The sequence below is a fragment of the Panicum virgatum genome, chromosome 4N, assembly GCF_016808335.1.
Source record: "Panicum virgatum strain AP13 chromosome 4N, P.virgatum_v5, whole genome shotgun sequence".
Classification (NCBI taxonomy): Eukaryota; Viridiplantae; Streptophyta; class Magnoliopsida; order Poales; family Poaceae; genus Panicum; species Panicum virgatum.
The window spans coordinates 45,775,830-45,847,918 of record NC_053148.1 but is presented as its reverse complement, the minus strand read 5'-3'; the positions used below and the strand labels follow the sequence as shown (position 1 = coordinate 45,847,918).

At 45.5% G+C, this 72,089-nt stretch overlaps 1 long non-coding RNA gene across 5 annotated transcripts; it reads right to left on the bottom strand.

Annotated features, from left to right (window-relative positions):
- Window positions 1-35,200: 35,200 nt before the first annotated feature.
- Window positions 35,201-68,353, bottom strand: LOC120671641. 5 transcript variants are annotated; one of them, XR_005673739.1, is made up of 5 exons: window positions 68,162-68,353; window positions 67,925-68,062; window positions 60,887-61,151; window positions 60,275-60,786; window positions 35,856-36,377 (listed from the first exon to the last, which is right to left on the bottom strand). It is a non-coding gene; the product is annotated as an uncharacterized LOC120671641 (long non-coding RNA). The 5 variants fall into 5 exon arrangements; XR_005673741.1 differs by having other exon boundaries at window positions 60,275-60,773; XR_005673740.1 differs by having other exon boundaries at window positions 36,168-36,377; window positions 60,275-60,527.
- Between the last annotated feature and the right edge of the window lie 3,736 nt (window positions 68,354-72,089).

Genomic DNA, 72,089 nt, shown 5'->3' with positions numbered 1-72,089 from the left:
AGTGTCTGCGAGTACCCGAGGAGCAGGCACCACTGGATGGGTTAGATGTGTAGGAGGATCTGACTTATACTGAGCATCCGGTGAAGATTCTGGAGACATCAGAGAGGGTTACACGGAACAAGCGCATCAAGATGTGCAGAGTTCAGTGGAGTCATCACAGTGAAGCTGAGGCTACATGGGAGTGAGAAGATGAGCTGAGGAAGACATATCCAGATCTCTTTGCTAGCCAGCCCAGCTGAATCTCGGGGACGAGATTCCTATAAGGGGGAAGGGTCTGTAACACCCTAATTTAAATTTCAGCAATTAATAATATATTTAATTGGCTTTATTTAATTTTCTAAGATTTTATATGTCTAGTCTTGCATTTAATCTAATTTTGTTCCATAAGTAATTAAAATTTATCATAGGGTGAAAATGTTTGTGCATTCATGTTGGAGCATCTCTTTTATTGGTTTGAGTGCTAGGGTTGAATTCAAATTTGTATTTGAATTCAATTAGGTTTGAGTAGTGTTTGAAATAGGAAAATAAAAATAGAAAAGGAAAACCCACACCAACCCGGCCCAAACCCAACCGACAACCCAGCCCAGCTCCTCTCCCTCTCCCCGCGGCCGTTGCTCACCACACATCGGCCCAGCTCGCGCGGCCCACCTCTCCCAGCGCGCTGGCCTGCTCCCACAGCCCACGTCACCCCGCTGTGCCTTGCGCTCCCTCGCTCTCTCCCACGCGGCCCATTCCAACCCGCACGTGCGTGGCTCGCTTCCACCCGCACGCCAGCACCGCCTCCCTTCAAACCGAGCGGGCCCAACAGCCAGCGACCGCCCGCGCCACGCGTTTTCCACCACTGACACCACGGCCCCACCCGTCAGTGCCCCTTCTTCAACCTTTCCTTCCTTCTTCCCCACGCCGAGTGCTCTCTACTCCGGCCCGCTTGCTCATCCCGCTGCCCTGTGGACCACCCCAACCTCATAGCCCCACCGGCCAGCCACCCGAGCACGCTCCGGCCTTCTAGAAGCAGCAGCCAGAGCCCGGAATCGCGCAATCCGTTGCCTGCGATCCGCTTTCCCTGCGCAGAACCCCGCCGAGATCACCGGGGCTCGCCTGCCATCGTCCTGTGCCGAGGATGACGACCTCCTCCTTTAATTGGCCCCGTGAGCCTTCCCTGCGCCTCACTTTCCCCCCTACCTGCGCAGCCAGAGCCGAACCACACCGTGCCCCTGCCTAGCTCCGCTGTGCAGAAGCTCCATGCCGTCGTGGCCACGTCGCCCTGCTGTACCACCGCTCCTGCCAAGCCCCTCCAGAGCTCCGCCCCAAGCCCAGGGCCGAGGGCTCAGCACTCGGCCCGGTAGCATACTTTGCTAGCCATGCCTGTTTCTCCGCGTCTGCCCCTAAAGCTCCTGTACTCACCAGTTGTCCCGAGCGTGTTGGATTGGCGTTGTCAGGAATGTACACGCACGTGTAGCCGTGCGGGATCTCCTTAGGCGGCTCTGTCAGGAATTGGCCTTCTCCGGGGTCACCGCCGATCTTGTAGATGACGTAGATCGGCGAGTTCTGCGGTCCTGGAGCCGAGAATGAGTACGACAATGGCGGCCTAGACTGCAGTGTGGCTTTCCCTTTGTAACTCCCCAGGATTGCTCCCGATGGGGAGTACTGGTTCTTGATCACCTCCTAAACGACGTGATGTGCCACACGCTCGAGCTCGTTCACCATGCTTTCTGAGTGCCGATGAAGCGTGTGAGCCACCATGTAGTTCATTTCCTAGCGCAGGGCCCTGGTGCGCTCCTCTGATGGTACAAATAGGTCAACATTGCCGAGAGTGCCTTCAGGAGAGAATCCCTTCCACCTGATGCCGTGGTTGTGGGTCCTCTTGAAAGAGCCGATGAGATCGGCTTCAAACAGAGATTTGACTTCATCATACTTCTGCTTGTGTTCGGGAGTCTGCTCTTCATATGTGACAGGCTTGGCGATGGGTGCTTAGTCTTGAGCTCCAGCCATTGTTGCTGACAGTGGTCCCACCGGGCGTGCCAGAATGTGTTGTCAGTCAAAACCCACCGGCGAGTAGCGACAGGCAACACGAAGAGCCGGGAGGTCGCCGGGGCGCTGGCAGGCACTGCTTCCTCATCGACGGCCCGCAATCCGGCATACGCCAACAATTCCGGGGAATGTAGGGCGTGCCACCTGACCTATACCTGATCAGGAAGGTGCGAATGTGTTTTAACGATTTGCCTGCATGCACAAACACGTGTAAATATTAGTCCGAGCCGTGGTCGGCTCCTCGGGACGACTCTTGCATCGGCTTTCAAAGAGCCGATCGAGTCTCGGTGTCAGATCGGATCTGTGTATCCGGATACCAATGAATAGGGCATGTAATTGTGAAAACTGCTTCAATTTAATCTAGCTAATCTAATCCATGATGATAAAGCTTCACTGCTAGATCAGAACATCCTACACGTAGCTATGCCTAGCGAGCGTAACAAATAACTGTGCGTTAACCAGAACAGAGGCCTAAGAACGAGCGAAAAGCTAATTCCCGGATCAATCTCTATTAAGACCAAAGCAAAGCATCTAATACGTCGCCGGATCATCCAACCCGTTTGCAAGGCCTAACCTAGCAGATATTATGCTAATTCTCAAGTATAAGAATGAACCATAACAGATCGGATCTACTAGATATGAAAGAAGCAGGGTGTTATCTCTATGCGACTAACTCTATGCAACGAGAGCTAGTTCAAGATGAAAACATGATCGCGTAAAGACAACGTAATATTCGTAGACGATAAACAACAAAAGCATGATAGATCTACTAAAAGCCATGCTACGAACATCGGGATAACTAGTACTACTCGCCATAAAAAATGCTTCAGTACGAGTAATACCAAGGTAATGGCAAGAACAATGCTGCCCCGATCGCAAGAAGTGATTAGGGCAACATGGCGCTTACTTGGATGAAAACCCTAGAATTAGGGGTGGCGGTGCACCGAGTTGTTGTTGTAAAACGTGATGACGTTCTCTTTTTTTACGAATAACATAAGGTACATATTTATAGTCCGGAGACTTAGAAAACAATCTAAATCTATCGTGTCCTAATCGGACTCTATCTCTAATATGAACTGAATCTAAAGATACATGGCCCACGTGGCCCAAATGCTCGCGCAGGAGCCGATTTACAAGCCTTCTTTAATTTCTGTTTTAAGCCCAACTCGCTTACGGCCCTTTAATTAACCCTGTTAATTTATGGCGATAACAGATACAAATCTTGGAAGTACACCCAGAAGTCGTCCTCCCCGCGGAAGAAATCATGGTCACGATACTTGACTCCAAACATTTTCCCATCGTCATTCGACATTCGCAGGTACCATCTATGCAAGTTGAACATCTGTGTGCCTAGACTCATCTCTTGTTCCTCAGTGATAAAAGGTTTTCCATGCTTGAATAGAGTAAGAACGGGAGTGACAGGTATATCCGTCTCCTCTTGCCCCATTGCCTGCTCTAGCGTTAATCCAGTTTCAGAAAGAAATATCGCCACCTGTAGGTCTGCCTGGTGTTGTACGTCCGCCGGGTGTAGGACTGGCAACCCTAGCACCCAGAGGGGCTCGAGTTCTTTTTGTTGTGTGCCAAGATGAGGAATGGTCTTGCCACATTTCTTCTGAATTCTCACCTTGTGTGCCTTTGTCAGAGTACGATCATTGTCCGAGGGTAATCTTTTCAGTTTTGATGGGTTGTCTATATTTGCGAGAAGCTTTTTTTTTCTAATTCTATAGGTACATTTTCCCTTGGCGGGTGGACTTTTGGCTTCAACTGTTCTTTTATATATCGAGCAGTCTCCTATTCCAACTCCTCAGCGGTCTTCTCGTAGGTCAATTTTCTTTCGACCGTTTTCTGCTTCTACTTTGAGGGTCCAGCCGCTGGGAGGTATGATGTCTTTTTCTTTCCTTTTTCCAGTGCAGGAGGAGTTGGAGTACTCGTGGCCCTTTGCCCCGACGGAGATGGTGGTGAGGGAGGTGGTTGTGGGGACAACGGTGAGGTAGGCCGCGGAGACGGGCGATCGGTCTGCACGAGAGCTGTTGTGCTTGCAGTAAGTTTGATATCGGCAATGTGCCATAGAACGACCCCGTGCAGTGCGTCTCCCAATGTCTTCTCTCCATCCCCTCCAATGAAGTCGAGCTCAAGATCCTCATTGTTTCCAACTATCTGCTCAACTATGACAGAGGTGTAGCCAGGGGGTATCGGCCATCCATGAATTGTAGTACAAGGATTCAGTGGCAGGGCTGACCCGTATGCTACAAGAAAGGATATATTCCTTACTCGCACATGTAGCCCGCATGCTGTCGGCATGGTGATATCATCCACTGGATACCTCTGGTCATCTACCACCGTTGGCTCAATCTGGGGATGCTGATCAGCTTGTACATCAGGCGCCGCCATGGATGCACAGCTGCTGCGTCGCTGAGAGGCCGGGCTTATCACAACATCCGGGTGCGACCCAGCAGTGCCTCTTTGGCTCAGAGCTAGCTGCACTGCCTCATTGACCCTGGCATCCATCTAAGATTCCAAGGACACAATCTTCCCGTTCATCTCTTCTTGAAAGGCATGGAGTTTCTGTTCTTGTCCGGTTTTGCTCTTTCGGTGAATCTTGTAAGAGGAATCTCCGGCCCAAGCAACTTTCCATGGGACCACGCCGATGCCGCGGGCTCGTCCAGGGTGTTCAGGATTCTTTAATGCCCTGGTCAGTTCATCATTCTCCCTTTGAGGCTGGAATGTTCCTTGTTGGGCCTCATCTATTGCTATGACCAAGTCGCAGGACACTTCTTGCATATGCTCTGGTACGACCAAAGTTCCATCCAACTGGTTTAGTATCACGCTGCTAGCAAATAACCACCACTTGGATTTATCCGGCCAATCCAAGTCGCGCGGCCTGATGCCTCTATCCATAAAGTCCTGCCCCATCATCTGTCATTTTTTAACTGACTTCTTGTACCCGGCGGCCCCAAGGTGGTGGTTTGTACTTCTTATTTGTTGCATTCGCCTTGGCCTGTTCAGATTTTCCTTGGGCTCCGTCTGATAGTTTGTATTGTTTGAACTCCTCCCAGTATGGTTTAACATGAGGAAGATCGTCCCAGTTCGGCTCCTTATCCTTCTTGATGTAATTGGTGTACAACTTCTTCTTAAAAGTTGCAAAGGCAACGGCCATCTTTTTCAAGGCACATTTCTTCACAAGTTCTTGGTCAACTCCTTCAGGAAAAGTGAACATATCCTTGAGTTCTATCCATAACTTTTCCTTCTGATGTGGAGGCACGGCGCATTGTTGTTCTTCTGGTTTGCTCGATTTTCATAGTCGTGTGGTGATCGGAATTCTTGCCCGAACAATAACCCCACATTGGTTGACAAATTTTGTGCTAGCAGCCTCTGGAGCACTTGGACAGCCCTCTGCGTCCACTTCTGTGATGACCTGTCTTCCCTCCAGTTTCTTGGTTGGCCGACGTCTCCCTTTTGATTGGCTCAACGAAGTCGATGCGGAGGTCGACTAAATTGCAGAAAAGATATGTTAATCGCAAAACTAATCTACCAAAGTCACCATGCATATATAATTAAGATACGTACTGGAACGTGCTGCTGATGATTAGGCGGCGGCGCAAAGTCATCATCTTCTTCATCGCCATCTCCAGACATATTTAGAAATGAATCAGCTGACTGAGCATCTTCTTCACCTATTTGTGGGGCGGTGTTGGCCCTCGTATCTTCGTTTATTGCATCCGACATGTATCGCCCGGCGGCCTCCTCATCACCAAAGGGGTCCATTCTTAACTGAAATCGTAAAAATGTGTTAGAGTGTGTGTGTGTGTGTGTGTGTGTGTGTGTGTGTGTGTGTCGAGGGTCGATACTTTATACAAATGTGTTAGAGTGTGTTAGGGTGTGTTTGTGTGTGTGTTAGAGTGTGTGTGTGTGTGTGTGTGTGTTAGTGTGAGTGTGTGTGTGTGTGTGTGTGTGTGTGTCGAGGGTCGATACTTTATACAATTGTGTTAGAGTGTTTGTGAGTGTGTTAGTGTCTGTGTGTGTGTCTGTGTTAGTGTGACTGTGTGTGTGTGTCGAGGGTCGATACTTTATACAATTGTATTAGAGTGTGTTAGAGTGTGTGTGTTTGTGTGTTAGAGTGTATTAGTGTGTGTGTGTGAGTGAGTGAGTGTGTGTGTGTGTGTGGAAGGATCGAGGCCTAAGAAGGGGGGTTGAATTGGGACTTTTTCAAATTTCTACCTAGTCCTTAACCTAAACTAGTATTGCCCAATCTACAAATTTGAAACCTAGTCACTAGAGCACGCTAGCAAAAGGTCCTTAGGTAGGTAAACACACTATCATGATCATTTTGTCTAGATGGAGGCACACTAGCAAGATCAAAACTTAAGCAAGAGATCACACTATCATGCAAGTTGTCCAAGTCAATCTACAAGCAATCAAAAGCAAGAACAACAAAAAATGGATTTAATTGCTTAAAATAAAAGTAAGAGACACGATACAACCGGATTTTTTTCCGTGGTATCGAGGAGTTGACGCTCCCCCCTAATCCACGTTGGAGCACCGACACAAGGGTATAGCTCCCTTGCTTCACCAAAGAGCAAGTGATCACTAAGAATGCTCCTTCTCCATCTCCGGAATGGCGAGCTTCACACCGTGTACAAACTTCTTGTCTTGGGGCTCCCACAAACTCCAAGAGCTCACCAAGAACCTCCCGATCACCGAGACCGGCTAGGTGCCGTCAAACACCAAGAGTAACAAGATCCTAAGCCTTCACTTGACCTACACTCAGTTGGCCCTAGCTCAAACACACTTGCTACACTTGCAAAGGTTGAATTCTTCAAGGTTGAAGCACAATCAATGCACTAGATCTTCACTCTTTTGCTCAAAGCACTCTCTTCTTCTCAAGGGTGGCCTCAGGTTTTCAATGCGTCAAAGGCAGTTCAAATGAGCCAGGAGGTGCCCTTATATAGAGTGGAGAGGGTCACATAGCCTTTGGAAGTCCACTGCAGAAAAATCGTGACCATCGGAAGAACCAACGGGTGACAAATTGAAGGCGTCGGTTCAACCGGTCTCTTTGTGTCCAAATAATAGCTGTTGAGGGTTCTGACGCAGTATCCAGGCTTGCGTCATTGCACCGGTGCATGCTCTGTAGGGAATTGGTTCAACCAGTGCTGAAGAAGTTCTCACGTCCACTCAAACAAGCTCTCTGGAACATAGTACGTCCAATGCACCGATGGTTGATTCTGAAGCGTCGGTTCAACCGGTGCTGAAGACGAGTTGAGGTCCACCAAACATGCTCTCTAGAACAAAGTACATCTAATGCACCGGGGCTTATCTTTTTGACCATCGGTTCAACCGGTGCTATAGAGATTGTTGATTTGATTTCTGCTTGCATCCAGAGAGATAGACCGACAGGGTGTCGGAACTTCCGCCAAGCATCGGATGCTCCGATGCTAGGTGCATCGGTTAAACCGGTGGTGCTGTTTTTCTTTGTTTTCAACTAAATTGATTTGGATTTGATTTCAACTTCGATTGTTTCTTCATCCATGTGTTGTGTTGACTTCTTCTGACTATCTTGAGCTATTTTTGAGCGAGTGTGCAAGATTTCTAAGGCCAACTCAGTTTTGGTCAAGCTACTAATTCATGAACCCCTCTTAATAGTACGGTCAAGAACTAGAAACTATAAAACCTAGCTAAATCATGTGTCCTTCATCTCCTTGTGACACATGAGACTAGAAAGGTCCTTATTCTTTGAAATTGAGTCCTTGGCACGCATGATTGTTTCAAATTGAGGGGTCTCATTTCATATTTCATATGAGACTAATCTAATCAATGATTTTTCCTTCAAAACACATGTTAGTCGCATACGGTTGTCAGTAATCACCGAAACTTACCATTAGCATCTATCGGCCTAGATGCGCTTCAATTTCTCGTTTTTGGTGATTGATGACAACACAAAGTAGAGATACACAAGATATAAATTTGAAACGCGATAAACAAGCATGCATTACTAGATATAAAACACAAGTAGGGATATGTCAACTCAGAGCATACACAATATCCAAAAGACATGTCCATTCACAAAATCCATGAAGATCCAAACACGCCACAAACCACCAAGCTCCCCCTATCTCTACTCCCCCTATCTATCTATCTTCCTCTTTGGCAACAAAGCACCAAAAAGGAAGGCGATCTAGTCTTGAGCTGGAGAAGGCAGGGTCTTCATGCTCGGTTCGGTGGAGAGCTGAGTGGCGGAGTCGTCGGCGTCGTCATCCGTCCAGTCTTCGTCGACCGAAGAGGACTTCTGCTCGACCGGAGTTGTCGGAGCAGCAGAAGTACCCGGAGCAGAGCTAGCATCTAGCTCGGTGATGACCGTGGAGTCCGTCGGAGAAGCAGACGTGACGGGAGTCGTGTCTGGCTGAGTAGAGCAAGCAGCAGATGGACGGAGCACCTCAGGCAGTGAGGGTGACTCGAACATGAGGGACTGAGCTGAGGGGTGCTGTGGCTGATGCAGAACCTGCTGCTGCTTTAGGAACTCTGCACGCTGCTCGGCAGTCCAGACACTAGGCTGTGGAGTAGGCGCCGGAGCAGGGGCAGGGCTGGCAAACACCCCGGTCTGAAGAAGAGGTGACATCTGGAAGGACGCCAAGGGTGTCTGCACAAAGCCGCCAACAGGTGGAGCAGGAGCAGTAGGGTCGAACTGGAGCTGCTGAGGAGTGAGAAGCTGTGGCTCAGGCAGACCAGTGTGACGATAGAGCTGTCCGAAGCATCCCGAGAAGAATGTGAACATCTGCTGCTGAATTTGGGACTGCTGCAGAAGTTGTAACCTCATGGCCTCCTACTGCTGTCGTATCCCCTCAAGTACAAATGTCTGGGCCTCCTGCTGGGAAGCCTGCTCGGCTTGCATGCTTAGCTGAGCTGCATCAAATCTGTCCTACGGGTCAGAGAGCCTCTGAAGAATAGCAGCGAGTGAATCAGGTTGAGTGACCTGAGCAGCGGTAACTGGAGGAGCAGGGGCTCGGGCTGCACCAGAGGATCCTACCTCATCATCATGAGCACCTCGAGGGACGGTAACAGTGGGTATGTAGTCCTCATCATCCTCCGAATCCTCTGAATCAGTGACTAGGTAGTGCGGGAGCTGGGCCTCAGCAGCGGCGAGTGATGCGTCCTCAGCTGCCGTGGGATCATCTGCAACTCTGCCCTCAGTCAAGGCACGCTCATCTAAAACCTGCTGTGCTCTGCGCTGACCTCTCGGGCTGCGGCGGCCGTCTCGAGGAGTAGTAGGTGAGTAAACTGTGAAGTGCGTCCTCGACTACGCCAGCTCATCCATATGAGCATTCTGACTGAGCTGGGCAAGAATCCAGCAGATCCAGTGAGCGAAGGGATGGTGACGATGAACTGTCATCCCATCCATGATCACGTCCTCTAGCTCGCAGATGAAGAAGTCGACAAGGTCAAAATGTGGCGAAACCACCAAAAACTACTGGGCCCGGGTGCACTGATCTTTGTTGCTAAGCAACTCTGACCCAAATTAGCACTCACCGGTAGTTCCTCGAGTGAAGCCTCGATAAAAGCCACGCTATTCCAGGATCAGCAGACAACACTCACACGAAGGTGAGCCCAGAGATTACAACACAGAACATTTCATACATCTCAGAGTGATTGCAGCGGAAAGGAAATTTATTACAAACCATGTTCAAAGTAGCGAAATACTACAGAGTTCCAAACTACACAAATTATTCAAGTGTTAAAGTCTCAGGGGAAGCAATAAAACATCTAACGAAAGGAAGTGATGTATCGATAAAGCCCATACGAAACACGTCACTCAGCGGGAGGGTGGCCAGCACTAGCTGAGGGGCCATCCCACTCAACAGACCAGCCAGGAGGCAAGGTACACGTCCAAATAAGACTCGCAAATAGATCTTCGAAGTTAGTACCTGAAAAACAGTGCCACAAGCAAGGCTGAGTATACTAATACTCAGCAAGACTTACCCGTCACCGAATATAACATAGTCCGATAACTAGACATGCAAGGCTTTTTGGTCAGTGGGGTTTGTTTTGCCAAAAACGCCACTAAGAGTTGATCCTTATTTTCAGATTTTATTTAGCCATTTTATAGTTTGATTAACCATCCAAAGTTTGCCTCTAACTCTGCACAAACATGGTAGAGCAATCATTTAATCAACCAGCAGTATTATCATCATCATGTTCCACTTGTTACTCTATGTGACCGAAAACATTAAGCAATCTCATGCCATGAGAGGCGGACGATTCCAAATTGAATTTCAACCTGGTGTTATCGCCATAAATTAACAGGATTAATTTATGGGCCGAAAGCAAGATGGGCTTAAAGCAGATGATTAAGAAGGCTTGTAAATCGGCTCCTGCGTGAGCATTTGGGCCACATGGGCCATGTATCTTAGATTTAGTTTAAGATTAGAGATAGAGTCCGATCGGGACAAGATTAGTTTAGATTGTTTCCCAAGTCTCCGGACTATAAATATGTACCCTATGTTACTCGTAAGAAGAACGTCATCACGTCTCGCAAAAAACAATCTCGGCGTATTGCCACACCTAATCCTAGGGTTTCATCCAAGTAAGCACCATGCTGCCCTGATCGCTTCTTGCGATCAGGGCAGCTTTGTTCTTACTTTTACCTTGGTATTACTCGTACTGAAGCGTTTTTGATGGCGAGTAATACTAGTTATCCCGATGTTCGTAGCATGACTTTTAGTAGATCTGTTGTGTTTTGTTGTATATAATCTACGAATATCATGTTGTCTTTATGCGATCATGTCATCATCCTATACTAGCTCTCGTTGCATGGAGTTAGTAGCGTAAAGGAAACACCCTGCTTCTTTTATGTCTAGTAGATCTAATCTGTTATAGTTTGCTCTTATCTCTAAGAGTTAGTGTAATATCTGTTAGATTAGGCCTTGCAAACGGGTTGGATGATCCGGTGGTGTACTAGATGCTTTATCTTAGCCTCAATAGGGATTGTTCCGGGAATCGGCTCTTGCTAGTTCTTAGGCCTCTGTTTTGGGTTATGGTTTAGTTATCTGTTATGTTCATTAGGCCCAATCACGTGTAGGATGTTTCGATCTAGCGGTGAAGCTTTTACCATCGTGGATTAGATTAATTAGATTTAATTGAAGCAGCTTTACAGTTATTTGCTTTATTTATCAATATCCGGATAGATACAGATCCAATCTGACACTGGGACTCGATCGGCTCTTCAAAGCCGATGCAAGAGTCGTCCCGGGGAGCCGACTACAGGCTCGGACTTATGTTTCCACGTGTTTGTGTATGCAGGCTAATCGTTGCAAGCACGTCCGCACCTTCCTGATCGGGTATAGGTCAGGTGGCACGCCCTGCGTCTTCACAAGCCACGGCGTGTGCTGGAATTGCGGGCCGTCGACGAGGGAGCAGTGCCTGCCAGTGCCTTGGCAACCTCCCGGCTCTTCGTGTTGCCTGTCGCTGCTCGCCGGTGGGTTTCGACCGACAACACATTCTGGCACGCCCGGTGGGACGTTCTCGACAACAACGTCCCCTGCGACAATGTCTGGAGCTCAAGATCAAGAACCCGCTCCCAAGCCCATCACGTATGAAGAGCTCCCTCCTGAACACAAGAAGAAGTATGATGAGATCAAAGCTCTGTTGGAAGCCGATCTCATCGGCTCTTTTGAGAGGACCCGCAACCATGACATTAAGTGCAAGGGGTTCTCGCCTGAAGGTGCTCTCGACAACGTAGATTTGTCTGTACCATTAGAGGAGCGCACTAGGGCCCTGCGTTAGGAGATGAACTACTTGGTGGCCCATACGCTTCATCGGCACTCTCAGAGCCTGATGAACGAGCTCGAGCGCGTGGCGCATCGCGTCATCCAGGAGATAATCAAGAACCAGTACTCTCCATCGGGACCAACCCTGGGGAGTTACACAGAGGAAGCTGCACTGCATTCTAGGCCGCAATTGCCGTTCTCGTTTGCGGCTCCAAAACCACAAAATTCGCCGATCTATGTCGTCCACAAGATCGGCGGTGATCCTGGAGAAGGCCAATTCCTCACCGAGCCGCCCAAGGAGATCCCGCACGACTACACGTGCGCTTACATCCCTGACAGTGTCAATCCAACGCGCTCGGTACAGTTGGTAAACCCAGGAGCTTCTGGAGCAGACGCGGAAAAACAAGCGTGGTTGGCAAAGTATGCTACCGGGCCGAATGTGGAGCCATCGGCCCCAGGAGTTCTTAGTGTGGAGCAGGTCAGTGCAATACTGAGAGACCAGTTCGGTATCCTGCCCAAGAGGAAAGCGATCGGCTATTCCAAGCCATATCCAAGTGACTACGACTTGATCCTGTTGCCTCCCAAGTATCGGCTTCCTGAGTTCACCAAGTTCAATGGGTCAGAAGGAGCCAGCTCCATAGAGCATGTGAGCCGATACTTAACGCAGCTTGGGATGATCTCAGTATCGGATCCTCTAAGGGTCCATTTCTTCGGCCAATCTCTTACAGGCCCAGCTTTTGGATGGTACGCGTCATTGGCTCCAGATTCTATTCGAACTTGGAGGCAGCTGGAAGATCAGTTCCATAATCAGTATCACTCAGAGGCTGCTGAAGCTGGGATTGCCAACCTCGACCAAGTCAGGTAGAAGCGAGGAGAGACTGTATCAGAATACATACAACGCTTCAGAGAAGTCAAGAACCGATGCTACTCATCGCGCATCATAGAGAAGGAGGCAGTCGATTTGGCTGTTCTAGGACTCGCTAAGCCGATCAAGGATCTGGCTTTCCAGTTGGAGTTCACCTCTCTGGCACACATGATGTAGAAGCTTACGGCATATGAGCTTTACCATCCTGAGCTGTACCAGGACAAGTTCAAATGCCATGTAAACATGGCCCAGGCGGATGAATCTGATGACTCAGGCAAGGAGCAAGAAGTGGCCGTGGCAGAGTGGACTCGGGGGGCAAACCCTGTCCCGTGCAAGTGGGTCAGACAGCAGGGGCTCGTGAAGGGCTTCGACTTCGACGTGACCAAACAGAGCAGATATTTGATCTGCTCCTCACAGAAAAACAGTTGAAGCTCCCAGAGAATCACAAGCTACCGACGGCACAAGAGCTGCAGGGAAGGCTGTACTGCAAATGGCACCACTCGTTCACTCATGCCACGGGCGAATGTAAGGAGCTGCATCGATAGATTCAATCGGCTATTGAGCAAGGCCGATTAATTCTAGCTCAACACACGATGAAGGTTGACACGAAGCCTTTCCCAAAAGCCAACGTGGTAGAGTTGTCGGACTTCACTCCTACGGGCCAGAATTTTTCATTCCAAATCAACATGGCGGGGCCCGTATGCCGTCGTGACGAGCAAAGGAGAGAGGCCATTTCTGGCAAATAGCCCCAGGATCAAAATGAGTCAGGGCAACAGCATATTACTGAAGAGCAAGTGCGTCACATCCGTAACCAGCTTCCTGCTTCCGATCAGCTCCTGGAAAAATATGAGTATCAGCACAAGCTGCGTTGCCGATATCAATCGGAAGAAGAGGAGTACGAGTGCCGCATAGGGAGGACGCTGGGAAGGCGCCAGGCTGTACGCGACCACTGGCATTGCCCATTCTTCAGGTACTGCTGGAATTCCAACATGAGCCGATTGCCCACTATAGATGATTGTCTGGAGTGCAGGCCTCGGACACGACAGTCAGGCGATATTTTGGTGTTTCGACGCTTGGGGCCCAAAATGCGTCACAATAAACATGTTGAGCGGTCGGCCAGGGGTGATCTCGAGCCAAAAGAGGAAGACAGGTACCATCACCGATGGTGGTGTCCTGATGGGCTTAATCACTCGCAGAAGCGCAGAGTGCAGCGCCTGCGCAATCTGGAAGAGGCAGAAGCAAAGTACCTTGACGTGCTGAGGAAGGCGCGTCCGGATCTTGCGGAACAAGTCAAGCACCCGCGAAGGGTGGAGAGGCTCCATCCAAGAAAAGAGTGGCGCCCCAAGCAGACAAAAGCCGATGAGAAGCCATCGGCTGATGTGAACATGGTGTTTGTACTCCCATCAGAGTTCCGAGCACCCCAACTGGAGGATTTGCCTGTTGCACAGTTGGATCTTGGCCTCCAGCCGATCATCTTCGAGAAGCCAAAGGAAAAAAGCTACAAACATTTGAAGGGGCTGTATCTCAAGGGCTTCATCAACGGTAAACCCATTAATAGGATGCTGGTTGACACCGGTGCTGCAGTCAACCTGATGCCAAATTCAGTGCTGCGCCGGTTGGGGCGTTCTTCTGCCGACCTAATCAAGACTAATGTGATGCTCAATGACTTCAACAGACAACCATCAGAGGCAATGGGGGTTCTTAATGTGGAGTTGACAGTGGGCCGCAAGACGATCCCGACTTCGTTCTTCATCGTCAACAGCAAGAGTACATACATGGTATTGCTTGGGAGGGATTGAATTCACGCCAACTGTTGTATCCCTTCCACAATGCATCAGTATCTAGTCCAATGGGATGGCGATGAACTGGAGGTGGTCCGTGCAGATGACTCCAGCGAGGTTTCGCTCGCAGACATGAACGCCTGGGATGCGGAAGGGCAAGAGCCGATCTCAGGGATCGCCCTGGAAGATTGTGATCGGATCAAAGCGACAAAAAACGGACTGAGGCTGGTCTTATCCATTGGCCTCACAGAGTAGATGCATCCTGGCATGCTACACGGTGTAATAAAGATAGAGAGGCCGGTCCCAGCGACCAGCCCCAAAAAATAGAAATATCCTGTTTGGGGTTGGAATTGTTACATCATGTACAAGCAATGGCCTGCTCTGGCAGTTTGCCGCTCATTGACTATTTGGTTCCGAATGATGATGGAAGTATAAAAACGGCTAGCCCATGCGGTTGGCCAAATAATTTTTCTTGTCATCTCCCTGTGTTTGCCGCTGATCTTGTGGATAACGAAGACTCGCCTGCGTTCGCAGCTGGTTTTTCAGACGATGGCAAGCTGGGATACGGGTTCACGTCAGCTGATGATTTGGAAGAGGTTGATATCGGTCCTGGGGATAAGCCACGGCCGACATTTATCAGCAAGAAGTTGGACCCGGTCTTGCGTGAGGAGATGGTTGCACTACTGAAAGAGTACCAGAACTGTTTTTCATGGGACTACACTGAGATGCCCGGTCTAGACAGAAGCATCGTCGAGCATCGGCTCCCGCTCAAGAAAGGGTTTCGGCCGTTTCAGCAACGAGCACGTCAGATGAAGGCCGAAGTCCTAGAAGAAGTCAAGAAAGAGGTGGAGAAGATGTTGGATGTTGGGTTCATCAGGCCGTGCCGGTATGCAGAATGGATCTCTAGTGTGGTACCGGTGCAAAAGAAGTATGGCCGATGGCGTGTCTGCGTCGATTTTAGAGATCTCAACAGAGCGACGCCAAAGGATGAGTACCCGATGCCTGTTGCAGGGACATTGATCAATGCAGCTGCCGGCCACAAAATGATGAGTTTTATGGATGGTAATGCCGGCTACAACCAGATCTTCATGGCCCCAGAAGATGTGAACAAGACCGCGTTCAGAGTACCAGGCGCAGTCGGCTTGTTCGAATATTTGGTTATGACCTTTGGACTAAAAAATGCCGGTGCAACGTACCAACGTGCCATGAATTACATTTTCATGACCTCATCGGCAAACTAGTAGAAATCTATATTGATGATGTCGTGGTCAAATCCAAATCAGCTGGGGGCATCTAGAAGATCTGCGTCAAGTTTTGGAACGGACTCGAAGGTTTGGGCTCAAAATGAACCCAAAGAAGTGTGCCTCTGGCGTGTCGGCCGATCAATTTTTGGGGTTCCTGGTGCACGAACGGGGAATTGAGATCGGCCTAAAGAGTCAAGAAGCTGTAAAAACGATGAAGCCGTCTACCACGAAGAAAGAGTTGCAGAAGCTCATCGGAAAAATTAACTTTGTCAGACGATTTATTTCTAATCTGTCTGGGCGCATTGAACCGTTCATGGGTTTGGTGAAGATCAAATCTGATGATGAGTTTCGCTGGGGGGCAGAACAGCAGCAAGCTTTCGATGAAATCAAAGAATATTTGTCAAAGCCTCCAGTGTTGGTTCCTCCTTCACAAGATAGGCCGTTCTACGTGTACCTATCCGTGGGTGACACTTCCATTGCTTCGGTGTTAGTCCAGAAGCACGACGGCCAGGAGAGAGTGGTTTTCTACCTCAGCAGGCATATGTTAGATGCCGAGACCAGGTATCCTGAAATCGAAAAGCTTTGCCTTTGCTTATTCTTTACATGTACAAAGCTTCGTCATATTTTGCTCTCGGCGGAAACAATTGTCATATGCAAATCGGATGTCATAAAGCACATGCTGTCGGCTCCTGTCCTAAAAGGCCGGCTTGGAAAATGGATGTTTGCATTGTCAGAGTTCGATATCCGATATCAGCTTGCGAAAGCAGTCAAAGGACAGGCACTGGCAGATCTTGTTGCAGACAGGATCAACACTGATAATGCTACACTATTCATTCGTGTTTGGGCTATGTTCTTCGACGGATCGGCTTGTGATGATGGATGCGGTGTGTGAATTCTGTTGGTATCGCCTCCAGGGGCGACTTACTCCTTCTCCATCAGGATGATTGCCCCATGCACCAATAATTTGGTGGAATATGAAGCCGTTCGCAAAGGGATGGAACTGCTCCTTGAAGCTGGTGCAGAAGCGGTGGAAATTTTTGGAGATTCAAAGCTGGTGATTTCTCAGCTCACGGAAGAATATAGATGTGAGAGCGAGGCTCTTTTTCCGATATGGATGCGGTGCCGTGAGTTGATGTCACGATTCAGGTACATCAATTTCCACTAGATACGCAGGACTCTGAACAATGAAGCCAATGATTTGGCACAGATGGCTTCTGGGTATAGGGAAACAACCGATGGAGTCGATGTAGAGGTTCAGTTTCTAGAACCCGGAGACTGGAGAGCCGATATCTTCAATTACTTGAAGGATTCGGCTCGGGGGGCACCCAGAAGGATAAGACTCAAGGCCATGAAGTATGTTCTGATAGGGGACGACATGTTCTACAGGACCTTGGAAGGACTACTGCTTAAATGTCTGGGACCTTCAGAGTCAAATCGGCTCTTGCATGAGGTTCATGAAGGAGCCTGCGGTACTCATCAATCGGCTCATAAGATGAAGTGGCTGATTAGGCGATCGGGTTATTACTGGCCCACTATGCTTGAAGATTGCTTCAAATATTACAAAGGATATCAGGCATGTCAGAGGTTTGGCAAAATTCAGATAGTGCCAGCATCAGTAATGAATCCTATCATCAAACCGTGGCCATTCAGAGGTTGGGGCATGGACATGATTGGTCATATCAACCCGTCGTCTAGCAAGGGTCACCAATGGGTCTTAGCTGCTATAGATTATTTCACAAAGTGGGTAGAGGCAGTGCCCATGAGGTTAGTAGCGTCAAAAGATGTGATCAGCTTTGTCAAAGAGCACATCATTCACAGATTTGGGATCCCTCAGACCATTACGACCGATGGAGGATCGGTCTTCATATCGGAGGAGTTCAGAAAGTTTGCCGATGACATGGGGATTAAGCTGATCAGATCATCTCCATATTATGCCCAAGCTAATGGACATGCTGAAGCATCCAACTAGAGCCTCATCAAGCTCATAAAGAGGAAGATCGATGAATATCCTAGGCGCTGGCATGAGGTGTTGTCAGAAGCTTTGTGGGCCTATCGTATTTCATGTCACGGGTCCACCAAGACATCGCCGTACCATTTAGTCTATGGACAAGACGCTGTGTTACCATGGGAAATCACAGCTGGATCAAGGCATGTTGAGTTTCAGAATGATCTATTTGCTGAACAGTATGCAGCCTTGATGAACGATAATGTGGAGGATCTGACAGAGCTAAGGCTTTGGTCACTGGAGAAGATCAAGGAAAATAAGGCTAAAGTTGCTCGTGCATACAACAAGAAGGTCAAGCCAAAGAATTTCCAGGTTGGAGACTTGGTTTGGGAGGCAGTATTGCCATTGGGAACTAAAGATAAAAAGTTTGGTAAATGGTCTCCGACTTGGCATGGGCCGTACAAGATTGATCAGGTTTTGCCTGGGAATGCATACATGCTTGAGGAGCTGGACGGTGTCAAGTTTCCTGTTGCCGTCAATGGTCAACACCTCAAGAAGTACTTCCCGAGCATGTGGGAAAGCGAGTAACAAGAGCCGATGAGATCCATCTGGCTGTACTGAGATAGGCCAACACGTTGAGTTGGCCGGTAAAAAAAAAGAAAAGAAAAGAGATAGGCCAACATGTTGAGTTGGCCGGTAAAAAAAAAGATGGGCCAACACGTTGAGTTGGCCGGTAGAAAAAAAATAGAAAAGAAAAGAGATAGGCCAACACGTTGAGTTGGCCGGTAGAAAAAAAGAGAGATAGGCCAACACGTTGAGTTAGCCGATATAAAAAAGGGAAGCCAACACGTTGAGTTGGCTAATAAAATATATATGAGAAGCAAGATAGTTGATGTGTAACCATCGACTTAAGGTGTTTTAAATGAGTGCAAGTTTCAGGTTTTACAGGCAACATCAAATGTTTTCTGAATAGTTCTACTAGTTCAGGAATCCCTCTATGGCATGGATGGCTTCTGCACGTACAGCGTTTGCTCGTGCTATGATTGCTTCGTCGTCCTTGTCGTCGCCTGGTATTATCTGCCGACTCAAGGTGCTTATTTCTGCAAACTCTGCCTCTATTTGTTCGGTCATGTCTTGGGCTTCCTGCTTGGAGTTTGCGATCAAAGCCTTCTCCTCTTGGATTAGTCTTTGGGTATTGCGGACCTTTTCTTCAAGTTCCATCAGTTCCTTTTCCAAAAGGTTGAGTCGTCTTGTGTTTTCGGAGACATCAGCTTTAGCATCCAGAGTTGCTTTCTTTTGGTTGAGGGCTTTGCACTTTTGAGCTATGTCAGTTTTCAGAGAGACTTGAGAATGACGTGCTTCTATTCTTTGTTGAGCTGCCTTCACCTCTGCCCGAAAGAAAGGAAGATGGCCGGCTGGCCAAAGTTTGACTCGAAGTGATTCTGGAAGCTGGGATTCTATTTGCTCAAGAATCTCTTTTATCTTGCTGGAATCATCAACCAGAGCAGTGATTGAAGCAGATAGTAGATCCTTGACGAATTGAAGCTGATTTGCCAAGTTAGCCGATTGCTGCAGAGATGGTGCTTTTGCTCCAGGGGCAGTCAGACCCATTGATGCCGAGTCAAAGGAAAGCAAACCTGAAATGTCAAAGCCCTGTGGAAACTTCTGGAGTTAGAGCAAGATTCATTTATGAAGCTATCGACTGATTCAGAATTGGTTTTGTAATGTTACCTGTTCTGAAGAAGAAGCGTTGGGCGGTTCAAGAGCAATCGTCCTGTTGGAGCTTGTGTCGACATCAAGAACATCGACTGTATTAGCTTGCTCCTCGTTTGCCTCCATCAGTACATTAGGAGTTGCAGTCATCTCATGTTGTACTGGGCTTTCTGCATCGGGGATTTCTTCGGCTGCATCCTGAAAATGGAATTACAGTCAACCAGGGGTACATGTGTATGCAATAGAGGAGAAGTATTAGAAAGATGAATTACCTGGTTGGTGTTGGACTCTGATAGACTCGGGGAAGTCGGTACTGATTTCTTGATGACTTGTCTAGTGATCATCTTCCTTTTCTTGGTCAAGACTCAGGGGGCAACACTTGCAGAAGTTTGTCTTCGTTTGGAAGCTGACTGAAGTGAGTCTGGCTGAATAGTCATTATCACTTTCTTCATTGATGGTGATCCTTTGCAGAAGAGTACATTAGGAGCAATTGGAAGAAAGTGGAATGGCTCCCCGTTACTGGTCATAGGTTCTGGACCATCCTGTTGCTGCTAACAGGGTGAGCAGGATTAGTCAAGTAAAGGAGTGGATGATTGAGAAAGAGTAAAGTGCATAAGTTCAGTACCTCTTCCTCGGGGATTACATATTCAGGATCAATTTGCTGCAGTCGAGGACCTAGAGTTTTTCTGAAAACATGGGTTTTCCACATTCCCCACCATGTGCTAAAATCGATTGATGAAGGATCAAAGGATAGATCGGCTGGTATTGGGATGTGGAGGTCATCGAATATGCTGTAGCATCTTGAACTGGTGAGGCCGTCAGGCAGATCGGCTCTGCTCTCCACCAAGTGGTAAATATGGAAGTGGGGAGGGACCTGTCCTAGGCCAAATTGCCGAGCTGCTATGACTGGTTGGTAAGATTCATAACCTGGCTTGATGATTCTATTAGAGGTGCTAATGCCAATGGGAAGGAAGCCAGGTCGGATCATTAAAGAGTATAAATGTCGAGTGCTGTTGTCATCGGCAAAGTTATCTAATCTGAAGGCAGTTGGATTCTCGAAGGATTCAAATTCAGTGAATGGGAAATAGAGTGGATTGTCCAGTCCTTTGTAGAAGACTCTGAACCAGTTTGCTGCATCTGTTGAATTCAGTTTGCTGCCAGGGAGACTAAATAAAGCTTGGTCGTAGCTAGTATATCTAATTGGTTTGCCACTCTCATCAGGAAAGGAGTTCTTGGTCAGGCCTTGGAAGTTTGGGATATGGTGCTGAAAGTATAGTTGTGCCGACAACTGAATAAACCACCAAGGGCCTCCAGTTCTCAGTTTCTTTTGGTTAAGCAAGTTAGATGTCATCAAATGGAGATATCTGTAAGTTTCTCCAAGGAAAAGTTTGCCTAGGCCGATGTGATTGCCATGGGCCAGGTGATAGGATAAGGGAAGATAGTTCTTAGTTGGAGCTAAAGAAGAGCCACAGAAGATGAAGTGTTCTAGCCAAAGATTTAAGAAGGTTGTGTGTTCCTTCTCAGTCACTGGACCTTTTATTTTCATGTGCAATTAACCTTGGAAGAAAGTTTGAAGGGGACTTCTGCTATTTTGTGGGCAGCTGGATTAGGAGATCCAATGTCTAGGCCAGTGATCATGGTGACATCTAGCAGAGTGGGAGTCATAGGTCCATGACCAAAGAGGAAATAGTTCAGAGCATCGGACCAGAAATAGCCGATGGTTTTCAGAAGGTTTTCATCTTTGTAAAGGGGTGATAATGATAAGCTAAGTGCATCGGCTATATTCAAATCCTGCCACAAGGGCATATGAGCTTTTGCCACTCTGCTGTACCATGTAATCCAGCTCTCAGGAGGGTTAGGCCAGGCTCTTAAGCAGTCAGCCCAGAGGTTCAAATCGATGTTTTGACTCACGAAAGGGATTCTATTTGCTTCACAAGAGATTAAATCTATGGGGTTTTCATGAATTCGTGGACCAAGACAAAAGGATTTTGGATTTGAAGGATGTGGCAAAAGGATGTCTGACACCTTAAGTTCAGAAATTCAAAAGTACGCATTACGGTGTCAGGTTTCAGGATTTAAAGTTTCAGAAGCTTAATAAGCTAAGGAATATTAAAAGGTTCAGGCTGAATATTACCTTCAGGCTGCAGGTTGCCGCATCATCAACGGAAGGATTTGTTGTCTGAGTTGCAGAGTCCGCCATGGTTCAGATCCGTTGACTTGGGGTTTGGTTGTTGTGGGCTCTGATTCGAATTCTGGATGCTTGAGGAGTTCTTGCTCAAATTTGTAGAGCTGGGTTTTCAAATTACGCTCGGAATTTGAGAGCTTGCTTCGAGTTCGGTTCAAGGTGGAAGTTTTACTCTACTCTTGTGCGGGTTGCTTCTAGTTTGAATTTCGTCGGCTCTTGGATATTTATAGAAGCCTGATGCATTGCCATTGGCTTTTTGGAAAGTAAACATCAGACACATATAAATTGAGGAAATTGATTTCATTAAGGAAAGTTCATTACAAGGAAAGCCGATTGTTACAAAGGAATTAATCCTTCGGCTTTGTGATCCTACTCCTACGATGCTACCTACATCTACCAGTCGTAGGTATCTGAGTACCTATGGTGCTTCGGGCTTCGCGCCAGTGCGTCTCCGCCGTCGTCATCGTCGTCGTCGCTGCTGCTGTTGCCGTCGTCCTTGGCACTGCTGCTGCTTCGCCGGCCGCCGCTGCTGCTTCCTTCTTCGCTCCCCTCCGTGGGGGCTTTGAGGAATTGGTGGGGGTTTCCTCCTGCCGCTGTGTCGTCGCTGGAGGAGGAGTCGATCTCTTCGGAGGAGTCGGCTCCCTCCCAGGAGAAGGCGTCGTCTTCACTGCTCTCCAGTTCCTCTTTGAACAGGAACTGGAGGTCTTCCTCAACTTCAGTCTCGGGCTCGTCTTCCTCGGAGACAACCCCGGAATCGAACTCCTCTGCATCCCAATGCAGAGGAGCCAGCACTTCATACGCCGCTATCGGGTCCCATTCAGGGGTCGGCTCTCAGCTCTCTGGGATAGAGCCGATGGAGGAGGCGGAGAGGGAAGAAGAAGAAGGAGGTAAGGAGGAGGAAGAGGAGGAATCTCCGAAGGAGTTGGAGCTAGAGGAAGAAGAGATCGCCATGGCTGGCAGGGGAGTAGGGTTTTCTGTGCTACTGGCTTTGGGAGAAAGAAGGAGTTCGCTGTGAAGAAGATCCGATTCGGGGTGAGATTAAATAGTGAAAAGATGGAAGATGAATCGGCAGTTTCACGTTCTACGAGGAGCCAATTACAGAGACGTTGCATCTTCCTTGGTGGTTGCAGTGTGTTTAATGAACGTTAACGGGAAGATGAAGCGACGGAGTGGTTTTGGAACTATCATTGCCAAAACCAGGGGGCATGTGTTATCGCCATAAATTAACAGGATTAATTTATGGGCCGAAAGCAAGATGGGCTTAAAGCAGAGGATTAAGAAGGCTTATAAATCGGCTCCTGCGTGAGCATTTGGGCCACATGGGCCATGTATCTTAGATTTAGTTTAAGATTAGAGATAGAGTCCGATCGGGACAAGATTAGTTTAGATTGTTTCCCAAGTCTCTGGACTATAAATATGTACCCTATGTTACTCGTAAGAAGAACGTCATCACGTCTCGCAAAAAACAATCTCGGCGTATCGCCACCCATAATCCTAGGGTTTCATCCAAGTAAGCGCCATGCTGCCCTGATCGCTTCTTGCGATCAGGGCAGCTTTGTTCTTGCTTTTACCTTGGTATTACTCGTACTGAAGCATTTTTTATGGCGAGTAATACTAGTTATCCCGATGTTCGTAGCATGGCTTTTAGTAGATTTGTTGTGTTTTGTTGTTTATCATCTACAAATATCATGTCGTCTTTACGCGATCATGTCATCATCCTATACTAGCTCTCGTTGCATAGAGTTAGCAGCGTAAAGGCAACACCCTGCTTCTTTTATGTCTAGTAGATCTAATCTGTTATAGTTTGCTCTTATCTCTAAGAGTTAGCGTAATATCTGTTAGATTAGGCCTTGCAAACGGGTTGGATGATCCGGTGGTGTACTAGATGCTTTATCTTAGCCTCAATAGGGATTGTTCCGGAAATCGGCTCTTGCTAGTTCTTAGACCTCTATTTTGGGTTATGGTTTAGTTATCTGTTACGTTCATTAGGCCCAATCACGTGTAGGATGTTCCGATCTAGCGGTGAAGCTTTTACCATCGTGGATTAGATTAATTAGATTTAATTGAAGCAGCTTTACAGTTATTTGCTTTATTTATCAATATCCGGATAGATACAGATCCAATCTGACACCGGGACTCGATCGGCTCTTCAAAGCCGATGCAAGAGTCGTCCCGGGGAGCCGACTATGGCTCGGACTTATGTTTCCACATGTTTGTGTATGCAGGCTAATCGTTGCAAGCACGTCCGCACCTTCCTGATTGGGTACAGGTCAAGTGGCACGCCCTGCGTCTTCACAAGCCGCGGCGTGTGCTGGAATTGCGAGCCGTCGACGAGGGAGCAGTGCCTGCCGGCACCCCGGCAACCTCCCGGCTCTTCGTGTTGCCTGTCGTTGCTCACCAGTGGGTTTCGACCGACAACACCTGGCCAGGGGAACCTAACACACACGCATGGGGATCGACGCCGCTTTCGCCCACGCAACTTTTCCCCTTTCTTTCCAGTCCGTGGATCCGGGTCACCCTCCCCGACTATAGAGTCTGACCACTCTGCACCCATACGTCCGGACAAAAATAAAACCTACTTCTACCAAGAGGGTGAAGGGTCGTTCCACTCGCCGGTCCAATCAGGTACTTAAGCTTACCGATTACCATATTTCTTGGCATGTGGCTAGTGCTTTCAAATACTTAACGAAATGAGCCACACACCGTGACCTTAGCCATTTTGCCTACACCAGCGGGGTATCACAACTACACAACCCCACCCGTTGTCCTTATATTTCAGCATGAATTTAAAGTCAGTAAGATTCCTATTTGCTCGCGAGAGGCAGGAAACCCCTCGACTTCTACCGTACCTAATTAGCATGGCAACTAGTCGATACAATGATCCGGGTGTCACACATAGGTACCTAGGAATCATGCATCTAAGGTTTTCAATCAATGCCTAGAAAACTTAAATGCAGAAATAAACTTAATACAACTAATTGTAAAATAGCTAGATGAATAAAAACAAAAAAAAATTAGTGGGGTTTTGCACCAGGGCTTGTCTTCTTGGGCACTGTCTGGTAGAAAAACCTCTGGGGCTTGGCCCAGGTCTTGAGATAAGTTAGCACAGTTTAGGATAACCTCCTGATCAACACGAGAGTCCGCAGGCACCAGTTCGTATTCTCCGTCCGCGAGATTAACCGTTTCTATATGCAATGCAAGATTAGGAGTTATTCATGAATACAATTTCTTTCCTTCACGATAAAGTTGTAGTTCAACAAAAGTTAATTCAGTGATGATCTCAACATTTCATTTCATGGGCAGACATTTATGGAGTAGTAAACACAACTATGTTTCTTCATGAATGAGTGTGGGGTTTGGTTTTCATTTCTATCATTAAAACATAGCATGCTTTCACTATTTTATAACAACAAATTTACTCATGAGCTAGTGATGAAAAATTAAAGTAACATAGATTAGATACTCTAGCATCTATGGCATAAATTTTAGCATCTAACTATAAAGCAATTAACCATAACAAACATGTAAGTAGATTACTCTAGTTAATTCACCTTTTTGCACAGAACGTTTGACAGGGGTTCTGGTGCTACAAATTTTACGGGAGCATCTACAAAGCATCTACTCAGCACTGAAATTCTTCCAGATTTTATACACTTATTCAGCAGAAGTGACAAAATGAACAAATTCAGCAAGCTATTAAATAAGATTAATTCTATAGAGAGCTATACTAGGGATATGGTTCTCAAATTTTTACCAGAGCCTTGTCATGAGCTAAACATTTTCCACAAAAATTATCAAGCTTCATATCATCAAGATAAATTAGTTATGCAGTTAACTTATCATGAGTTAGTATAAATTTTTCAAGGTTCATTTGATCAGTACTGCATGTGAACTTTTTATTATAGCGTGTACAAACTTTAACTAAGAATATGTCCAAAAATAATGACCATATGTGGCATATTTTACTCAGAACAAAAATGGTAAATCTAACCATGAGATACTAAGCATGATTTTTAACTAATGTAATACTCAGTAACTATAGCTCAAAATTTGTAGGCAGGATCACAGAACCAAAATGAGAATCTTGATTGTTCCATCATGATAACAGATTAGAGAATCTTGATTGTTCCATCATGATAACTGTTTTGGTTGGGTGCTCTCTTTTTACTGTGATCTTAAAATTCCATCAGTGATAACATATTCAAAAATCAAGGTTGTTTGTTGAGTGGAACTTCCTGAACATGCATGAGTTGATTTTCCTATTCTTTTTCCTAGATTTAATTTGGTAGAGTTTCTGCAGATTTCACTGTTACAAAACTTGTATATCTTGTTACAAGGATTCCAGATCAGTTGAGTTTGCATTTTTACGATTTTTCTATGATTTGTTCTGCATTTTAGAAGTTCACTGGCATACATTGAAAATCTTGCAAACACACCCTTGAGCGAAAAAAACAAATTACAACTAGGTCCTTCGCCGGCCTTCTCCGCCGTTGCATCTTGCCGGTGGTGTTCTGCTAGGCAAGGCTTACCGGGGCTGCAACGGGGAGGCGCGTGAGAGAGAGAGGAGGTCGAGGAACACCTACCCAGGTCGGCGTTCGAGTGCACGGTGACCGGAAGCAAGCTCGTCGGCATTAATGGCGGAGGTGAAGTTCGGGTCGCCGGTATTGTAGGTGAAGGAGGGCTCGGGGTAGAGGAACGTCGCACGCACGAGCACCGCGAGAGCGTGAGGAAGCTCCTGGGGTATCTCTCGTGCACGATCTCCCTCTGGGTTGGCCGGTCCGCGGTGAGCCCGAGCTCACCGGCGGCGGCGCAGAAGGGGAACGGCAACGGGGAAGGGTTTGGGTTCGATTCTGTGCGTGTGGAGCTTAACTGGGGTGTGGCGAAGCTGCTGGGGTGGATGGATGGAGCAATGCGGGGCTGTGGTGGCCGGTCCGTGCGAGCTAGATCTCTCCGGCCATGGCGGATGGCGGAAGGAGGGAGAAAGAGGGGAAGTCGCGCAACGGCGGGGCTCTGGGGCTACTTATAGGCCATGGGCGTCTGGGGAGGGTTGATTTGGTCCTGGGCGTCTCGACGGCGGGCTGGCGGAGCGAGCAGCGGCACTGCGCATGGCGGGGCGGCGTGGCAGTTCGGGAGGGCCTCAGGGACGCGTGCTAGCGTGGGAAGGTGCCAAGGGGCAGGCCAGGTGGCGCTGGAGGGCTTCCCTGGTCCACTTGGCTGCGGACGCACCGTGGACGTGGTCCACCAGCGGCGTACGGCGGGCGGCGGGCGAAACAGAGCAGCCGGGAGGAGAGAGATGGAGGCGAGGGCCTTTTTGTGATTTTTGAAAATTCAGGGACCTCTCGGTAAACTAAAAATATCTCCTACTTAGAGGGTTCATACGAAAAAGTGTTGAATACCAATTTTGCATAACTTTTCAAGATCTACAACTTTTGTGTTATGCAAATTTTCATTTGAAACTCGCATTTTGAACTATTTGTAAATTTTTAAACTTGCACAAAAGGGCTTTGGTTTTATTCAGTTTTTGGGTTATTTTTGGCTGAAGTTCAATTGAGCACATGTCAATAGATGTACCTCTCATGAGCCAACTAAATTTTTGTGCACATTTTTTAATTGAATTCTGAGTAGCTTTTCACTCCTTTTTCTTTCTCCTTCAATTTCTTTTGTGTACTTTGACTTTTATTTGACCTCTCCTCTTTTAATTAATTCCCACCTTTTTCTTTTAAGTTTTAATTGGGTACAGTGATATCTATTTAAGTGCACTGACACCAGAGGGGTCACAACCTACCCCCCTTAAAAAGAATCTCGCCCCGAGATTGGATGATTGAATTTAGGTAGGGAAAAAATGAGATACCTGAGGTGGAGCTAAGAAAACCCGGATAATGTCGATTGAGATATTCTTCCGTCTCCCAAGTGGCTTCTTCTTCAGTGTGATGCGACCACTGAATTTTAAATATTTTCACCACTTTTCAACGGGTGCCTCTCTCTTTATCATCCAGAATTTTGAGTGGATATTCAATATAAGAGAGGTCGGGCTCCACTAGTACTTCTTGTTGACCGATGATTTCGGTAGGAACTCGAACACATTTCTTGAGTTGGGATATGTGGAAAACATTATGGATGGTTGTGAGTCGTAAAGGAAGTCGCAAACGATAAGCCACGTGTCCACATTCTTCAATGATTTCATAGGGCCCAACATATCGAGGTACTAGCTTATACCTGACTCCGAAACGTTGAATGCCTCGAGTTGGTGATACTCGTAAATAAACATGGTCACCAACCATGAACTTTAAAGCATCCCTTCTTTTATAAAAATAACTCTTTTGTCGAGACTGGGCTGCTCGGAGATTTGCTTGAACTATTTTTACTTTTTCTTCAGCTTCGACCACTAATTCGGGTCCGAATATTTTGCGTTCTCCAATCTGAGACCAACTTAAAGGAGTTCGACACGTCAACCATACAAGGCCTCGAATGGTGCCATCTTCAGACTGGCCTGATAGCTATTGTTATAAGAAAACTCAGCCAGGGATAAACATTTGTCCCAGTTTTTGTCATAATGGATGACACATGCTCGAAGCATGTCCTCGAGAATTTGATTCAACCTTTCGGTCTGTCCGTCAGTCTGTGGATGGTAGGCTGAGCTTCGAATTAATTTTGTTCCGAGAGCCTCTTGCAGCTACTCCCAAAACCTTGCCACAAACTGAGGACCACGATCCGAGATAATTGTTTTGGGTACACCGTGTAAACAAACAATTCGATCGATATAGATTTCGGCATATTTCTTGGCTCGATATTCAGTATGCACTGGAATAAAATGAGCGGTCTTTGTGAGCCTGTCGACAATTACCCAAATGGAATCATGATGTTGAGAGGTATTTGTTAAGCCCATGATGAAATCCATACTGATATCTTCCCATTTCCAAGACGGAATTGGCAGAGGTTGGAGAGTTCCAGCAACTTTCAAGTGACTAGCTTTCACTCTCTGACATGTGTCACACTCTGCGACATATTTGGCAATCTCTCTCTTCATGCGAGTCCACCAGAAATTTTGTTTGAGATCTTGGTACATCTTGGTGCTGCCCGGATGAATGGAAAATTTAGAGAGATGTGCTTCGTCCATGATTTGTTTCCGCAGCTCAAGATTTTTGGGAACGACTAGGCAATCCTCGAACCATAAGATTCCTTTATGGTCCACACGGAAACACTTATATTTATTTTGGCCTTCTACTACTTTCTGTTTGATAATACCGACACTTTTGTCATGTAATTGTGCCATGATGGTTTTGTCATAAAGTGTCGGTTCCACCGAAATATGATTTAGAGAACCCTGAGGAATGATCTCCAATTTCGGCTTTTGCATTTCAGCACACAATGTGTCATTATATGACTCCCCTGAAAGGCAATTGCAGTGGACCTTATGACTGAGCGCATCGGCTACGACATTTGCTTTGCCCGGATGATAATGAACTTCCAGGTCATAATCTTTGATTAATTCCAGCCATCTTCGTTGCCTCATATTCAGCTCACTTTGGGTGAAAATGTATTTGAGACTCTTATGGTCGGTATAGATATTGCAATGAGTGCCCATAAGATAATGTCTCCAAATCTTGAGAGCATGAATAACTGCGGCTAGCTCAAGATCATGAGTGGGATAATTTAGCTCGTGTGGCCGAATAGCACGGGAAGCATATGCTATAACCCGATTGTCTTGCATTAGAACACAACCAAGACCAGTACTTGACGCATCACAATAAACATCGTAGGGTTTGTTGTTGTCAGGTTGAGCTAAGACTGGAGCTGTGGTTAGATGTGCTCTCAATGTATGGAATGCCTCATCGCACTTCGCATCCCATTTAAACTTGACATTCTTCCTTAGTAGTTCTGTCATGGGTTTTGCAATTCTGGAGAAGTCCGGAATAAATCTGCGGTAATACCCCGCCAAGCCGAGAAAACTGCGAATCTGATGAACTGAAGTAGGAGGTTTCCAGTCCATCACTTCTTGTACTTTGCTAGGGTCAACTGAGATGCCTTCACTAGATATAGTGTGACCCAAAAATTTGACTGTGTCCGGCCAGAATTCATACTTGGAGAATTTTGCGTACAGCTTATGATCTCTGAGACGTTGAAGAACAATACGCAGGTGTTGTTCATGTTCCGCCTCATTCTTGGAATAGATCAGAATGTCGTCAATAAAAACCACGACAAACTTGTCAAGTTCCGGCATGAATACCGAGTTCATGAGATACATGAAATAAGCTGGAGCATTGGTGAGACCGAAAGACATAACCAAATATTCATAGAGGCCATATCTGGTTGAGAAAGCGGTCTTGGGAATATCACAAGGCCGGATCTTAATTTGATGATATCCCGAACGAAGATCAATCTTGGAGAAGATCTTTTCTCTAGCCAACTGATCAAACAGTACATCAATGCGGGGAAGTGAATATTTATTTTTAATGGTCACTGCATTGAGAGGCCGGTAGTCAACACATAACCTCAGACTGTCATCCTTCTTCTTTACGAACAATGCTGGACAGCCCCAAGGTGAAGCACATGGGCGAATAAAACCCTTGTCCAAAAGTTCTTGCAGCTAGATTTTTAGCTCAGCCAATTCTTTAGCGGCATTCGGTACGGTCTTTTTGAAATAGGTGCTGTACCAGGCTGTATTTCAATAACAAATTCAATATCCTGATCGGGTGGCATACCAGGCAAGTCGTCCGGAAAAACATCTGCATATTCACGGACTACAGAAATATCTTCGAGACGAATATCTTTCATGGCATAGGCACAAGAGTTGTTGCATGGGTGATGAGGTAAATATAGGACCGAATGACCATGAGTTGGAGAAGTTATTTCAACGGCTCGGGAAGAGATATCTAACAATACCCCATGTCTTTTCATCCAATCCATTCCCAGAATAATATCCATACCTTCTAGTGGCAATAAGATTAACGTGGTAGGAATGATTTTACTACCCAAACTAAGTGGTGCTGTTCTAACGACTTGGTTGGATGCTACTTTACCACCAGGACTAGATATCATGTAAGAACCTTTGGTGTGACAAAAATCTAACCCAACTTTTGCTCCAGATTTAGAACTAATGAAGCTATGAGATGCACCAGAATCGAATAAGATAACTGCGGGGTGATGGTTTATAGAGAATGTACCCGACATAATTGGTGCTCCTTCGGGAAGTTCAGCAAGATTGGTGATGTTAAGTCGGCCCTGCCTGACTTGAATGGTTTGTTTCTTGCCCTTGTTCTGATCATTTCTGCGAGAAGCCTGCCCTTGAGATTGTCCCGCCTGGGGGCACATCTTGGCAAAGTGATCCGGACTCCCACATTTGAAACAGCGGTTATTATTGTCAGGGCGAGCGGCTTGCTGAGTATTCGGCCTAGGGCCGGTCTGCTGTTGCTGAGGTGCAAATCAAGCTTGCTGAGGAAACCCGAATTGAGTCTGCTGCTGCTGCTGAGGAGGACGAATAACCCAATGCCCTGGTTGAGGGGCCTTCTGAGAGGGTGCAGGTGGGTTATTCTGCACATGGCGATACCTCGGTGCAGAGGCATTCGAGGGTCCAGCAGGTGCCTTGCGCTTCTTTTCAGCATGATGGGCCATAATAAGATCCTCCTGAGTGATGGCAAGATTCACCAGATCATTGAAAGAATCCGCTCTCACAAGATTTAATCTTTCCTGAAGCTTGGTACCAAGGCCTCGACGGAAGCGTTCACGCTTCTTAGCGTCGGTATCAACATGATGACCAGCATACTGACACAAGTGGTTGAATGCCTGAGCATACTGCAATACAGTACGAGTACCTTGAGTTAATGCCAAGAACTCGTTGAGCTTACGGTCAAGAAGTCCAGCTGGAATATGGTGAGCCCGAAAAGCTATTTGGAACTCATTCCAATTCACCACATGATTAGCCGGTAACATCCCATGGTAATGATCCCACCACATACGAGCTGATCCGCGAAGCTGCTACGCGGCGTAGCGAGTCTTGTTCTCTTCCGAACAAGGAGTAGCCAATAGAGAAAACTTGGACTCGATTGTGCGAATCCAAGCGTCCGCGTCCAGAGGCTCATCCGCTTTAGTGAACAGCGGAGGCTGAGTACTTAGGAAATCTTGGTAGCTCGCTTCTTGTGCTTGATGAGCATGATGCCCACCCCGCGGTTGTTGCTGAGATTGAACCAACTGCCGCAAAATTTCCGTCTGGGCAGCAAGAACCTCAGCGATACCCACTGGTGGAGGAGGTGGAGGTGGATCGCCATTCCCCCCGGCTCCAAAACCACTAGGGGTGCCTCGAGTTGATCCAACCATCTGAAATGTGAGTACTTTTGCATTAGGCTCAACATTATCATCATTTCAATGGAACATACAACTCAAAATGACATGGGAGTAATAGGAATCGCTTAAATCATGTTGTGCAGGAAAACCGGTGATACGAAATTGCGCATAACTGGAGTTATGTACATGATATAAACTTGAAACTTTCACAGGAGATAAATAATTTCATGAGTTACAACTTTGGTAGTCATCACAAAGTCAGATTCCCAGAGTAGGTTAGTCGAAAAATTCATTTACTCCTCCTCTGGTTTTTCTGTTTTACAGAAAACAGAGCTTCTGTAATTTGTGATTATCTCCTGCGATACAAATCCGTTGGAGCTGAAATTTTGTGAGCATTTCCATGATGAAATTTGGAACAACTTTGGTATTCAACTCAGGAGCTAATTCAAAAAGGAAAAGAGGATAAAAACTCGAACTAGCTGCTGCATTCAGCTTTTCACAGATCACCGATATTTCACATTAGTAGCATTAGAGGTGCATTACATTCATCATCCTCTCATTTCTACTTACTCCTAACATCAGTACTAAGGGGGTTACTCAACTCTAAGTTAGCCTAGTAGCCATGATCCAAAAGTAGGCTACACTAAGAGGAGTCTACAAAAGCTAAGTAAACAGCGCCTCGGTCTACATATTGACCGATGCCTCACTCGCTGCAGGAGTGTGAACCTCCACTGGTGCGGGCTGCGGCGCCTGGTCCTCGGAGTCCATCTCCGAGACGCCCTAGATCCCCTGGGGCTCCTCCTCACCGCCCACATGCATCTCGTCGGGTGGTACGTGAAGGGCATCCTGCGAGTGCCGTATCTCGTGGAGCTGCGCCTGGGCCTCGTCCAAGTCAAGCTGAAGGTCGTGAAACTGGTCCTCCAGGAAGTTGATCGTAGCGTCACGATCCATCACCGTGTCCTGAAGCTCGTGAACCTGGCCGTGGAGCTGGGCGATAAGAGCTGCCTTGCTCTCAAGCTCGGCACTAGCCTCCTGAAGCTGCTCGTCTCTCAGCTGGACAGTTAAGTGCAAGGCCTGAGCCTGGTCCACCAACTGAGCAACGGCGTAACTCTGGTACGTGTGAAGTCTGTAGAGACCATCCAAGCACATCGCTGTCGTCCAAAGTGCCCCGACCGGGTCGAGGGTAGCGACCACGTCCACGTGTGCCATCCGGTCAAGCCAAAGCGGGTCTGTCGGGTCGGGTGCAGGGAACAACCCGAACGCGGTCAGAACCACCTCCAGAGGGTGCGAAGAGCAAAAAGTAGTCATCGCCCTCATGGCGGTAAGCTCCCAAGTGTCCAGCAGATAGTGACCGACCATCTGAGTCACGATCGGCTCCCACCCGTTGAGCGGGTGCTGCGGAATCACCATCGTCACACTGCAGCGACGAACTCCGTCCTCTGCAAACTCGTGGCCATCGTAAGTCGGTGGCTGGAGGTAACCGGCTGCACTCAAAAGCTCCCAAAGACAGCGAGGAAATCCATCCCAGTGCAAGCAAGCGGAGTGCACGTGCCCCTGTGCGTCAACAACCAGCAGCTCTTCCATCTGTCCCAACAAAAGACTGATGGATCAGCTGATGGTAAACAAGGAATAGCTGATTCTGGACAGTGAAAGAAATTGCCAAAATGATAGATAATATGCTCCGAAAATTCTCAAAAATTTACAAAAGATCCCTATGGTAATAAGGAACGATTCATCTAGTCATCACTGAGATCAATTCGGACTCCAGGGGTTATTATGCTCAAGTTTTCAGAGTGACGTCAACCAGGAAAACTGGGTGTCCAGAGAGGGTGTATTTTGACCATAACTCTCAAACCAGTTGTCTAAAATAATTCAAATTTTGATGGTAAGTTAATTTCATGTTAAACTATTGTTCAATTGCGCAACTTATGAAGGTCGAAAAATTTTAGTTGTACAGACTGTTCAGAGTTGACAGTTTTACACAGGGTTGATCTAAAATCACAAATACCCAGCTAGAAGGCTTCAAAAATTCTCAAACTTTTACAAGAGTTTGATAACTTAGGGAAAATCATTTCGTTTTACTACCTCAAGTTGATCTGAGTAATTTAGCAGAGAGTTAAAATTCGTGGAAACCAATTTCCCTGAATTGCAGACTATCTAGAGGTTCCTTAGGATAGGGTTTTAGCCGATTTGATTGCGATTTCTTCCAAAGATTTCTTTGCTGACAATTTTGAGGATGAATGCAGAACCTATCCGTCCTCACCAAGGAAAAGAATTGCCAAGTAACCTTGGTCTTACGCAATCGACTTTGGTGTCATACATATTACGTCTCTCACTATATAACTACTCGATAAAGTTAGATAGCCTAGGATTCGATTTCGAGTTAGCGTACCGGCAGAAAATTGACAATATATAAATTGAACCTTCCGTGCCAGCACTCATGAAAGTGTTCCCATACATTACCGATCACTATAGAACCGGCATCCATACAATTACCACCGTATGGACAATGTTTGAGCATACGTTATCGAAACAACGTATTGACTGAGTACCGTCTTTGTCGGGGAATTGAGTTCCAACTTAGAACCATTACTCCCCATATAATCAACCAAAGTTGGTATATGGGCAGCAGCTCAAGTAGGCCACTTCTTGAGCTCCAGCGTTCGGCTCGCATCACCGACGGGAAGGTCAGACTCCCTCAGCTGACTGAGTAAGCATACCTCCTCGGCGATGATGTAATTGCAGAATTTAAATTACATAATTTAATTGCTGAAAAGTAATGTGCTGGAAGTTAGCCATACAAAATAAGCCACCTGATAATACCCATAAGATTCCCTAGGGCTTTACGTCCTAGACTTGTCCATGGAGATCCTAAACTCTTCAAAAAAAAACTTTAGTAGTTCAGAAGTCAAGTTTTAATTTGTTGTTTTGAAAACTAAGGCTGTCATCTCTGGTAGGCTGCCTGCGAACTCTGATACCAGGTGTGGCGGAACCACCCAAAACTACTGGGCCCGGGTGCACTGATCTTTGTTGCTAAGCAACTCTGACCCAAATTAGCACTCACCGATAGTTCCTCGAGTGAAGCCTCGATAAAAGCCACGCTATTCCAGGATCAACAGACAACACTCACACGAAGGTGAGCCCAGAGATTACAACATAGAACATTTCATACATCTCAGAGTGATTACAGCGGAAAGGAAATTTATTACAAACCATGTTCAAAGTAGCGAAATACTACAGAGTTCCAAACTACACAAATTATTCAAGTGTTAAAGTCTCAGCGGAAGCAATAAAACATCTAACGAAAGGAAGTGACGTATCGATAAAGCCCATACGAAACTCATCACTCAGCGGGAGGGTGGTCAACACCAGCTGAGGGGCCATCCCACTCAACAGACCAGCCAGGAGGCAAGGTACACGGCCAAGTAAGACTCGCAAACAGATCTTCGAAGTTAGTACCTGAAAAACAGTGCCACAAGCAAGGCTGAGTATACTAATACTCAGCAAGACTTACCCGTTACCGGATATAACATAGTCCGATAACTAGACATGCAAGGCTTTTTGGTCAGTGGGGTTTGTTTTGCCAAAACCACCACTAAGAGTTGATCCTTATTTTCAGATTTTATTTAGCCATTTTCTAGTTCGATTAACCATCTAAACTTTGCCTCTAACTCTACACAAACATGGTAGAGCAATCATTTAATCAACCAGCAGTATTATCATCATCATGTTCCACTTGTTACTCTATGTGACCGAAAACATTAAGCAATCTCATGCCGTGAGAGGCGGACGATTCCGAATCGAATTTCAACCTGGCCAGGGGAACCTAACACACACGCATGGGGATCGATGCCGCTTTCGCCCACGCAACTTTTCCCCTTTCTTTCCAGTCCATGGATCCGGGTCACCCTCCCCGACTACAGAGTCCGACCACTCTGCACCCGTACGTCCGGACAAAAATAAAACCTACTTCTACCAAGAGGGTGAAGGGTCGTTCCACTCGCCGGTCCAATCAGGTACTTAAGCTTACCGATTACTATATTTCTCGGCATGTGGCTAGTACTTTCAAACACTTAACGAAATGAGCCACACACCGCGACCTTAGCCATTTTTCATACACCAGCGGGGTATCACAACTACACAACCCCGCCCGTTGTCCTTATATTTCAGCAGGAATTTAAAGTCAGTAAGATTCCTATTTGTTCGCGAGAGGCAGGAAACCCCTCGACTTCTACCGTACCTAATTAGCATGGCAACTAGTCGATACAATGATCCGGGTGTCACACATAGGTACCAAGGAATCATGCATCTAAGGTTTTCAATCAACGCCTAGAAAACTTAAATGCAGAAATAAACTTAATACAACACATTGTAAAATAGCTAAATGAATAAAAACTCAGAAATTAGTGGGATTTTGCACCAGGGCTTGCCTTCTTGGGAACTGTCAGGTAGAAAAACCTCTGGGGCTTGGCCCGGGTCTTGAGATAAGTTAGCACAGTTTAGGATAACCTCCTGATCAACACGAGAGTTTGCGGGCACCAGTTCGTATTCTCCGTCCGCGAGATTAACCGTTTCTATATGCAATGCAAGATTAGGAGTTATTCATGAATACTATTTCTTTCCTTCACGATAAAGTTATAGTTCAACAAAAGTTAATTCAGTGATGATCTCAACATTTCATTTCATGGGCAGACATTTATGGAGTAGTAAACACAACTATGTTTCTTCATGAATGAGTGTGGGGTTTGGTTTTCATTTCTATCATTAAAACATAGCATGCCTTCACTATTTTATAACAACAAATTTACTCATGAGCTAGTGATGAAAAATTAAAGTAACACAGATTAGATACTCTAGCATCTATGGCATAAATTTTAGCATCTAACTATAAAGCAATTAACCATAACAAACATGTAAGTAGATTACTCTAGTTACTTCATCTATTTGCACAGAACGTTTGACAGGGGTTCTGGTGCTACAAATTTTACGGGAGCATCTACAAAGCATCTACTAAGCACTGAAATTTATCCAGATTTTATACACTTATTCAGTAGAGGTGACAAAATGAACAAATTCAGCAAGCTATTAAATAAGATTAATTCTACAGAGAGCTATACTAGGGATATGATTCTCAAATTTTTACCAAAGCCTTGTCATGAGCTAAAAATTTTCCACAAAAATTATCAAGCTTCATATCATCAAGATAAATTAGTTATGCAGTTAACTTATCATGAGTTATCATAAATTTTTCAAGGTTCATTTGATCAGTAATGCATGTGAAATTTTTATTATAGCGTTTACAAACTTTAACTAAGAACATATCCAAAAATAATGACCAGATGTCGCATAGTTTACTCAGAACAAAAATAGTAAATCTAACCATGAGATACTAAGCATGATTTTTAACTAATGTAATACTCAGTAACTATAGCTCAAAATTTGTAGACAGTATCACAGAACCAAAATGAGACTTCAGAAATAAATATAGATTTTTCTGAGCATAAAAACTATATAAGATGAATTAAGTTGATTAAATAAGCATTAATCATGGTATATAGCAAATGAACTCTAATAAATCTGAACATTCTGGATTAACCAAGTTCCTGTTACACATGCATGCAGTAAAAATTCCAGAGCAAGTTTATGTATATGTTTTTCAGTATTAAATCATGAAAGTTAACAATAGATTAGAGAATCTTGATTATTCCATCATGATAACTATTTTGGTTGGGTGCCCTCTTTTTACTGTGATCTTAAAATTCCATCAGTGATAACATATTCAAAAATCAAGGTCGTTTGTTGAGTGGAACTTCCTGAACATGCATGAGTTGATTTTCCTATTCTTTTTCCTAGATTTAATTTGGTAGATTTTCTGCAGATTTCACTGTTACAAAACTTGTATATCTTGTTACAAGGATTCCAGATCAGTTGAGTTTGCATTTTTATGATTTTTTGTGATTTTTTCTGCATTTTAGAAGTTCACTGGCATACACTGAAAATCTTGCAAACACACCCTTGAGCGAAAAAAATAAATTACAACCGGGTCCTTCACCGGCCTTCTCCGTCGTTGCATCTTACCTGTGGTGTTCTGCTAGGCAGGGCTTACCGGGGCTGCAACGGGGAGGCGCGTGAGAGAGAGGAGGTCGAGGAACACCTACCCAGGTCGGCGTTCGAGTGCACGGTGACCGAAAGTAAGCTCGTCGGCGTTAATGGCGGAGGTGAAGTTCGGGTCGCCGGCGTTGTAGGCGAAGAAGGGCTCGGGGTAGAGGAACGTCGCATGCACGAGCACCGCGAGAGTGTGAGGAAGCTCCTGGGGTAGCTCTCGTGCACGGTCTCCCTCTGGGTTGGCCGGTCCGCGGTGAGCCCGAGCTCGACGGCGGCGACGCAGAAAGGGAATTGCAATGGGGAAGGGTTTGGGTTCGATTCCGCACAACGGGAGCTTAACTGGGGTGTGGCGAAGCTGCTGGGGTGGATGGATGGAGCAATGCGGGGCTGTGGTGGCCGGTTCGCGCGAGCTAGATCTCGCCGGCCATGGCGGACGTCGGAAGGAGGGAGAAAGAGGGGAAGTCTCGCGACGGCGGGGCTCTGGGGCTACTTATAGGCAGGAGGGCAACTGGGCGAGGGTAGTGGCGTCTGGGGAGGGTTGATTTGGTCCTGGGCGTCTCGACGGCGGGCTGGCGGAGTGAGCAGCGGCGCTGCGCATGGCGGGGCGGCGTGGCAGCTTGGGAGGGCCTCAGGGACGCGTGCTAGCGTGGGAAGATGCCAAGGGGCAGGCCAGGTGGCGCTAGAGGGCTTCCCTAGTCCACTTGGCCACGGACGCGCCGTGGACGAGGTCCACTGGCGGCGTACGGCGGGCGAAACAGAGCATCCGGGAGGAGAGAGATGGAGGTGAGGGCCTTTTTGTGATTTTTAAAAATTCGGGGACCTCTCGGTAAACTAAAAATATCTCCTACTTAGAAGGTTCAAACGAAAAAGTGTTGAATACCAATTTTGCATAACTTTTCAACATCTACAACTGTTGTGTTATGCAAATTTTCATTTGAAACTCGCATTTTAAACTATTTGTAAATTTTCAAACTTGCACAAAAGGGTTTTGGTTTTATTCAGTTTTTGGGTTATTTTTTGCTGAAGTTCAATTGAGCACATGTCAATTGATGTACCTCTCATGAGCCAACTTAATTTTTGTGCACAATTTTGGATTGAATTATGAGTAGCTTTTCACTCCTTTTTCTTTCTCCTCAATTTATTTTGTGTACTTTGACTTTTATTTGACCTCTCCTCTTTTAATTAATTCCCACCTTTTTCTTTTAAGTTTTAATTGGGTACAGTGATCTGTATTTAAGTGCACTGACACCAGAGGTGTCACACAAAGTCTCTGGCTGACGAGTACATCCTGAGCGATGTAACTGCTGCTGTGGCTCCCCCTGAGCATAAGGATCCCTGATCCTGAGTGAACCCTGCCTGTCCGCTGCATCTGCAACTGCCTCTGCCCTCTCTCGCTCTCGGTCCTCACGTGTGCGCTTCTTCTTTTGCTGCACAACTTGCTTGCCCTTGCCCTTTTTGTCGCCTGCCATCTGTCACAGAAAATTGGTGGAAGATTGTAGATTTAAGACAGGGAATTATGGATATACGAGATGTACACTAGAGGTAAGAATATTCTTAAGCAAAGAGTGGAGCGATATGAGCCTAAGATCTGAACTCTAGTGGGTGAAGCACACTGATTTTGATTAACACGAGAAGGCAAGTGTGCGTGAGTGTGTGGGCAAAGCAGGAGCTATATGCGAACATGTGTAAGAGCAAGGATATCATATATGAAAAGGTGTGTAAAAGATGTGAAAAAGAAGGTGCATCACATGCAGTGAAAGTTCAGGATTATACCCATGAGGATTAGAAGCGAACCCAAGTTAAAATCGACGAAAGTAGTCTTTGAGACAAATTGTCGAACACCAGACAGTCGCCTGAGCAGGGGATGGAAACAGAGGAGCTCGGGCTGGATTCTCATGCGTGGGAGTCTGGGAAGGGTAGCTCATGCAGAGAGGAACCAGGGCACGTAGAGGAGACGCAGCAGTGGTGGCGACTGGCTGCGCAGCGCGTGAGTGGCAGCGCGCGGGTGCGGGCACAGCTGGCGTGGTCGTGAAGCGCGGGCGTGGCGCGGCAGAGCAGAGCTACTGCAGCGGTGGCGGCGTGCGGGCGGCGGAGCTATGCGCGAGTGGCGGCGGAGCTGCGTGCGAGCGACGGCGCAGGAGTGGGGCAGGACGGCGGCGCAGCGGCTGTTTCGTTTTGGAGAGGACGAAGGGGTGCGTAAGACTGACGAGTGGGGGCCGCAAGGAATATAAGAGAAATGGTGCATGCGGACCCGCAAACCCTGGGCATCGGAACGACCGATGGTGCTGAGATTTAAGCATCGGTGTATGCGTCGGTTTAAGCTTGACCAGATTTGAGAGAGTTTGAACACGGACAACTGAGGGGCATCAGAAGATCCGCAGGCGAGGCATCGGAGTATCCGGTGGGCGTCGGTGCAATGGCCGGAATATGTTCCAGAGACGTTGCAAGGGCCAAAGTACGACACAGTAGCACCGGAAGAACCGATGCAGGGGCGTCGGTTCATCCGCCAACCATCGGATGCACCGGCGGTCGTCGGTTTAACGGTCGGAGTTTTGTTCAGAGATGATGCAGAAAATGAGCCACGAAGACTTAAGTACCGGTTGAACCGATGCAGGAGAAAACAGGGCGTCGGTTTAACCGGTGGTTAAGGAAATTTCCTGCTGAACTACAAACTCTACTTCTGATCCAAATATCCAAAACCAAGGCCATAAAAGCTCCATTTGGACCATTTTCGAGAGACAACCTCACCCCTCAAACATTCATACATATAGTGCTCGCAACCTTTTACATAAACATAGGCAAATTAAGATCCAAGCGAGGTTTAAACACAAAAAAAACCAAATGTATGAGCCACTTTGCCTATGAACTTAGAGATTGAAACTTTAAGTTCGATAGGACGTGGCACAATAGGCATGAAACCATATAGAGTTGATATATCATATTTAGCATGAATATCTTTCTTGAAGTGTGATTTGCTCCCTTGTGATGCTACTAACGTGATGCAATGCTAATGCAAAGCGAAGAATTAAACATGGATGCATTCTATATGACAAGCATATGCATTGCAAGAATTTAAATCTATCTTGTCAAGTTTGAACCATTGGCAAACTTCTTCATGATGAACCATTCTTCATGCCATGAGTGAAATCGAAGACCACCGGCTCATGCAAGACCCACGTTCATCACTATCTTGACAAGGTTACACAAGCCCCTATCATTTGTACAAATGAAATGCATCTATATGACAAGGCAATTACATGACATTAGAAGCATCTAGAATGTTAAGCTCACTTCGCAACCTACAAAAGGTACTCTCATCTAGAGGTTTGGTGAAGATATCCGCCAATTGATCTTCGGAACGAACACAACAAAGTAGCATCTCATTCCTTGCCACATGATCTCTTAGAAAGTGATGGCGAATATCTATGTGCTTGGTGCGAGAGTGTTGAACCGGGTTATTAGCAATTTTAACGGCACTCTCGTTATCACAAAGGAGCGGGATCCTATCTAATACTACACCATAGTCCAAGAGGCTTTGCTTCAAGTAGAGGATTTGAGCACAACAAGCCCCGGCGGCAATATATTCCGCCTCCGCGGTTGACAAGTCCACGGAATTTTGTTTCTTTGACGACCAAGAGACTAAGGAACGCCCTAGCAAGTGGCACCCACCTGATGTACTCTTGCGATCCACACGACATCTGGCAAAGTCCGAATCCGAGTATCCCAAGAGTGTAAAACTAGCACCTTTGGGGTACCACAAGCCTATGCTAGGCGTATGCTTGAGATATCTAAGGATCCGCTTAACGGCACTAAGGTGTGATTCCTTAGGATTAGCTTGAAAGTGGGCACACATGCATACACTAAACATGATATCGGGCCAAGATGCGGTTAGGTAAAGAAGTAACCCAATCATGGAACGATAGAGAGTTTGGTAAACCGATTTACCTCCCTCATCCAAGTCAAGATGTCCATTAGTTGGCATTGGAGTCTTGATCGGCTTGCAATCATCCATCTTGATTTTTTGAGAATATCCTTTGTATACTTTTCTTGATGGATGAACCTTTCCTTCAATTGCTTGATTTGAAACCCAAGGAAGAAATTGAGCTCACCGATCATGGACATCTCAAATTCCCTAGCCATCATTTCTCCAAATTCTTTGCAAAGAGTGGGGTTAGTTGAACCAAAAATGGTATCATCAACATAGATTTGACATATGAATAGCTCTTCATTGATGATTCTTGTGAATAGAGTTGTATCCACCCTCCCGATCTTGAAGCCCTTGTTGAGAAGGAAGTCACGAAGGCATTCATACCAAGCCCTTGGCGCTTGCTTGAGCCCGTAGAGCGCCTTGTGCAACCTATAAACATGATTAGGATATCTAGGGTCCTCAAACCTGGGAGGTTGTTTCACAAACACCAACTCATTAATAAAGCCATTTAAGAACGCACTCTTCACATCCATTTGAAAGAGTTTCATGTTGTGATGTGAAGCATACATTAAAAGGATACGTATGGCTTCAAGTCTTGTAATGGGGGCAAATGTTTCACCAAAATCCAACCCTTCAACTTGTGCAAAGCCCTTTGCCACAAGTCTTGTCTTGTTGCGAATCACTACACCATGCTCATATTGTTTGTTGCGGAAGACCCACTTAGTACCAATGACATTCTTATCTTGAGGACGTTCTTCAAGAACCCAAACTTCATTGCGGGTGAAGTTGTTGAGCTCTTCTTGCATGGCCATCACCCAATCCGGGTCCTCAAGAGCTTCATCTATATTTGTGGGTTCCAGACAAGAAACAAACGAGTAATGTTCACAAAAAGAGGCATATTGACGTCTACGAGTTTTTACTCCACCGGAGGGGTCACCCATGACCAAGTCAATGGGATGATTTCTTGAAGTTCTTGTAAGCCTCTATTGTGCTTGAGACGTTGATTCTTCTAGTGGTTCGCCATCTTGATCTTGATCTTGGGCTTGTTCACTTGTGATGTGCGTGTCATCAAATGGAAGTTATTCTTCAACCACTTGTTCATCTTGGGTGTCATGAGGAGGATGTGAGGTGCCATCTTCTTCATCGGATGACTCATCATGGTGATGTGGTGGTGTAGACTTGCCTTCATCCTTTGAGTCATCCTTGGAAGTGACTTCAACTTGAGTGGATAAGACTTGTAGCTCTTCTACCTCCTCCTTTGGCTTGACTTGCCCAATAGCAATGTTCTTCATGACTTCTTGAAGTGGTTCATCACCTACATCATTACAAGAGAAAACTTCCCCTTGGGAGCCATTAGTCTCATCAAACTCCACATCACAACTTTCTTCAATCTTGCTAGTAGCACTATTGAATACTCGATATGCTTTGGAGTTTGATAAATAACCAACAAGAAAACCAACATCACATCTACTTTCAAACTTGCCTAGGTGCTTTCTTTTCTTGAATATGTAGCATTTGCAACCAAACACCCGAAAGTAGAAGATGTTGGGCTTCCTCCCAATGAGAAGCTCAGAGGGTGTCTTTCCCAAGAAGCGGTGGAGATAAACTCGGTTGGATGCATGGCATGCGGTATTGATGGCTTCCGTCCAAAATCTTTGTGACATACCATAGTCATCCAACATTGCTCTTACAAGAGTGATTAATGTCTTGTTCTTCCTCTCCACCACTCCATTTTATTGGGGTGTGTATGTTGATGAAAACTCATGCTTGATCCCCATGTCGTTGCAAAGCTCTTCAACTTGAGTGTTCCTAAACTCCGTGCTATTGTCACTCCGGACCTTCACAACACTGGACTCAAATTCATTTTGAGCTTGCTTGACAAAAATCTTGAAGATCCCCATAGTCTTGTTCTTGTCCTCTAAAAAGAAAGTCCAAGTATATCTAGAGTAATCATCAACAATTACAAGATAGTAGAGATTACCGCCAAGACTTTCGTAGGTGGTTGGCCCAAAGAGATCCATGTGTAGTAGCTCCAAGCTTCTTGATGTTGACAAATAAGCCTTCATGGGATGTGATGATGCAAATTGCTTTCTGGCTTGACAAGCACTACACAATTTGTTTTTGTTAAAAGTAACATCTTTGACACCAACGACCATACCTCGTTTGAAGGCCTTCTTGAGTTGGCTCATGCCAATATGAGCAATAAGGCGATGCCAAAGCCAACCCATGGAGTTCTTGGAGAAGAGACATGTCGCCAAGCTTGCATCATTATATGAGAAATCAACAAGATAAATGTTACCATGTCGAAATCCTTTGAATATTAAGCTCTTGTCCTCCTTGCTTGTCACTACAACCTCACTATCACTAAAGGTGCATATTAGTCCTAAATCACAAAGTTGAGAAATAGATAACAAATTGAAACTAATCGACTCAACAAGCAACACATTAGAGATAGAAATATCCTTGGTAATGGCTACCTTACCCAAACCTACCACTTTTCTTTTTGAGTTATCACCAAAGATGACATGTTCATGATCGTCCACTTCTTCATCTAGTGAGGTGAACATCTTTACATAGCCAGTCATGTGTTGTGTACATCCGCTATCAAGCACCCAATGCTTGCCACCGCCTTTGTAGTTCACATACACACAAATGAATCACTTTTGAAGTTTGGGAACCCAAGCAAGTTTGGGTCCTTTGACATGAGTTACTAAAGCTTTAGGAACCCATAGTTGGTGTGGTAGCTTTCCCTTTATGTGAGTGCCAATGAATTTTGCCTCAACCTTGCCACTTTTAAACTTGCATAACAAGAAATGATGTTCATTGAATTGAGACCTGTAATTTGGAGGCAAGGTAGGAAGTGGGCGAGTAGGAATTGGACACTCCCTTGTATGATGCCCGGTGATTTGACAATATTGGCAATATGAGCCAACTTCCTTGTTGAAGCATGCCTTGAGCTCCGGTGACTTGGGACAATTTTCCAGAGGCTTAGGAAATGATCCAAGTCCATTTGTCCCAAAGTGCCTTGCATTGTAGAAGAGAATCTTCTTATGCAAGTATTCTCCCCTTATCACATTGAACATGCATTTGATCATGCTTTCAAGTTCCTCCTCAAGTTGTTTCTCCCTATCAAGATTAGTCTTTGAACAAGAAGGAGAAGTATGATGACAAGTAGTAGAGTGAGGCAACTCCACAAGATCATCACAAGAAGTAGATATATTGACTTTGATGACTTCCTTTTGAGTTTCTTTTAGTTCTTCATCTAAGGCATCAAAGGCAAGGTCAAGTTCTTGATACTTCATACTTAAGTTGGAATAATCAAGCTTAAGTTTCTTGTTGCATGAAGTAAGTAACTTATTAAGCACAACTACTTCCTCATGTTTAACATTTAATTCATTATGCTTAGCAAGTAACTTGTCATGCTCATCTCTAAGTTGCTTGCTAGAAACAATACATGTATCATGAGTTTCTACTACCTCATTGTGTCTAATAAGCAACTCATTATTCGAGGCCTTAAGCTTTGCATATTCATTTTCAAGAACTTTGCATTTAGATTTGTACTTCTTGATCACTTGTTAGTACTCATCTAGAATGTTTTGCACTTCATTAGGAGATAAGCCATATTCACTTTCTTCACTAGAGGAGTCGTCATCATCACTCACCTTGGAGTTACCTCTTGCCATGAAGCACATGGGTGGTGGAGGTAGCAGTGCCTCATCACCATCACCATCATCATTATGCATGGCAATCCCCACAATCTTTTTCTTGGATTCTTCATCACTTGAGTCATCACTTGAGGATTCACCATCCGTGATCCATTCTTCAAGAAAAGCCTTGACCTTCTCTCTTCTTGTGAAAGACCCTTTCTTCTTGTGGTCCTTCTTCTCATGACTTTTCTTTGATGTCTTGTGTTGATTGTCATCATCTTCTTGTTTCTTGTTGAGCTTTGAAGGCTCCGGACAATCATATGAGAGGTGGCCATATTTGCCACAATTGTAGCATATTTTCTTGACATTGTCCTTACTTTTCCGGGTATGAAACTTGTTTTTCTTGGGGTCATAGTTGTACCCTCTCTTGTTCAACCTTGACATCATCTTGGAGGTCTTCCTCATGAGAAGTGCTAGCTCAACATCACCATCTTCATCACTTGAATCTTTGTTAGCTTCATCCTCACTTGAGTTTGGTGATGGAACTTTGCACTTGTTCTTTTTCTTGGACTTATGATCACTCTTAGCTTTGAGTGCAAGATCTTTCTTGTCTTGCGGTGGATCAACTTCTCCCAAGAGGAACATCTCATGAGACCGAATCTTCCCAACAACATCACTCACTTCAAGTATTTCAAGATCCATCTCATAGAGCAATGAGGTGACGATGTTGTACTTAGTCTTGTGTAGACAATGAAGGATCTTCCGGATGATGTCACAAGTAGACAAAGGAGAAATCTCAAGAGCATTAATGTCCTCAATAAGCACATTCAATCGAGCATACATTTGTTCAACCAACTCATTTGGAAGCATTTTCAATTCATTGAGTTTTTCCTTAAGCACTTGATATTTTTCTTCACGAAGCTTCTTAGAACCAACATAGATAGCTTCAAGAGCTTTCCAAATTTCGTAAGAGGTCTTTTTGCTGTGAACACGAGCAAAAATCTCCTCACTAAGAGCATCAAACAAAGTATACTTTGCTCTAGCACCATATTTGATTTGATCTTTATACCAAGGACCGACAATAGGTTTTTCCGTGACCGCCCAAGCGATGGGATTAATAACCGCAAGATAACCCGCCATGCGAGCTTTCCAATAAGCATAGTTTCTCCCATCGAGCCTGGGTGGACCACCACTCCCCCCGGCCATTTTCTAGGATTTTAAGCCTAAAAAAGAGAGCCCTTGCTCTGATACCAATTGGAAGGATCGAGGCCCAAGAAGGGGGGTTGAATTGAGATTTTTTTCAAATTTCTACCTAGTCCTTAACCTAGACTAGTATTGCCCAATCTACAAATTTGAAACCTAGTCACTAGAGCACGCTAGCAAAAGGTCATTAGGTAGGTAAACACACTATCATCATCATTTTGTCTAGATGGAGGCACACTAGTAAGACCAAAACTTAAGCAAGAGATCACACTACCATGCAAGTTGTCCTAGTCAATCTACAAGCAATCAAAAGCAAGAACAACAACAAATGGATTTAATTGCTTGAAATAAAAGTAAGAGACACGATACAACCGGATTTTTTTCCGTGGTATCGAGGAGTTGACGCTCCCCCCTAATCCACGTTGGAGCACCCACACAAGGGTATATCTCCCTTGCTTCACCAAGGAGCAAGTGATCACTAAGAATGCTCCTTCTCCATCTCCGGAACGGCGAGCTTCACACCGTGTACAAACTTCTTGTCTTGGGGCTCCCACAAACTCCAAGAGCTCACCAAGAACCTCCCGATCACCAAGACCGGCTAGGTGCCGTCAAACACCAAGAGTAACAAGCTCCTAAGCCTTCACTTGACCTACACTCAGTTGGCCCTAGCTCAAACACACTTGCTACACTTGCAAAGGTTGAATTCTTCAAGGTTGAAGCACAATCAATGCACTAGATCTTCACTCATTTGCTCAAAGCACTCTCTCTTCTTCTCAAAGGTGGCCTCAGGTTTTCAATGCATCAAAGGCAGTTCAAATGAGCCAGGGGGTGCCCTTATATAGAGTTGAGAGGGTCACATAGCCGTTGGAAGTCCACTGCAGAAAAATCGTGACCATCGAAAGAACCGACGGGTGACAAATTGAAGGTGTCGGTTCAACCGGTCTCTCTGTGTCCAAATAATAGCCATTGGGGGTTCTGACATAGTATCCAGGCTTGCGTCATTACACCGGTGCATGCTCCGTAGAGGCATCGGTTCAACCGGTGCTGAAGAAGTTCTCACGTCCACTCAAACAAGCTCTCTGGAACATAGTACATCCAATGCACCGATGGTTGATTCTGAAGCATCGGTTCAACCGGTGATGAAGACAAGTTGAGGTCCACCAAACATGCTCTCTGGAACAAAGTACATCTAATGCACCGGTGCTTAACTTTTTGACTATCGGTTCAACTGATGCTCTAGAGATTGTTGATTTGATTTCTGCTTGCATCCAGATAGATAGACCGACAGGGCGTCGGACCTTCCGACAAGCATCGGATGCTCCGATGCTAGGGGCATCGGTTAAACCGGTGCTGCTGTTTTTCTTCATTTTCAACTGGATTGATTTGGAATTGATTTCAACTTCGATTGTTTCTTCTTCCAAGTGTTGTGTTGACTTCTTTTGACTATCTTGAGCTGTTTTTGAGCGAGTGTGCAAGATTTCTAAGGCCAACTCAATTTTGGTCAAGCTACTAACTCACGAACCCCTCTTAATAGTACGGTCAAGAACTAGAAACTATAAAACCTAACTAAATCATGTGTCCTTCATCTCCTTGTGACACATGAGACTAGAAAAGTCCTTAATCTTTGAAATTGAGTCCTTGGCACGCATGATTGTTTCGAATTGAGGGGTCTCATTTCATATTTCATATGAGACTAATCTAATCAATGATTTTTCCTTCAAAACACATGTTAGTCGCATACGGTTGTCATTAATCACCGAAACTTACCATTAGCATCTATCGGCCTAGATGCGCTTCAATCTCCCCCTTTTTAGTGATTGATGACAACACAAAGTAGAGATACACAAGATATGAATTTGAAGCGCGATAAACAAGCATACATTACTAGAAATAAAACACATGTAGGGACATGTCAACTCAGAGCATACACAATATCCAAAAGACTTGTCCATACACAAAATCCATGAAGATCCAAACACGCCACAAACCACCAAGCTCCCCCTATCTCTACTCCCCCTATCTATCTATCTCCCCATTTGGCAACAAAGCACCAAAAAGGAAGGCGATCTAGTCCTGAGCTGGAGAAGGCAGGGTCTTCATGCTCGGTCCGGTGGAGAACTGAGTGGCGGAGTCGTCGGCGTCGTCGTCCGTCCAGTCTTCGTCGACCGAAGAGGACTTCTGCTCGACCGGAGTCGTCGGAGCAGCAGAAGTAGCTGGAGCAGAGGTAGCAGCTAGCTCGGTGATGACCGTGGAGTCCGTCGGAGAAGCAGATGTGACGGGAGTCGTGTCTGGCTAAGTAGAGCGAGCAGCGGTCGGACGGAGCACCTTAGGCTGTGAGGGTGACTCAAACGTGAGGGACTGAGCTGAGGGGTGTTGTAGCTGATGCAGAACCTATTGCTGCCTGAGGAACTCTGCACGCTGCTCGGCAGTTCAGACACTAGGCTGTGGAGTAGGCGCCGGAGCAGGGGCAAGGCTGGCAAACACCCCGGTCTGAAGAAGAGGTGACATCGGGAAGGATGCCAAGGGTGTCTGCATAAAGCCGCCAAGCAATTTAATAATTGCCTAATAATTTTGTTAAATGCCCAATAAATCTATTAATACATCCTTAAATTGCCCAATAATTCTATTAATACATCCTTAAATTGCATAATAAATCAGATAATTGACATAACAATTACTGATAATCATTAAGAGCATGTTCACGGAGAATATTACAAGACATAATCATTCAACAAATGGAATATTAACGATGGTCCGCTTTACAATCGTCCCTTCATTGTGATTATGGCGTGCGTAGGGAGCCACCTCTTCGGCTAAAAGAATACTTGTGTCAGGCTCCACTGCGAACGGAATCATATCTTCAACCTTGTTGTATTCTTCTTGATCTGTGACATCGTTGACTCCCATAATTTTTCTTTTACTTGCTAGAACTATGTGGCGCTTTGGCTCATCTCCCGCACCTACAAAACTTGATTTATTTCTAGACTTGTCCTTTCTCGGTTTGCTAGACATGTCCTGCACATAGAAAACTTGAGTGACATCTTTAGCTAGGACGAATGGTTTGTCTCGATAGCCAAGCTCTTTAAGGTCCACCGTTGTCATTCCGTACACATCGATATCGACACCTTTTCCTGTTAGTTTAACCCATTAGCAATGAAACAAAGGGATCTTCAGCGGCCCATAGTCGACTTCCTAGATCACTTCAATATAACCAAAATATGAGTTCGTTTAGCCACTAGAGTCAGTGGCATCTATACGAACACCACTATTTTGATTGGTGCTCTTGTTATCTTGGGCTCTTGTATAAAATGTGTATCCATTAATTTCATATCCTTGGTACATCAGGATTGAATTTGCCTGACCCCTGGCCAGCCAAGCTAGCTGCTCGTGAATTTCATCGTTGGTCATGACTTCCTTCTGCAACCAGGTGGCGAATGTATCATTATGATGTTTTGTAATCCATGTCTCAGATTTCAAAGGGTACATGCTTCACACAATTTGCATGTGCTCCTCTATGTATGGAGCCATCAAGGCTGATTGTTGCAGAACTGTGAGATGTTCTTTGCTCAACGTGGCATGATCTGTGGCATTTACTGATTTTCTTCCAAGTGTGCCCTTTCCAATCAGCCGCCCCTCATGATGTGATACTGGAATCCCAATTGGGCAGAGTTCTTCCACATAGTCAACACAAAACTCAGTGACCTCCTCTGTGACGTAACCCTTCGCAATGCTTCCTTCTGGACGAGCCCGATTACGAACGTATTTCTTTAGCACTGCAAAGTATCATTCAAAAGGGAACATATTATGAAGGAAAACAGGACCGAGAATATCAATCTCTTTGACCAGGTGAACTAGAAGATGTGTCATAATATTGAAGAATGATGGAAGAAATATCATCTCAAGACTAACTAAACTTTGGACAACATCCTTTTGTAGCCTGCTTAAACTCGATGGATTGATTGCCTTCTGAGAAATTGTGTTGAGAAATGCGCATAGCTTTATGATTGTTGCCCAAACATTAGCTGGTAGAATACCTCTAAGTGCAACTAGAATTAATTGTGTCATCAACATGTGACAGTCATGGGACTTTACGTGTGCGAATTTCTTCTCTTTCAGGTTTAGTAGCCTCTTTATGTTTGAAGAGTACACTGATGGGACCTTGATACTGTTCAAACAGTCGAACATACTTTGTTTCTCTTCCTTGCTAAGAGTGCAGCACGCAGGACCTAGATAATGACGTCTTTATCCCTTTTTTCTGGATGTAGGGCGGCCCGTTATTTCATACGTTGAAGATCTTACCGCGCTTCCAGTGTATCCTTAGGTTTACCGTAGACACCAAAGAAGTCTAGAAGGTTCACACAAAGATTCTTCGTTAGGTGCATCACATCAATTGCGTGGCGGACCTCTAAGACTTCCAATAAGATAACTCCCAAAAAATACTCTTCTTCTTCCACATAGGTGCACGTCCGTCATCACTCTGCACTGATCTGCTGCCAGGTCCTTTTCCGAATACTACTTTTATATCTTTGACCATTTCAAACACCATTTCCCCACAACAGTGCCTAGGTTTGGTACGATGATCTGCCTTTCCACCGTAGTGAGCATGCCTCCTCCTTAGTGGGTGCTTGATCGGAAGAAATCGACGATGACCCATATACACGATCTTCCTACAGTGCTTGAGATACATGTCGTTGGTTTCTTCTAAATAATGGGTGCATGCCCTATAACCCTTATTGGAATGTTCGGAGAGGTTGCTTAGTGCTGGCCAGTCATTGGTGGTTATGAAAAGCAATGCACGAAGGTTAAAATGTTCCTCTGCGTGCACATCCCACATACGAACACCCTCCTCTTTCCACAATAATAGAAGATCCTCAATCAGTGGTTTCATATACATATTTATATCGTTATCGGGTTGCTTCAGGCCGGGGATAAGCACCGGCATCATAATGAATTTCCGCTTCATACACAACCAAGAAGGAAGGTTGTATATATAGAGTGTCACAGGCCAGGTACTATGGTCACTGCTCTGCTCACCGAAAGGATTCATGCCATCCGTACTTAAGCCGAACCTTATAATCCTCGCATCATTCGCAAATATTGGGAATGTTCTGTCCACCTTTCTCCACTGCGACCCATCAGCGGGGTGTCTGTTGGTGTTTACCGCCAAGCCTGATCAAGGATACCATTAGCAGTAAGGTTTATAGGTAGGGATTGACTGCTCTGGAACTCGATGGTGCAAGGAACACAAAGATTTAGATAGGTTCGGGCCGTGAGTTGCGTAATACCCTACGTCATGTGTGGTTGTTTGTATTGCCTTAGGTGTTGATTGTTTTGAGGGGGTCCCTGCCCGTCCTTATATATCCGGGGGAACAGGGTTACATGAAATGTCCTAGCCGAGTACAGTTGGAGTCCTACTATAACACATCGGGTAGTTTCCTTTGTACTGCAGCTAGTTCTACACCTATTTGGGTAGTTATAAGAGAAGTAAGGTACATCCATAAGCTATCTCTTATTCTAGAGCATTCTATGCCTATAAACAGTCCCGCTGCCTCAGGTCTGACAAGCCCCCGAGCTCTTCATAGCCGAGTCTTGCAGGCGTCGAGTACCTGGCTGGGTGTCTTCGAGTATTTCAAGTTGTCAGAATATCCTTCTGATTGCTTCTAGGTCTTCCTTCAGATACGTCAAGTAGTCCTCCAAGTACTTCCGGTTCCTCCGAGGCTGTGAGGTGCTCAAGCCCTGAAATCTTGATCATATATGGTGCGCGAAGTACTCGCGCTCCATACGGAGTAGCCCCCGAGCCTTAGGTTGAATCGCAGAATCAGGCTGAGGGTCACTTTAGTCTTTTTCCTTCATTATTTTCTAAAAAAATTGAAAAATAAATCTCTGATGCACATATCCCGCAGCCCCCGAGCCTTAAATCAAAATCCCTTAAACTACGGGTAACTCTCGAGCAAAGATTTGGAATTAAGGATATAAGACGTGGCATCAAATTTTATTCTTCAGAATATCTGCAAGTTTAATCAGATCCGATATCCAAAAAGACCCCTTTTCGGATAAAATCCCAGAAAAATGATTCGATTGGATACGCCACACTGATTGCACCCGAAATATCATCAGAAATAAAACCCGAGATGTATATCTCTTTACTGTGTGCTCACATGGGACTTCACTGTATGAAGAATCTATATTATTGCACCCGTGAGAGCTAGCACTATAGCTTCACGAGTTGTCCTCCAGCAAGGCCCCATGCGGCTATAAAAGGTGGGTGAGAGGCCTTTGCTAGAAGCACCAACAGTCTGTGGTCATGGCCTTCCTTTGGTGTTCTTGCTCTCGCCCTCCTGAAATTTGTGTAGTTTTTTCTAGCAAAAGATGCTAGAAGAGAGCTTGCGAGTGACAAGAGAAGTCTTTGCAGCCAAACCCTGCAACCCTGCTTCTCTCAGCGGATCCATACTGGACATCATGTTCTTGCATATTCTAATGAGGCAGGTTCTTGAAGGACGAGTGGCATCTAGTTATGTCATACTCTTGTGGCTCCCAGGTTGTGAGAGCCCAAGAACTGCCATCTCTGGTGGGGAGACTTAATCTTGTCACAACATATTCAGGAAGAAGGAGAAATTCCTTCGCAAGATGCCACAAGAGATCTTGCGAGGCAATTACTGTAATCTGCCTCCTTACTCTTGAAACTTTTCTCCCAGAATATGAGTATCATTATTCCCTTAGTGGGAATAACAAGTTTGTACTTTGTCACGGCCTCGGGCCGATCTAGCTGCAGCAGGCCTCGCCCAGGAGATCTAGGAGGTGTGCATGCAGGTCCGAGTCGTTGTAAAGTTTTTAGAAGTACTCGATTTGTAATATCGAGTAGTTGTACTGTGTCGAGTACTTTTCCTTTATTATGGAATATAATCCCAATAGAAGGAAGACGAGTCGAGTAGTTGTCAAGGGATGTGAGTGTTTTCTTTTTCTAGAATGTAATCTTAGAAAAAAGGAATGTCTCAAAAAATCCCGCCTTGTCCGTGATTGGTAATGGACTGTTGGCCTATTGAGTGTTTTACCATGTTGCCACCGCCATTATAAAATGAAGCGGTAACTAGGTTTTTACCCCACCGGCCGCCATTCGCTGTTACTGTTTAGATCTGTTCTTGCCATCAAGCCCCCAGATCTAGACTTCCTAGCTCTTCCTTGCTCCCCAATCCGCCTAGGGTTTAACCAGTGTATGCGCGTGAAACGCTCCGTTGATTTCCGGATGGCCCCCAGGAAGTCGAGCAAGGGAAAGGGTGCGGTTGCGGAACCAACCCACGAAGAAGGATGGATTGGAAGTAAGTGCTCTGAATCTGACCTAGAAACCTTAGTTTCTTCTGGTCTTTTGGCACACAAATCCGTCATCCAATGGTGTCCTGCCTTGGGTGAGGATCGTCCGTATGAGAATATGGGCGAAATCATTTCTTTTGTCCCTTATTTGGAACGGGGATTGGGGTTTCCTTGTTTGTTTTTCTTCTCTGGGCTCCTGCGCTACTACAGGATCTAGCTTCATCACTTGACCCCCAATTCTTTTGTTCACATTTCCATCTTCGTGCATTTGTACGAAGCTTTTCTAGGCATCGAGCCCCATTTTGAACTCTTTTGATTCCTTTTCCACCTTAAACCGCAGCCAGATTCCTACGTTTTAAATGTAGTAGGCGGTGCGGGTCTTCAACTTAGACAGAGAAAAGATAAAGTCTATATCCCTTATAGTCTTAGTAGTAAAGTAATCGACTGGAAACCCAAGTAGTTCTATGTCGAGAACTAGTGGGAGAGCTTTCCAGCGATTACTCCTGGCCCTCCTGTTCAGTGGCCTGAGTGGAACAAGAAACCAGTCGACAAGAGTCAACTTCTAGAGTTACTCGCATGAATTGCCGATCTTAGGCAAAAGAATGTGACTGGAGAAGCAGTCATGTTCGACTGGATGAAAAGAAGGATCTAGCCACTGCAGGCGCGGGAAACGCTTGGTTTCCAGTATCAGGGAATAACTGACTCATCAAGGTACTCGGAGAAAGAGATCTCAGATGAGGAAGTGTTTAGTCAAGTACAACAACTACTAAGGGGTGTAAAGAAAGTTCCCATTATTCCTGATACCTTTTTAGTTGCAAGTCCTCCAAAACACTTTCTGTAGGAGGACGTGGAGCATTTTAAGAGTAATCCTCCACCGCCAGGCATTTATTCGACCTTTTATTTCTCCATGCACTCTTATTCTGTCAACCAGATTCTAGCATGTTCATATGAAATCTTATATAAACAGTACTGATGTTTAACCTTAGTTGTGCAGATGAAGAGGCTGGTGAAGATAGGAGTGACAGGGAGCGTAGCCCCACACCTATTGCGGGTACCGAGGCCAGGCATCCGAAGGGTGTGTGGTCTATGGCGAGGAAGCGTAGCAGCTCTTCTCAAGCCACTTGCGATAGGTAAGTAACTAGTCAATTTCAATCGTGTACTTCTGTCTTCGATTTGTTGGTTTTGACTTGAATTTTTGCTTTTACAAGTCCGGTGGCTAAGGTGCCACGGACTTCAGCATCTGGGGATGATGCTGTGGTGGGACAAACCGTCCCTTCCACCACAGTGGACCCATCAAAGGGGACTGGGACTACTCTACCGGCGAGTAGTTCCAATGTAGATATTGCCGGGGATGCGGGTAAGCAGGCCGTCATTACGAGGCCTACCTGAAAATTTGGCGTCAAAATGCTTGCCTTCAAAAGGGCTCCTACGTAAGTTCCTTGAAACTTGTAATTGTAGGATTTTGTCTATATATCCAGTATTTTTCAACTACTTTGTCTTGACAGAGACGCGCTCCTAGAGGCAAAAGGGGATACTGAGGACAACTCAGCCCCCAAGTCAGTAGTGGGGAAGAACCCGAGTACTCCTGAGATGAGTGCTCGTGATGCAGAAGACATGGCAGATGCCATGCTTCTGGACTCTCCACTTCCTGATGCTGAGAGGAGCGAAGAAGGGCTCCCAAGGGGCAGTGGAAGCGACAAGCTTCCAGAGGAGAAGGATGGCGAGAAGCTTCCTAAGGGAGGCGATGCAAAGCTGCCTGAGGATACCCCTACAGGTAAACTTATGAAGCCCTGTACTGAAAAACTACTTTTTCTTTGCTCTTAATTTGATTAAGTATCGCTTTTTCCCTCTAGATTCCCAAAATCCAGGGAATACTGTGGGGACTATTGAAGATGCGCTAAAAAAGGCGATTTCTGAGGTGCGAGCGAGTACTTCCCAGGTTTCATCATGAAGTGTCGTGTCACAAGAGAAGTTGAAACTTGCGTTCAAGCTACTGGGGGTAAGTAGTCAAATACTTCGAGTAATTGCATATAGATCGAGTAGTGTATACTGATCTTTTTGTGCTTTTTTGGCAAGAGGTACTGAGGCAGGAGGGTAGCCAGGCCCAGGATGATTTAGAGCTAAATGTTCTGAAAGAACGAGTAAAGACGCTCTCATCCGAGAAGGCTGCCCTTCAGGAGAAGCTTAAGCAACTCTCCAAGGCCAAAAAAAGGTTAGTCTTTAGCATATGTAATGCAATCGACTAGTTGTTCTGCCTGGTGTTTATAAGCTTTTCTTTTAATCGAGTACACAGCTTGCACAAAATCTTTAAAAATGAGGAAAATCTGGTACTGGATCTAAAGATTCTTATGTACCGAAACGCAGATGAAATAGAAAAGCTCAAGAAGATCAAGGAGAACTCTGACCAGGAGGCGGAGACAGTTCATCAACAGCTCAAGACCTTGTCAAAATCCCGGGACTCAATGCAACAAGAGCTCGTAGAGCTGAGGCAAGTGAGGGATGCTGCTCAAGAAGTGGCAGAGATTGTGGAGATCCCGGAAGGGGATGAAGACGAGCCGCTCAGTTCGGCCATCGAATTCGCCAATAAACTCGCCGAATCCCCTACTTGGCGTGCCAGCTGTCGGTGTTTACCGCCAAGCCTGCTCAGGGATACCCTTAGTAGTAAGGTTTGTAGGTAGGGATCGACTGCTCTGGAACTCGATGGTGCAAGAAACACAAAGATTTAGACAGGTTCGGACCGCGAGTTGCATAATACCAAACGTCTTGTGTAGTCGTTTGTATTGCCTTAGGTGTTGATTGTTTTGAGGGGGTCCCTGCCCGCCCTTATATATCCGGGGAAACAGAGTTACATGGAAAGTCCTAGCCGAGTACAGTTGGAGTCCTACTACAACACAATCGGGTAATTTCCTTTGTACTGCAGCTAGTTCCACGCCTATTTGGGTAGTTACAAGAGAAGTAAGGTACATCCATAAGCTATCCCTTATTCTAGAACATTCTATGCCTATAAGAAGTCCCGCTGCACCGGGTCAGACAGTGTCTCAACATATTGTCTTGCTTACGTTCTTCTTTGTGCCATCACATCAATTTAGCATTCGTTTTGTTCATGAACAAACGTTTCAGACGTGGTATTAGAGGGAAATACCACATCACCTTGGCAGGCACCCTCTTCTTGACACGCATCCCCTCAACGTCGCCCGGATCATCTCGAGGGATCTTATACTGGCATGTGTTGCATACAGGGCATGAATCCAAACTTTCATACTCCTTTCCTCGATAGAGGATGCAGTCATTAGTACAAGCATCAAGCATGCATCTTCTGTGCTTCTAATCCTAAAGGACAAACATCCTTTTTGCCTCGTATGTTGTTTCGGGCAAGGTGTTACCCTCAGGGAGTAAGTTTTTTATAAGTTTCAGCAACTCCTCGAATCCCTTGTCAGACAAACCATTTGATGCCTCCCATTGCAACAATTCCAATGTGGTACCCAACTTTTTTTGGCCTTGTTTGCAATCTGGGTACAACAATATTCTGTAGTCCTCCAACATACGCTTCATATCTCTCGATTCCTTTTCTGTTTCACAAACTTCCTCAGCTTCACGCAGCATCTGACCAAGATCATCTTCTACAACGTATCCTTCAGTATCTTATTCAGGCTCACCCATTGCAGTGCCATCGAAAAAGGCATCATAATTGGCTGCAAAGTCAGGAATCATGTCCTCTTCTTCTTCATTATTATCCAGCATAATTCCTCTTTCTCCATGCTTGGTCCAAACATAGTAGTTCGGCATGAAACCACTATTGAACAAGTGATTGTGGATGGTTCTTGATGATGAGTAATCATTTTCATCCTTACAGAATTTGCATGGACAACGAACGAAACCGTCCTACTTGTGTTTCTCGGCCGCTTATATGAATTCATGCACGCCATCAATGAACTCCTTTGAACGTCGGTCGGCCATGTACATCCATTGCCGACTCATCTGGGTCCATAATTCATTTATATACATCATTAAAGTGTCAAAATAAATTATTCATTACAAAATATAAATTTTAAATACCATCATATTTTCATACAAAATTTGAATTCAAATATATAATTGATAATGCATATAACTATAATAAATAGATATTATTTACTTATCAAATAAATTAATAAAATATATAAATACAATAATTTGATAGTATTCACATATCAAATAAATTGATAACACATGTAACTACAATCAGGTGCTACAACTAAAATTAATTATCACATGTATAAACTAAATCAAGTGAAAACTACTTCTAAAAACCAACCAATTGCTAAGTTATGCAGAAAAATAACTAATTTTTTTTGAAAAAACAAAAATTCGCCTCCCCTCCCCTCACTCAGCTGCCATGAACAGTGAGTTCACAGCAGCTTCGAGGGGGAGAGGGGTTGGGGTAATTATAGGCGTGGGTCAAATGCACCGATTGGTGTTCAACAACCGGTGACAAACACTAGGCATCGGCACCGGGTCATGGCAAAATCCGGTGCCATTGTCCGCTCATTAGGCACCGGTTGGTGCCACCAACCGGTACCTATTCCTCCTTATTCTTTTGATACCGGTTGGTGGAACTAACCGGTGCCTATATTGGGATTTTGGTACCGGGTGATGCTCTAACCCGGTACCAAACCTCTTATCTTTGAACGCCGCTGGTCAAAGGTACCTTTGACCAGGACCTTTGGCCCGTTTTCTAGTAGTGGTGGTTTATTAGTTTGATTTCTACTGGTTTTGATCTAAAATCGATGGTCCAAATGGTTTTCTCCGGTTCACATGCATGACCGATCTTTTACATGATGACCCAGAACGGCTGATACTCTGGTTTCACTGTTGCACCGGCGGCCGGTCTGGTTTGATCCGAATAACTAAGATATACACGATACATAGCCAGCCTTGCGCTACGAATGCATATATGCACACCTTGTCCCTAAGAGTATATTTGAGAAACTCGACCGATACTAAATATCTTACTTTCGATTGGCATTTAGCCTATCACTGAAATAACACTGCGGAGCATGCGTGCTGAGTCTAGGATGACTCAAACTTGAGTCGCTCGATTTCACCCAAAAAACACCTAACTAATGCAACTAAGCTCTGTTCAACGTGCTATTACAATATGCTGATTAGCTAAAACACTTGCGATCATCCCGTCGTGATTTGGGCAGTTGTTGGTTCTTCAGGCTTGAACGATGAATGATTTTAGGGCGTGTCTTTGGTAGGGTTCCGTGAGGTGCTTCTCCATCATCGCTTCACCTGGAGCTCTACCTAACGCATCGAGTCAAAATGGCTTCTGAAGTGAAGCTGACAGTGATGGGTGAAACTGTGAAAGGATAAGGCTGTATAAAAATAAAGATGCGATGCGTATAGATATTTGACATCATTAATCACTGATGCTCGTGTGGATGAACGGGTGCCGAGTGCCGACTAGGGGCAACTCTACTCGTCGACGAGATGGCCGCGCACCAAGGCCGCTGGCCTGGCACCAGATGATGTCAGAGTGGTTGGGTATATTGGAAATTTTAGCCATCCATCCATTTTGAAACCCATTTCAACAGCGGTGGGCTCAGAATGGTGGAAAAGGTGCCGAAAGGTTTTTAAAAAGGAACAAAAACCAACTTTTGACGGTCTAATGATGTATTTTTGGTGGAATATCTGGAAGGAGCGAAATCGACGAATTTTTCAGCAAGAATCCAAGGAAGTTGTTGATGTCGCGTACCTAGTCAAAGAAGATTTTCATCTTCATCGGGCGGCCACCAGTCAAAACCGAGCTCTTGACCATCTCCCCTAGTGGTGTTCTTTGGTGGTTTGTTTTTTGGTGATTTTATAGCTTAGTGGTCATTTGCTCTTCTGCTTCTTTTGTAGTTGTCTTGAGGCCTGACTGATAAGGCTTCAGTTGTGTTGGGGTTTCAAGTTGTTTGTATCTCTTTTATCTTTTTTCTTCTAATAAAAATTATGGCAAATCCCTTGCCGTTCCCTTCAAAAACAAAATTGAAATCCGGGTATTCAAAATTTTCAAAAGGCTGAAAATTTTTGGCGCCCGGTACGCCGCTGCGCCCGGCCACCCTACACTACGCGCTGGCCCTGCTCGCCCGCTAGGCCGCCGCCTCTGCCCGCCCGCGGACAGCATACCGAGCGTCAAGTTTTTTTGCAATATCTACATTGTTGCTAAGTGCTAACATACCACAAATCCATAAGTAATCACAAATTGCAATGATATATTCTCACGAAATATGAATAAATTTTTCAATCCCGTGCTCACCTTGGTTCACTGGCTTTGGCTCATGGCGCTTGCTCAGACCTCAGACCTCAGTGCGCGTGCGCCCTCCAACTGCCCCCCTGGACGGCCCTGCGCCGGCGGCCTACGCGACACGGCGGCGGCCCTGCGCGGCCTGTGCGCTGCGCGGTGTGGGCACGCCGCGTGCGGGCGGGCGGAGCCTGCCCAGCTGCCCCCTAGCGTGGCAGGCCTGCCAGCCTGCCAGGTGTCCTGCGCGAGCCGCGAGAGCTGCGCCGGCCTGCATAAGCGAGAAGATCGAACACGTAATGCACTTTGAATGTGCCTTAGCGTCAGTGCTAAGCTAACCATTCTTCCTTCTTGCAAACCCTAGCTAATATCCCCTTCCACGGGCACGGCCACTACCACATCGCCCTTCGAGCCCCCTTCGAGCCAAAGGATCGATCGAGAATGGCGAATCTAGCGGCTTTGTTCCCCTTTGTCCTCTTCGTGCGTCGGTGGTGGTCGTCTCAGGAGACGGAGAGCGCTGGCCGGAGCATCTCAAACGACGACGGGGCCGCCGTTAATAACGTAAGATCATCATCAGCACATGCTAGTAACACTCCCCCAGCCAAAAACTCAGAGCAAGCTATTTATTACCAGTTACCACCATGGCCGCTGACGATCTGATCCGATCTCTCTTGCGTTTTGGTGCATCTGTACGTGAAGCCGCAGCAGCAGCAGCAGCAAGCCGCCGGCGAAGCGGCGGATGAACCCATGCTGCAGCTTGGAGTCGGTGAAGACGACCCTGATGACCTGGAAGCTGGCCATCTTGGGGTGCCGCCGCTGGCGCACCAATCTTCAGAGGAGAACGTAAGATTCTTCAACAACGCGTAGGCGTTCCTTTTTCTTCTCCTGTTACATTCTTGAACAACGTACGTCTTTCAATCTTTGATTTTCCGAACAGAAATATAATTAAGATGCCAGTGTTAGATTTTCTGAATGGAACTCTGCTAAGACTTTGATTTTCTGATGTAGATAGAATGATAGATACGGGATGCTTGCTCCTGCTTAGGGGCAAACACATTAGCGTAGTCAATAGCTATCAAAATTCACTAGCTTAGTTGTTACAAGAAGTAGCACGATCAGGTTTACTTGTTTTCGTTCCTTGTAACACAATATATATAATAATCTTATCTGTTAAAAGGGAATGTCCTTCATTGTACTATCCGATATAATATAACTATATAAGCCTTTTTATGTACCCATAATATCCCTAAAGTTGTCATAGCAATATATACATGGAAATCACTCGAGCTAAGTACTAGGAACAACGAGAACCATTTTAATAGCATTTCTTAGTTCGTTGAAACTTCGTAGACAAATCAGTATCATTATTACAATTTTAAATAATGAATCACAAACAAAGGCTGCCGCGCAGACCATCATATTTTGTATCTTTGTCACACAATTTATACATTATACATCATTTCGTTTGTCCTTTAATTTAGAAGGTGCAATAGGATCATATTTGTTCCTCGCATTTCTACATTATTGCATTGCATTCTCCATGAGTTTTTGAGATTATTTTTGAAATATTCACCTGTACATATCCCAGCTAACAGCCAATATACATATGCATATATAGGTGTGAGTCGCATATATATAAGTTATCATGCTTGCATATCCATCATTTGAGTCTCCAACAATTATTCCAATAATTACATATCCGATTTGCCCTATGGACGAATATGCAAGCATATGTTTCATATACACAGAAAATGTGCAAATTGTGAATGTTATATAAGCTGTGCAAAAACAAGCTAGTTCGCATAAATCTTTTGTGGTTGAAGCTCATTTCTTTTGTTTTTGCAGAGCATACAATAATAATAATTTTTGCGCTACCTTTGCATGTGCAAGTGTTCACAAATAAGAGGCCTTTTAGGAATCATTCGAAACTCAAGTGCATGCGTAGAGATCCAATAACTAGCTTGGTGGATACTGGGTACAACAAATTTTCTTATTATCAGTTTTTTAAAGACATGAAAACAGGACACTCCATATCACAAACACAAACTAGCTACTGTAGTTGCTAACAGACCAATTGAAAGATGTCGGGTGCTCTAGCCTAAGAGGGGGAGTGGGTGAATTAGGCACTAATAAAAACAATGACATATGGCTCCAACTAGTTTGCACAAAACTTAAACTAAAACATGCTATCTAGATGTGCAACTAGGTTGTTCTAGTGTGAAATCCCTATCCCAAAAGAGTTTAGCAACATATAGCCTTTTCTATCAAGAAACTATTCTATGAAAGTAAAGGCACACAAATTGCTAGTATGAAATGCGGAAGCTTAAAGAGCGGGATAGGAGATAGCAAACTCTAGACGCGGGTGTTTATCCCGTGGTTCGGTTAGCCACAAAGGCACACCTACATCCACGTTGTTGTAGCACTCATTAAGAGTATTGCTACTCGGCCACCAAGTCTCTTCCGTGAATACAATCACGGTCACCTTGGCCCCGGGTTCCACTAAGGAGCTTCTCCACAAAGGATGGGGGTCTCCACGTCCCCCGCACAAAGATGTCGTCGCCGCTCCACACCAAGTCGGAGGGTCGATGATGTTGCCGGCGAGCTTCACGCTCCAAGGTGCCGGCGCACCAAGCTCTTGTTTTGGTTCGCTAATGAACCACAGCACAAAGGCTTGAAGCCTTGCAATCTCACTCACTAAGAGCTAATCCTTTACACAACACTCTCAAAGTGTGCTAAGGGCTAAGGATATGATCTTGATACTTTTGTATGGCTTGGAGATGTTCTTGGGTGTGTGTGGGATGTCCAGCAACTCCAGCAAACTTCAAATGGCCGGGGTGAGGCGAATATATAGGCCACCAAGTCTTGTAGCCGTTGCTCCAACGGTAAGCAGAAAACTGCGTATCACCGGAAGAACCGATGCCTCTGGCAGGGGTAGCGTCGGTTCATCCGGTCACTCTAAGACACGAAGTAGCCGTTGAAGTTCTGACAGCTGACACAGTGACCACCGGTTGAACCGATGCTTTGTACCGATACATCACCGGTTCATCCAGTGCTTAAAGATCTTCTTCTGGGCGCTGACGTCATTACACCGATGCAATACTCCGATGCACCGTCGGTTGAACCGGTGCTGAAGAAACTTTTCCTGGGCACTTGACATCGTCTCTGGTACACAGTACGCCCAATGCACCGATGCCCTTTCTTGGACCGTCGGTTCAACCGGTGCCAATAGACTGACTTGGTTTCGATTCCCTTCTACACCAAACATCATAGCGTCGGTTCTTCCGACAAGCGTTGGATGCACCGATGCTTAGGCATCGGTTCTTCCGGTGCTCCTGATCTGAAGAGTTTTCAGGGCGCTGCCCTGAGACCCGCGAGGGGCGGCTCCCCCTCGACCCCCGCCCGCTAACCGGGTAGCGGAACCCCCGTAGGGGCTGACCTTCGGGCCTTGCTACGCCTATCTTCTCTTTCTCTTTGTCATCACTTGAACCTAAAAGCCTGAGAATGGTCATCTTAACAATCATATTAGTCCAAGTGTTGTGTTGTCATATTAGTCCAAGTGTTGTGTTATCATTCGATCACCAAAATCACTCGAAATGGCATAAACGGTGCCATGTTCGTTTCACCAATCTAATGCATCGATCAGCAATAAATGTGGTGTGTGTATGGTGCACGCAATTTTGACTGATAAAATGATTAATTTGTTCATGCAGGATACTGAAGAAGAGACGCCAGATAGAGAGAACGCTCAAGAGGCAACCAAGCTCAAAAATTATCTAACCTACTCATTTCTCGTCATCTCTGTGGATACCGGCATATTGACCAACCTCTTCTTGATCCGTCGCGCCGAAGAGCCCCTTTCTAAGAACCCCAGCCTCATCGTTGCCTGCGCTTCTGCATTCTCGTCTCTCGTATCTGCGTGTGGCCTCATGTTTAACACCATGAAACAAATGGCATCATCGCCTCGAGGGCCGCACCAGACCTGCAGGGATAGCCGGTGCCGGTGCTCATCATTTTCTAAACTATTCTTTTTCATGGCCACTCTGTCTCTAGCCTTCACAGTGCTTTCCATCATAGTGTCCTTCTTGCCTCAAGCATACTACTACCTACCCATTGTGTTGGTGCCAACATTGCTGTTCATCGTCATTTCCTTGTACAATGGTCGTCGGAGGGATCCGGCCATCACCCTCGGCGATAATGATCCTGATAAAGATGACAGGGAGCGCTCGTATCAGCTGTCCATGAGCATGACCGGCATCTCCTTCGCCGGCGCTCTTGGCACTCTAATTGGTTACCACAAGAATTACTCAAATCGTGCTAGTCACGTCTACGTCATTCTGTCCATCTACTTCATGCTCGGTGCCGCCGTTACTTGTTTGTTCGTCTTACTGCTGAGCAGGCTGCTGCAAGGAAGAAATGATTGGAAGAAGACCGCTGTTGGCAATGCCATCGTGCTCGGCCTTCTGGTGCTCGCCGTGCTCGTCGTCGCGGCCACGTTCCTGGGAGGCGTGCTCGCGGCAACTCCGTTTCCAGTGGCCATTGCCGCCGCCATATGGTACGTCGTCGAGTACAATATTGTACCCCCTGGTGGCCTGGACGCCGCCTTCAGCCGTGAGGAGGAGCTGAAGCTGATGTACACCGGGGCGATGACCGCAATGTCCTTGACGTTCGGTTCCGTTATGACCACATTTGCCGGCTTCCTTGGCGGCGAGGACAAGGGTGGCCGTCTCGAGGTGTTCATCTTCTTCACTGTATCATGCTTCGTCACCTCGGTGAGTCTTGGAGTGGTCACATTTAGGGCTCCTAAGAAGGCTAGTGTTGTTGCGGCTGCTATCGCATTGGGTTGCTTAACCATGGTATTACTTGTGCTGGCCGTGCTCGCTATGGTCTCCTATGTTGGCTAAAGTAGTCAAGTCCATGAAGTTCATCATGCCTGCAAGAAGACGAAGGATACCGCTATATACTGGGAGAGCTACATGATGTACACAATACTCTCACTGTGTACTCTCACTGTGTATCATTATGCCGCGCTCGCAAAGCTCATTTAATAATGTACACAATACTCTCACTGTGTACGAATATGCTAGTGTGCTGGGACAACTGCTTGCGCAAGCGCAAAGCTAGATTCTATTACTGGACTCATATTTACTACATAAAATTTACTCTCACTGCAAATTATTTGTACTTATTATTTCCTCCAGTCAGTTCGATCGTTTTCAAAGGGCATATATACTTTGACCGTCCAAAACCACATTTAGACCAATATCGAGTATAGTAAGACTATTCCTAATTATGATTAAAAAAAGGCTATTCCTAATTAATGAGAGGTTTCTTTTTTGTATTTTCAAGAATTGGTACATGAAGCAACAAAACGTTGAATTGATGGATGAAACAGCTCATACAATGCATTGTTTAGTTTTGATGTCTCATAGACAATGCATGCAAGAGATATCCAAAGTTGGAAAAATGCACACATGGTTTGATCTAGATAAAACCACATTTATCTCTCCCCTCATTAACTTAATTATTGCCAAATCATAAAAAATGGTGACATTGCACCCTATATTAATGTGTATGAAACCTCTATAAAACATGCACTGCGGCTAGCCTAATATCTTAATTAGGTGTAACGAAACTAAGCTAGTATGGTTGGATTCATGTTTATGAGAAGTTTATGTGATTTTTAACTATGCTCAAAGGTCAATTTTGGGTAGCTAAACTACACCTATATATATTAATAAAACGGGACAGAGGAAGTATGTACATTAGATGCTTTATATCCTATACATATATGCTTTTTTGAAATTTGCTCTGTCCGCAATTGGATTATCCGGCCTAGACGTACAGCTGGCACAAGGACTTGTGCGCTCATGTGTCTATGTTGTACACGGAACAACGACCAAGTCAAATATATAGCGGTATTTTGTTTTTTGATCTCACATCCTCTAAAATATGTTGGCTTGTGCACTAATGTTCTATGTTCTATATTTTTTTAAAAAATATATATACCTCCAAGAAAGATGAGCTGAGAAAGTTAATTTAGTGGACACACTCCACGCCATGGCCCCACCCCCCAAAACATGGTTCTTTAACCGCTGGAATCAAAACCAGGGATTCTCTATATGTTTTACATAATAATCTAGTCAATGTTTTCTTTTTCCTTGTAGATGTTAAGATTAGCTCTAGAATGATCTTCTAGCAATCCATTTTTTGGGTCAAAGGCTTAGAAATTTGTAGATTTCAATACAGCCAAATTTTAACTGAGCCTCCTAAAATTGAGCATTAGTCGAACTGCATGGTTTGAATATTTACTACACCAATTTGAATCATTCGTATTATTAGATATTGAATTCAAATTTATGTAGTGTATTTTGTTAGATATGCTGGAGCGGCTAAATCTGCTTTAGATTCCTTTTATTAATTCATTTTTTATCGAATACGTAGTTTTGTATCTTTACATTAAAGGTAGAAGAAGAATACATGAGTTTTACAACGTGTCATGCCCTTGCATAATCGGATGCGCAGGTCGAGTTCCGCTGTCTAGGATTTACAGTATAAAGAGACGACCAAACTAGCCAAATTACTAGGTGATTACTTGCGAGTAACACAACGTAGATTAGTATAGCTGCTCCCTCGATCCAGATCTGTGTAGTATGTACATTCTTTTTCTTTTTTTTTCAGAGGGAAGGCTACAAAGGGGCCTCCCAGTGCCAGCGCCGGGGCTCCAACCTGGGTCGCCGGCTTGGGAGCTGGCTCTGTGTAGTATATACATAGCACAAATAATATTTAAGTTACCTTTTATGATAAAAGTTCTCTTGTAAGTAACTACTATTAAATTATTTAATGGTTTATTGCTTTAGAATATTCACTCAGTACGTTGTCATGCCAGGGGTATAAATGTCTTCAGCATTGAGTTACCACAGTTAACTTCCCCGTGCCCTCCACACTCCACAGAGTATATATATATATATATATATATATATATATATATATGGGCAATCGGATAAAGCAAATGTAACCGCCCACAAAAGGTTTGGGATCCCTATAGTCATCACTCACTCATCAGCTATGTTCTCTCCACCTCTAAAAAAAAAGAAGAAAAGAATGCCTTGCTCTCTAGTAGACTCTAATCTCTCTACAGGAGAATAGAGAACGGATCCCAGTGCCATATAAACACGTTAGTAGATTCGACTCTCTGCTGCTATAACAGCTTTGATGGATTTTATCATATCAGACACTCCAAAATTAATGTGTATGGCTTCATCCAATGGTTGATATTGTTATATATACAGATAAATCATATCTAAAAGCATATAAGAGAACAAATACTTTTTCCACATGCTGTTGGGAAGCTATGGCTCCTAATATGGTAAACAATTAATGAGATGAATTATTTTCCATATCCATGTTTGCCTCGAGTATCTTCAATCTGGTAGAAAGGCATATATGGGTTGAAAGTGTCCATTAATCTAGACATGTGAATCCTAGTAGTTCTTGAGACTTGGGGTTGGGGACTGCTTTTTATTTTAGTTTGACATACACAAAATATTTTATACATCCTACACGAAATAAAATACTAGCTAATACTTCAGGAATCACCATGCAGTGAAGATTAAAGAAGTACATGATGTGCTTTTGACTTGAGATCTAGGAAGAAATTAAAGAACTTACTGCCTCGGGTTGAGATAGAGGACGGAAGCTTTCCCTTCAGAACTCTTGCTGCCAAATCGACATGGACAAGTAGCATCTCATCAACATCTTGCTCTGCAGTCGACGTTCTAGCTGCTAGCTTTGTTATCATCAAGAGAACTGTGAGAGAAAAGAGAAAGGAGAGAGAGAGAATATGAGAGGGGGCAATTAACGACTTTGGAGATTAAATAGCAGGCGTATACGTAAACAAAACCGCACGCGAAGATGCAGGCAGCAGAAAGAAAGGAAGCTCTGCTCCGTGGAGGCAGCCTGGGCAAAGCTAGTTGGGCTTGCTGTTGATGAGGTAGAGCTCTTCTCTCCCAGGCTCGCAGTGACGGACCAGTGGATGCACCTGCCTGCCTGATCTTCAGATAGATCGTGGTGTAGACTTGCTTGAAGTCTTCTTGGTGAGCCAGGACAACAATAATGGAGCAAGTCGATCGTGGGGCCCTGGTGTGTCCTCTTGTCAGGCGAGCATAGGCCCTCACATCGCCGTCGGTTTCTGCGTGTCAAGGTCCGTCATTGGCTCGTTGCCTCGGTACCGTACCCTGGCTGCCGAAGTGCAAATAAGGATCTGTTTGGTTTTAGGGGCTTAAAAAAGTCTTTGGAATTTTTTAGTTTTTAGAAGTATTAAATAAATGTTAATTATAAAACTAACGGTAGAATCTTGGGGCTAAACTGCGAGACGAATCTAATGAGGTATATTAATATATAATTAGTGAATGGTTACTGTAGCATCACTATAGCAAATTATGAATTAATTAGGCTCATTAGATTCGTCTCGCGAATTAGCACTCAGCTGTCAAAAAATATTTATAAACAGATTTTATTTAATACTATAAAATAGTAAGATTCCTTTTGATGTGATAGGGACTTCTGAAAAAAAGTTTAGATCCAAACAGGACCTAATTGAGCTAGTCACGGGGTTTACCCCTTTTTTTTCGAGGAACAACTCACGTGCACTTGCTTTCTATAAACATATACTACTGTACGATCAATTTTGAGTCTGGCCACCGTATCTTGATGTTCATAAAGACACGGCTGCGTTTAGTTCCAAAAAAAAAAGTTTGTGCAGTACTTGTCACATCGAATTTTTGGACACATGCATGGAGTATTAAATACAGTTAAAAAATAACTAATTACATAGTCTAACTGATTCCTACAAGATGAATCTAATGATGTTAATTAATTTATGATTGGATATTAATTGTCAAATAACAACGAAATGTGCTACAGTAGCCAAACCCAAATTTTTCCTCCAACTAAACACCCCTACGGTAGACAACTCTGTTCGTTTGGCTTGTCAGTCAATCAGACAGCAGTGTTTTCTCTCACACCAAATCAGCAACAGTCACCAGGCCAGCCAGCAGTACTTTTCTCTCATTACAAATCAACACCAGCCATCAGCCACAGCCAAGCGAACAGAGTGTAATAGACAATCGTGCTGAGTCGACGGAGATTAGCTACCATCATGTGTAACGCCCCGAATGACACAGATTCTGTGGCGTGTAAAGAAGAGTATAATATAATGCACACATGTATAATGCAGATTCACATACACAGATCCATTCCATTGGTGCAGGATTTGAGTGGTGCTAAAGATGGCAACGGGTAAAATTCGCGCGATGCCAACTTCGTAAACCCACACCCGCGTGCTAAAATCAGTGCCCGCAAGCCGCAACAGGTAGGAAACGATGCCCGTACCCGCTACCCGTGGATACCCGTACCCTGTACCCGTGTACAAGAGCAGGATGAAGAGCACCGGTGCAGGGTGCGGGCGTCGCCGGCGCGGACACCTAGGCACGATCAGCATAGGCACTACCACGCGTGGCCTAGCACTGCTGGCGAGAGGGAGAGCGGCGGCCGGCGGAGGTGCGGGTGGGTGGTGCGGCGCTGGTGCCGCACATGGCCCGAGGAGGAGGGCCGTGGTGGGGTGGGGTGGCGGCCGGGATGGGGAGAGATGGAGAGAAATGAGGTGAAACTCTAGAGATGTTTCATATATAGGGTATTCGGACCCACATGTCAGCAGGTTTGCGGGTTTGAGTGTTATTTTTTCAAACTTGTTATAAAATATCCATTGAGTTTAGAGTTGTACCTGTGCTCGTGCCCGCCGGCACAAACTTAAACCCGTATCCATGCCCACTGGGTCTGGTATCCGTGGGTACGCAGATATTTTGTACCGTTGCCATCTTTAAGTGGTGCAGAAAGGCTGTGAAGTTCTTACTCCTTGGGTGGTATACATGAAACCAGTCCAGCTTCATGGAAAAATTGGGCCTCCACAAAAGCCCGCCACACAATTATTCACCTGCAAACTATTGCCCCAGAGGATTGAGATGTTTCCAGAGACTGCCTGCTTGCCTAGGTCGCACTGTCCCGAGATCCCTGGAGCAGGCTGCAGTGGAGGTGGTGCTGAGGGTACCGGCGTTCTTCACGTTCCGGCAGCCGCTGGTCCTGAGGGGCGTGCTGGCGTTGCTAGATGCCATGTTATGATGTTAATCGTCCCACGTGTTTCAGCTTCCGGCTGATTCTGAAAGCTTGATTTTTGAAGGCCGAGAAGCACCAATTTCTGCTAGGTGAGTTCATCTTCCGATTTGTGCCCACATATTTTTTGTTTATGAGGCTTGCCATGTAGTAAGGAAGGCGAAAGGTGTAATGTATCTTTTGTTTTTGTTAATGTGAAATGTATAATCAACGTCTATGTAAGGAAAATGGCCCCATTAGGCCATTGTTTTGTGATTTTGGTGATTGAGTACCAACACAATCAATGGGAAACACGAAGAAAGAACTCAAAGAAACACTGAATTGGATGAGTTCTGAAGATATAGTGGCACCGGATGCACCGGTGACATTGCACCGGTCTAACCGGTTGGCAGCAAATACACCGGTGGCACCGGTGTAATGGGCCATGCAATGCCCAGGCCATGTGGAGAAAAGCAAGTATCACCGGATGCACCGGTGATGTTAAGTGGGAGCCTCGGTACAACCATCATGCTATCACTCAGAGAGCATGTCAAGTGGGCGTGAAGAAGTTTCTTCAGCACCGGTTGAACCTGTGGTGCACCAGGCAAGGCACCGGTGTAATTTTAAGACAGAAGCTGAAGATTTCTTCAGGACCAGATGAACCGGTGAAGCACCGGTGCATGGGACCGGTCTAACTAGTGATAGCCACGTCAGCTGTCAGGAGGCCAACGGATAGTGCAGAGCCGTGAGAGACCAGATGAACCGGTGCCCTACCACCGGTCTATCTGGTGCCCTCGCAGAAAAGTGGCCAACGGCTCTATGGACTTGGAGGCCTATATATATGCCATCCCCCGGTCATTTGAAGATTGCTGGAGTTACTACAAGCCTCAAACACACCCAAGAACATCTCCAAACCATCCAAGTGCTTATTGATCATATCTTTAGTCCTTAGCACACATTTGAGAGTGTTAGTGCTAGATTAGCTCTTTAGAGAGTGAACAAGTAAGGCTTTGTGCCTTTGTGCTGTGGTTCTCTTGTGAACCAAAGAAGATATCTTGGAGTGCCGGCCCCTTGGAGCTTCGTAGCTCGCCGGCAACGTCATCGACCCTCCGACTTGGTATGGAGCGGCAACGATAACTTTGTGCGGAGGACGTAGAGACCCCCATCCTTTGTGGAGAAGCTCTTTAGTGAAATTCGGGATCAAGGTGACCGTGATTGAGTTCACGGGAGAGACTTGATTGCCGAGAAGCGATACTCTTAGTGAGTGATTCAACAACGTGGATGTAGGTGTGCCTTTGTGGCTAACCGAACCACGGGATAAACACCCGCGTCAAGAGTTTGCTTATTTCTATCTCTCTTAAGCTTCCGCATTTCTTACTAGCAATTCTTGTATGACTTTACTTTTATAGAGTAGTTTCTTGATAGGAAAGGCTATAGGTTGCTAAACTCTTTTGGGATAAGGGTTTCACATTAGAACAACCTTAGTTGCACATATAGATAGTATGTTTTAGTTTAATATTGTGCAAATTAGTTGGAGCCATAGGTTAAGGTTTTAACTCGCCTAATTCACCCCTCCCCCTCTTGGACTAGAGCATCCGATCCGGTCTCTCAGTCTAGCATACATAATCGAATATATTAGTTACTAATGTATATTCAGCTTTAGTTTGTTATACTGAGTTAATCAGGA